Here is a 60948-nt window from a genome sequence, read left to right on the forward strand (position 1 = left end):
ATGACAGCGTGACACATCGGGGGCCTCCCACGGGAAACAGGGAGTAGCTACAGCTGGAGCTCTTTTGTCCTCTGTGGACCAGCCCAGAAGGGGACGTGTGTTCCCCGGTGGGCTCTGCAGAGGGGGAATTTCACCTAACCTTTCACCCCACCGGGGCAGCCTGCTTACCATGTGCCCTCAGCATGGTACTGCATGTTTCCTCCACTAGGGGGAGCATGGCTGCTGCACATGGTGTGAAGGGGGAGCAGAACATTGCCCGGCCCCCAACCTGCGGATCAAGAGGACTTGACTCGCCCCTGCTCTCAGTCCAGCACCTCTCCCCAGTGCTAATTCAATTCAAAGATAATGGAAGAACATCAGGCCAGTGACTCCCCCATCCCCTGCTTTACTCACAGCTGCTTCCAGGGGAATCCTAAACCTGGTGCATTAGAGCTGCTGTTACTATTTATTGTGTGTATTGTGGTAGCCTCAGCCAGCTGCGGGCTTTATTTCTTCTGTGTATTATGGTAGTATCTGCAGGCACTGACCAAGATCAGGGCTCCACTGTGCCGGGTGCTGCCCAGACACAGAGTGACCGAGATCAGGCCTCGTTGCACCAGGAGCTGTCCAGACACAGCGTGACAGAGATTGGGACCTATCATGCTGGGTGCTGCCCAGACACAGAGTAACCAAGATCAGGCCCTGTGGCGCCGGGCGCTGCCCAGACACAGAGTAACTGAGATCAGGGCCCCGTTGTGCCAGGCACTGCTTCGACACAGAGTGACCGAGTTTGGGGCCCTGTCATGCTGGGTGCTGCCCAGACACAGAGTAACCGAGATCAGGGCCCTGTCATGCCGGGTGCTGGCCAGACACAGAGTAACCGAGATCAGGGCCCTGTCGTGCCGGGTGCTGCCCAGACACAGAGTAACCGAGATCAGGGCCCTGTCATGCCGGGTGCTGGCCAGACAGAGAGTTACCGAGATCAGGGCCCTGTAGTGCTGGGTGCTGCACAGATACAGAGTAAGAGATTGTCCCTGCCCCCGAGAGCTCACAGTCTTAGAGGTCTGTCTTCACTGCAAAGTTTACACAGGTGCTGTCCCTAACCCCATCCCATCCACACACGCAACCCTCTCACCCAAGCCTGGTGGCACTTTAAAATCAAGGCCTTGGTCACAGGCCCATTTTGTACAAAATCATAGCAAGACCCAGCCCCTGCCCCAAACAGTGCCCAATCTACATGGGCAAGCCACAGCCCCCCTACCCTCTGGTGAAACTGACAAGTGGGCAGGGCCAAGGGCAGGGCTAACAAAGAATTGAGAGTTTTCACAGGGCCCCTCCCTTGCTGCAGTTCTCAACCCATAGGGCTGTAATTCCAGCTGGCCCCCTCTCTAGCCCTTACCCACGTGCTCTGTGGGTCACACTACTACAGGGCAGTTTCTAGGAGGGCCAGTATAGTAAAGTGGTCATCAATGGGTTACCTGGATTACTCGGAGTATTATGGGCTGGAGCCATGTCCCATCCCTCCCTTGTGTCTGCCACTCCCGGTAGCTGAATAAAGCAGCATATGTCCCTTTACAAAACTGGGACTAAGGAAAGCCATAAGAACAGCAACTTTGGGGGACATGGAGGCATTTTAATGCAGACGGCGAGGAGTGGCAAGCAAGACAAGTTGAAAGACAAGTGCACCTGTGCCATTGGCACGGCTTAAAAGACTACCCGAGTACTGCTCACTTGCGATCGTCCTCGAGCAGCTGTGGCAGGTTATGCTGGCGTGCGAGAGAATTCTAGGGTGGTTGCTGACAGCCAGGGACTTATCCTGATGATAATGGTATGGAGGGGTGGGGTGTATTGGTAGGTGTGTGACGGTAACACCCAGAGGCTCGACTCAGCTCAGGGCCCCATTGTGCCAGGCACTGCACAGACAGACACCGAGAGACAGTCCCTTCCCTGTCTGAATAAAGCTTGCTGGCTTGCAAGGTTAAGGCGAGACGTTTGTGTTACTTGCAGCAGAAGGGCGGGGAGATTTACTCTAGGGATTCGATTTGGCGTTCGTTTTGGGGGAGATGCAGTTCTGCGTTCAGTTTCCATCCATCAAAGAGCGAGACACCCAAAGGCACACGGAGCAGAATAACACCCAGTGAATTTAATTTCCGAGGTAATGGGCTGAGAATCTCGTTTGTATTCTGGACAGAGCGCCAGGACAGGCAAATGGATTTCGCGCGGTTTGGGGAAGGAAGTTCTGAGCACAGGACATGGTGACATTTTACTGATAGTTTTGTTAATCGTGCAGAGTGTGCTGAGGCAAGATGAACTTTGGGAAAATAAACGGGCTAAATCCTAATAAAACTTCCTGCCTCCAGTCCTGTGCCCACTCAGTGTTGGAACAGGAGGGACTGGGGATCAGGACTCCTGGGTTCTCTTCTTGGCGGTGGGTGGGAGTGTGGCCTCGTGGTTATAGAAGAGGACTGGGACTCAGGATTCCTGGGTTCTGTTGCTAACTAGCTGTTGGGGGCTAGTGGTTAAAACAGGGAGACTGAGAGTCAGGACTCCTGGGTTCTGTTCTGCCGGCTGAGCTGGGGCAAGTCTCTGAGGCCAATGTTTCTGAAGGCTTGGGCCCGCATAAGCAGCTGTTTGGATGCCCTGCAGGTTTCCAGAACCGGTTGCTATGTTGTATCCACGCTGTCTAAGCACCCAGTGGCTTGGCCCCTCCAGAGGGCAGAACGCGATCTGGGAAATGGGTGCCCAAACAGCATGAGCCCTGGGAGCTCCAATGACACTAAGCCAAGGGGCCGCTGCTGAGGGAGTGCCCCCCCCATTAAAGAGAAGGTCCCTGGAGTGAACCCTCTTCCACACCTCTGTGAGGCGGGTGGGGAGCATTGCCAGGATTAGACTGAGGGGAGGTGGTGGAAAGAGCTGGCTCTCTCACAGCCAGGGACCAGGGAGGGGTCAGTGAGCCTGGGAGGGCCGCCCTTGGGATCAGCTGCCTTCCCATTGGGATGGGGGGTCCCCACCCCTGCAGGGGAAACATCCCCAAGGATACAGTCTTGAGACACAGAGGGCATCCGGGTGTCTGAGATGCCAAGACGGGACTGAATCACCAGTGTCAGGCCAGGGAGAGGTTATGACACCACTGCCAGCTCCCCACTGCATGGGGTCACGTCTTCCAGTTAGCAGGGTTTCCCCGACACCTGCCCCAACCACCCGTGCCCATCCCCAGCATGGCCACTCTCCACTGGCATCTGCAAAGGGCCCTAGAGTAGCTAGGCCTCATTAGCATATGCGAAGTGATCATTTGCATAGGATACTATGCGCCTAGTATATATTTCCCCTCTGGCTGGAGCCCCCTGGAAATGTGCCAGGGCGCTCTGGAAAATCCCTGGTTGCTCAGGCATCTTGGGGTACCCAGCTCCCACCTCATCCGCTAGATGGGGATGCCCAATAGCAGTTAGTCTCTACCCTGAGCCTGGCCTTGAATCCCATTTGGTGCATTCATGACCCCGGGGAGGGTGATGTTCCTTGTCCCTCTCTGTGCCCCCGCCTGCAGAGGAACATTACAGCCCTGCCTAGGCAGCTCCTGCCTGCAGCTCTGGAGGGCCGTGGGTGGGTCATCACATGATACTAACCCCCATTCCCAGAGAGTGGGATCCCTAGGGGCTCCCCACAAGCCTGGGGCTCAGGAACCACTTTTGAGTAGGGCTTGTGCTTGAGAACATGGGGGACGGCAGCGAGGGGAACCCCAAGCCTGGGTGAGGAGCTGGGGCTGGGGGTTACCAAAGCTAGTGATGTCCTGGGGCCTGAGTAGGGGTGGCCCCGGGGCTAGGACACATAACACCAGGACTTGCTGGGTGCTCTTGGATGAGTCTTTGTCCCTGTCTGGGCCTCAGTTCCCCATCTGGGTAACAGCCCCTGCTTTGCCTGGCTTGTCTGTTCAGACAGGGAGCTCTCTGGGGCAGGGACTGTGTGTGTCGGTGCAGAGCCTGGCACAGCGGAGCCTTGACCTCCATTGATGCCCCAGCATTGCACTGATACACCTAATGAAATAGGGGGTGGAGAAGAAATTGGGATCTAACGTCCTGCACTGAGACTGTGCTGGGACCCTGGATTTCCATAACTCGGAGATCCAAACTCATGGGTGTGACCTCCCTGGCTTCTAGCTGGCAGGGAATTTGACATCCCTTTCAGCATCCCAGGGTTTGCTGCAAATGCTAGGCCTGTCTCTGATGGATGGGGAAGGGTCCTCAAAGCGGCTGGTTTTAACTTTATGGGGCTGGAGGACAAGGCAGAGCTGGCTGGACCAAATCCATGGGGAAACCCCAATGGGTTTCGTTCAAGCCCAGAAGCCTGCAAAGACCCGACAGGGTCAGCGTGGGATTGTCTAGTCTCCAGGACTCTCTCTGGGCTGCCTTGAAATGACTCGAGCAACGTAGCTTCCCCCACTGGCTTTGCCAACCTCCAGAAATAGCAGCAGCAGATGCATCTTGGGAGACATGGGGTTTCGGTGCAGGTAGCCAGCTGGTGCTAAAGTGACTTATCAGTGAGACAGAGGCGAGACTCTGGGACGCTTCGTCCTGGCCTTGGGTGGCTGTTCAGTGTTACCAGGGTAGCTAATGTCAGTAGAGAACGAAAGAACCTACATGTATATATTTGTGTGTGTGTGTGATTGAAAGGGATAGCCAGCTCCTGGCGTTTGCAGGCTCTGTCTGAAAAATGCTTTGGGATCTCAGGCCAGTATTTTCAAGCTCGGTGCCAAAAGCCAGCCCGTGTTTAGGCCCCTGGGTTCATGGCCTAATTTTCTGCCTCATGTGGCTCTCCTGGGAGTTAACAGGAATAGCTGGGCTGGGCCCCTTACTGTGCGGCTCCGGGTGGGACAGCGGGGGGCTACCTTTAGACGCCCATGGTTGAAAATGTTGGCTAGGTTTATCAATATCAGGACAGGATCATTATCCATGTGCGGCCTTGACTGGAGAAGGACAAAAGATGGTCCTATGGCTAATGCCCTGGGCTAGGACTCAGGGGATCTGGGTTCACTCCCTGGCTCTGGTACTGACCTCCTGTCATTTAAGCACATATGGGGTCAGCCCAATGGTCTATCTGACCCAGTGTCCTGTCTCTGACTGTGGCCGGTACCAAAGGGAGTGAACAGAACAGGAGGCACTAATGGAGTGAGCCACCCTGTCTTTCCCGCTTCTGGTGGTTTAGGGTCATCCCAGAGGATGGAGTTGCCTCCCTGACTGCCTTGGCTCATGGCCATTAATGGACTGATCCTCCAGGAAGTTATCCTGTTCTTTTTTTAATGCAGTTATACCCTTGGCCATCACAGCCTCCCTTGGCAGTGAGTTCCACAGGTTAACTGCATTGTGTGCAAAAGTACTTCCTCTTGTTTGCATTAAACCTGCTGCCTGTTAACATCATTGGGTGAACCCTGGTTCTTGGCTTGCAGGAAAAGGTAAATAGCACTTCATCTGTTGGTACCTCTGTTCCTCCGCTGTACAAGGACAATCATTCCGCTTGCCTGTTAAGACTGTGAGTTCTTTGGGGCAGGGACTGTCTCGCTCTGTGTCTGTGCAGCGCCTGGCCTGAGGGGGCCCTTGATCTTGGCCACGCTGTGTCTGTGAAGGGACCGGCATAACGGGGGGGGCTGATCGCTAGGCAATGCTGTAATACAAATATTAGCAAAGAGTATCACACCTCATTGTGCTTCCGTTCCCACTCCTGGAAAATCCAGGTGCTGATACTTACCCTTGGGTCAGTAACTTATAGTGTGCTTTGAATCTGCAGAGGGGCATTTACATGGACAGTAATCTCATTGTTATTTTATTCTGTGTTTTCTTTGGAATCCTTTGGCTTGGGGACATGCCTGCAATTTATTATTCCTTGGCAAAAATATCTGGAGTCTCAGCTCTTTGGGGGCAGGGCCTGTCTTTGTACAGCGCCTAGCGCCATGGCTTGCTGGTCAGTGCCTGGGGCTCTGAGATGCTACCACAATGCAGTATGCAGCTTATTAGCTAGAGTGATTCATGTGAGTAATAAATACAATTCCCCGCAGGATGTTGCAGGGCAAAGTCCTTTTCAAAAAGCTCTCTCAAGGTCGTTATTAGGGCCAGATCCCCAGCTGGTGTAAATCAGCAAAGTCCATGGGCTCCAAGCAGACAAGTTGGCCCATTTTTGTTTTTTTTTATTGATGTCTTTCAATGGAAATGTTCAGGGGAAAGTGAAAAATATGTTCAGTGCATTAAAAAAATCATAAATCAAGTCTTTTTTTGTTTTTTTGCACTGCTGCCCTCCCTCTGGGGGTCCAGTCTTAACACACAAGGCTCTGACTTGATCTGGGGCCTGAGCTTTCTTAGCTAAGGGCCTGTAGTGCCCCCGTAGCACCTCCTTGTGGTAGGGTGCAATGCTGCAAGGGGTCCTTGTCTCTGGCGCCTCCTGCCAGCTGACTGCCTGTCACCCCGTTTTCCATAGCTTGGCCCTCTGGCCAAATCACATAAAGTTGAGTCCCCTTCTATGGTAACAAAAAGTGCAACTGAAAGCCCAAATCAAACACTCAAACTAAGAGTTTTGCTGCCCTCTTGGGTGCCACTGAAGTCATCTGCTTCCTGGCCTTGGGGAGCCTCTCGTATCTTTCTTCTTCTGAAGCAGAATTCCCCCACTGCCAGCTTCGTGTCAGGGCCCCCAAAGACCAGGGAGCTCCCATCTCAGGGCCCTAACATGCTCCCTGGGGGGGTCTCCTTCCTGTAGCTAACTCCATTGCACCTAGCTGGGACTACGCCTTTCCCCTCGGTGGCTAGATCATGGGCAAGGCTGAGGGGTAACTGCCAGGCAGTGCCCTGCTTAAAGGGCCGGCCTGCCCAATCCTTTTGCAGTCAGGATTATCATTATTTATGTTGCAATAACCGAGGGGTCCCCAACGTGGTGCCCACAGGCACTATGGCGCCCGCAGGGGCATCTAAATGCATCCTCGTCCTGTCCAGCAGTTGAGCATCTGCCGAAATTCGGTGACATTTCAGCAGCGATGCCTCTGGATGACGCCACTTGCCGCCGATATGCTGCGTCATCCAGAGGCGTTGCTGCCAAATTTTGGTGGCATTTCGGCGGATGCTCAGCTGCCACCACGGTCGTTCATCTGGCGCCTGCCAGACAAAAATGTTGGGGACCACTGCAATAACCCCTGGAGGCCAGCGCTGAGATCAGGAGCCGTGCGTGTACAGGGAGAGACATTCCCGCACCCCGCCGAGTCTACAGTCTGAATACACCAGGCTGACAAAGGAAGGATGACGATTTCTGCTTTACAGCTGTCAGATCAAGTGATTTGCCCAAGATCACCCAGGAAGTCTGTGGCACGGGGAAGAATTGATTCCCCAGTCTCCTGACCCCCAGTCCAACATCTTACCCCCTAGTCCATCCTTCCTCTGGCAGCCTAGTGCAGAATGAAGCAAATGGTACTGCCACAGGCCCTGTTATTGACAGCAGTGGGAGGTGGAGGCGGCCTGTAAGAAAAGCTTTCTCTTTATGTGTTTCTGTACCCCTCCCCCCACCAGCACCTGCCTTATCCTTGGGTGGAAAGTTTAAGGGGATTAAACATGACCTCACAACAAGCACGGGAGTGTGGGTGATCAGTCTGCAATTTATACCTACTGCCTGTTCAGACACTGCGCATGCACACACACACACACACACACAATGATCCCCAGAACCCCCCCTCCAGCCCCATCACCATGCCCCCTCCAGCCCCTTTCTCCTGTCTGGCGAAAGAAGCCGAGATCTCTTAATAAAAAGTCCGAATGAAGGCCAAACGGCATCTCGTCAGTGGCCATAAGAAATGACGCCCCTAGGAAGCGTAACATCCACATCACTCTGGCCCATTCCTCCAGCTCTGGATCCAGAAACTGGCCAGCCAGGGGCAGGAGACACTGCCGATGATCCTGTGTGCAGAGCAAGGCAGAGGCTTCTTTCCCTCCAGGAAAGCCAGGGCTCCATGATCAGAATTCGATAAAGGATATTAGCCAGAATAGTCTCCTCCCACAGCTTAGCCACCCACTTCCCCTCCCCGGCTGTCAGACCAGCCCAAAGCAAAAGCCAATTTCCGCTCTCCGCAGCTACATCTTTCTGCCTCCGGGCCTAAGGAAAAAAATAATACTCACAACCCTCTCCTGCCTCTTCGGGGCAAGCCCATTGTCTCTGATTAAAGAAAAGGGGTGGGGGGAATCTGGCAAAGGAAAATGGCCTGATTTCAAAACCCTTGGGAAAATTGCAACAGCAAAACAGTTCTTTGAAAGCCAAATGAAATATGAAGGGTAACGCTCCCATGCACGGCCTGTAAGGTTTCTCCTCCTCAGCTGCAAAAACGGGGCTGGGGAGGTGGCACAAATGTTGCCTCCGCTTTGTGTTTGATACATGGCCTGTCCCACAAAGCATTTAAAAGATGACAATTGGGTTTCTGAAGACAGCAGCAGGGGTTAAGGGACTAGCCAGCTGTGGGTTGCTTCCAGGATTACTCCTGAGGGAATTCTGGGCCAAACAATTAAAAATTCTGCGCACAATATTTTAAAATTCTGCAAAATTCTGCACATTTTATTTGTCAAATAAATGTGGAGGCTCCAGCATGGCATTGTGGAGCAGAGGCCACTGACTGCACAGAGGTGGGAGATCACTGTGAAGCTCCCTCCAGGACACAGACTCAGCGGTGAGGCTGCACCCAACCCTGACACAGCGCAAGGATTGGACCTGCCCCAGAAACAGCCCAGGGCCCTGCCCATCCATGCCAGGTGCACCAGGTGTGGGCAGGCAGGCTCAGCAAGGCAGGATCCAAGTGTGGAGGGGCTTAGTGTGGGGGGGATTCAGGTGGGGGTTGAGAGAGTTCTGTGTGGGGCATCTGGGTGCGGGTGGTCCAGTGGGGGATCCGGGTGTGGGGAAGATCTGGATGCACAGGGGCTTGTTGGGGGTTCTGGGTGCAACAGTAATGGGACTGTGAATGGGAGGTCCAGGTGGTTGGGGCTCAGGAGAGAGGTCTGGATGTGGGGGGAATAGAGCTTGGCAGGGGGGTCTGGGTGCGGGTGGCTCATTGGGGTGGTCCATGGGGCAGGGGGAATGGGGTTCATTGGGAGGGGGCTCTGAGTGTGGAGGAGTGAGGCTGAGCGGGAGGGTCTGGGCATGAGGAGGTCTGGATGCATGGGGCTTGGGCGGATAGGGGAGCAGCTCCCGGTATGGGGATCCCTTCCTGTGCAGCTGAGGAGTGATGGGTGGAGGAAGTGGGTGGGGGGGAGTTTGCAGAGCTTCCTACGGTTGGGCGAGAAATCTAGGGGTGGGTCTGACCGGGCCCTGGATCCCATGCAGGGGAACAGGAAGTCCCATCCTCTCCAGCCCACTGGGACTAACAGATGAGCCTAACACAAGGGTAGGAGCCACTAGCCAGGTCCTCTCCAGTCCTGCCCTCTACTCCACAGTGATTTACTTCTCTGCTGGCTGCCCTGGGCACCCAAAACATACTGCTGGGGAGGGTCGCATGACTGCTCTTCTGGCTTCCCTTTGCTTCCCTGTCAGAGAGTCACTTTTCTGTGGGGAAGCAAAGAAATCTGAGGGGGACATAAATTCTGCACACGTGCAGCGGGGCAGAATTCCCCCAGGAGTTCAAGATAAATGGATATGTGTATATATGTATAAATGCACGTAGACAGGTAGATAGAGGGTGTATATTAGGATGGAGGTAGGGATGGCTAGGTGAAGGTGTATGGGGATAGAGGGATGGCTAGGTGGGTGTTGGGGGGATGGCTAGGTGGGTGTCGGGGGAGGGATGGCTAGGTGTGTGGGGGGATAAATGGCTAGGTGGGGGTGTATGGGGATGAAAGGAGGGCTAGATGGGTGTTAGGGGTGGGGGAAGGGATGGTTAGGTGGATGGGGGCGGGAATGGTTAGGTGGGGGTGGAGCTGGCTTATCTGATGTCACTCCGTGTATATAAACTGAAAACTTTGACCCATTAAAATAAAAGATCTGGGGTATTTTGGGCTGGTTGGTTACTTGCTTTGGTTTCCGAAGGGCCCGTTCTTTTTATTTTTAGCAACCAGTGAGGGGGGGCTGCAGCCCCAGATCATTTCTCTGAAACCCACTTCCCACAGCTGCCAGCTCCCAGCAGTGCGTCTCTCCGTCTCTGTTACTCTGATTTGATTAGGATTTAAATCGCTCATGTGTGTGTGTTTGTGTGTGTGTGTCTACGTGCATGTAGCTGTATATCTGTGTGTGTGTGTGTAAATCTCCTTTATATGTGTATTGCCATGTATATGTATCACTGTGTATCTATGAAAAGGTGCATATCTGTGTGTACCTTTGTGTGTGTGTGTATGTTGCTGTGTGTGTGGATATCTCCTTTATATGTGTGTGTTGTGCTGCGTGCATCTCTAGGTGTGTATTCATGTGTGTGTAAGTGTGCTGTCATATCTGTGTGTGTATCTGTGTGTGTTGCTGTGTGTATCTCCTCTGGGTGTGTATATTTATGTGTGTATCTGTATGTGCACATCTATGTGTGTTGTTGTGCATGCATCTCTCTGTGAGTATCTCTCTGTGTGTATACATGTGTTGTGCATTGTCATGTGTTGTGCATTGTCATGTGCATGTGTGTGTACATCTGTGTGTGTGTTGCTGTGTGTATCTCCTCTGTGTGTGTGTTGCTCTGCATGTGTGTGTGTGCGCATGCATGCATCTCCTCTGGTGTGTGTGTATCTGTGTGTGTTGCTGCATGTATCTCGTGTGTGTGTGTGTGTGTGTGTGCATGTATCTCCTCTGGGTGTATATATTTTTGTGTGTTGCTGAATGTATCGTGTGTGTTGCTGAGTGTATCGCGTATGTGTGTGTGCGTGTATCTCCTCTGGGTGTGTATGTTTGTGTGTGTATCTGTGTGTGTTGCTGAGTGTATCTAGTGTGTGTGTGTGTGTGCTGCTGAGTGTATCGCGTATGTGTGTGTGCGTGTATCTCCTCTGGGTGTGTATGTTTGTGTGTGTATCTGTGTGTGTTGCTGAGTGCATCTAGTGTGTGCGTGTGTGTGTTGCTCTGTGTGTGTGTGCGTGTATCTCCTCCGGGTGTGTGTGTCTGTGTGTGTGTGGATCTGTGGTCTCAGGGGCAGCCAAGCCGGGGGTCCGGCCCGGCTGTCCCGGGCGATCCCGGGTCCCGGCCCCGCTCGGCCCGGCTGGCTCCATGGAGGCCCAGCTGGGCTTCAGCACCGCGGACAGCTCCACGAACAAGGGGCAGTGCCCAGGGACCGGCTTAGGGACCCTCGCCAAATTCCCAGCCCGGCTGCTCCGTGCTTGTGGCTCTCCCGAGGCAGCGTCGCCTAGTGCTCAGAGCAGAGCTGGGCGTGGGGGCTGCAGGCTTTTCTCTGCCACTGGGGAAGTGTTGTCCAGTGGTTGGAGCAGGGCACAGGGACTCAAGATCCCTAGATTTTGTAACTGGCATGGAGGGTGAGGTATTTATGGCAGGGGAGCAGACATCTGGACTCCTGGGTTCTCTCCCAGCTTGGGTAGATCCAGCAGCCCAAGCAAGGGACTGGATGTCAGAACTCCTGGGTTCTCTCCCAACTCCCAAGTGTGGCCTTGACTCAGTTTCCATTTCTGTCAAACTGGGTTAACGAGACCTACCTCTGTACCGAGCCCCACGTCCTTGTGGCCTGTGGATGGATGGTGTTATGTAAATACAAAATGGTACAGTGGTGACGCTTTAGCAGAGTGATGCTTAGAACTGTGTCCTGTGCTGCACCCCCTCCACCCCCAAGCCCCAGCAGGTGGCGTTCGCTTTGATAAATGGTTTAAATAATAATAAAATAGATGTTTCTACTAATTTCTCAACCCATTTTTGTGCAGATTATCCCCCAAACTAAAAAGGCATCGACTTCCGTATACCAACTTCCTACCTTGGTCGGCCTCATCTCATTTTCTTCTGTGATCCACCCTTAGTTTCCTGCATTACAGCAGTGCCATACTACCGAAAAGCAGGTGCTGGTTCTGGGATACGTAGCCAAAATCTCCTCTTCCTGTAATATACAGCAAGCTGCTGATGCTCCCCACCCCAGAGGTGGTTGCATTTCACTAGTGCTATGAGTAGAATGATGAGGCAATTCAAAACAAAAGAGGCTTGAGAGATGTAAACCTGTGTATTGTATTATATTATATTGTGTTACATATATTCATGCAAATACATGCACACAAAATACACAGACACATGACACTGATGTGACCATGGCTGGAATTCTGTGCCTAGTGCCGATGTTCAGAATTCAGGAAGGATGTTGATAAAATTGCAGAGGGGTCAGAGAAGAAACAGGATTGGAAAAATCTGCCTTATAGTGAGCAACTCAAAGAGCTCCATCTATTTAGCTTCACAAAGAGAAAGTTAAGGGATTATTTGATCACAGTCCATAAGTATCTATGTGGGGGACAGAAATTTGATAATAACGGGCTTTTCAGTCCATCCAACAAAGGTCTAACCAGATCCAATGGCTGGAAGTTGAAGCAAGACTAATTCAGATTAGAAATAAGATGCACATTTTTAATTAACCCTTGGGACAATTTATCAATTGGGCTGGTGGATTCTCCTGGCAATTTTTAAATAGAGGATGGATCTTTTTTCTAGAAGACTTGCTCTATTTCAAACAGGTATTTATTCAGGGCAGTTCTCTGGCTTGTGCGATGCAGGAGGTGACACTAGATAACCCCAGTGGCAGGGAACTGTGGCAAATGGGAGCTGCAGGGGCAGCCTGTGGACGGGGCAGTGCGCAGAGCCACCTGGCTGCACCTCCACGTAGGATCCGTAGTGGGGACATGCCGCTTCCAGGAGCTGCTTGAGGTAAGCACTGCCCAGAGTCTGACCCCCTCCTGCACCCCAACCCCCTGCCCCAGCCTGGAGACTCCTCCCACTCCCTGAACTCATTTCTGGCCCCACCCCAGAACCTGCACCCCCAGCCAGATCCCTTATCCCCTCCTGCACCCCAACCCCAATTTTGTGAGCATTCATGGGCCACCATACAATTTCCATACCCAGATGTGGCCCTCAGGCCAAAAGATTTGTCCACCCCTGATCTAGGAATAGATAGAGAAGCCAAGATTTTCAAATGAGACCCAGCATTATGGGGGCCTCTATTACTGGCTTATGCTTGAGACTCCTTAAGGAGATTGGAGCCCCTGAACGTCCAGATCCTTTCAGGGGGGTCTCCGCTTGAGCAGCCCCAGTATTGTGGCACCCAAAACCACTCATCACTTGTGAAAGCCATGGCCTGTATATGCTCATTCATGTACTTGTGCACGCCTAATAAACCCAAACTAGAATATCTGTGGGGGTGTTCTGTGCTGTGTGATCTGATCTTATATGGTGCCGTATTTCCTTATATGGACCATCTATGGCTTCTCAGGAAGTGCTCCTTAGAAGACCAGCACAAGCAGTGCTGGTAGCAAGCTGGGGGTCTCTATTTTTCTGTCCAGGCTTGCATTTATTTGTATCAATTGGCCTGAGCCTGTCGTTTTCTGTGGCACTGAACCTCCCTGCCAGCCTGCCTGCGTCTCTCCCGGGGCTGGGAGTTTGCTCCCAGCCCCTAAATCTGACATCATTATGTGTCAGGGAAGGAGGGCGGGCTGGAGAGGAGGTTTTTGTTGGTAAAGAAAAGATTTGAATCAGAGCTCAAGATCCATTAAAGGGAGAAATCCAGCAAAAGCAGCTGAAATCCAGCTTGGAAAAGGGGTGGGGGAAAAGGAGGAGAAAGAAATGAATCGATAATTTTTTTTTTTAAACAACCACCAACAACCACCCAAGAATTTAAACTGGTCTCAACCTCTTCAAGGAAAGTTAATCAATAAACTAATTAACTGCTTTGCAAGCTCTGTAATTAATAGATCAAAAGTATTAGCACCAGGGCTCTGAAAGAGCTCAGACCAACACCTTGCTTCCAAGGAGGCGGAATTGCAAGATTCTTTAGAGTTGATTTTTTTATTATTATGATTATTTAATATTTTTTGCACCAAAAAAAATCGGGATTTTTTATTTTTTTTTAAAGGCTAAAAAAAATCAGAAACAACAAGGCGGCGACAGGGAGGAATTTCCCACCTCCCTAAAAAAAAAACCACATTTTTTTTTACAGATTTGGGGAATCCTGGTTGAAGCATCCAGAGCCACCAACTAGCCTCTGCTCCCTTTGTTTGGTTCGCTGCTGGGTAGTGTTGGGACCATAGTTAGGGCAGGGATTGTGTTCTTGCTTCTTCCGCTGGGGCCGGGTAGGCGATTCGAAGCTCGCCCCCAGATTTGCCCCTTTGGACCAATGAAGGAACCCGATGCCATTAAACTTTTCATCGGGCAGATCCCACGGAATTTGGAGGAGAAGGATTTGAAGCCCATCTTCGAGCAATTTGGGAAGATCTACGAGTTGACAGTGATTAAGGATAAATATACAGGCATGCACAAAGGTAAGTGAGCCAGGCCCGGGCCGCTAGAACAATAAAGAAGATCCCAACAATGAGATGTGGGGGAGGGAGAAAACTGGCTATGAAATGACAAAGCAAGAGCAGCCCAAGGAAAAAGGAGTCTTGGGGATGTCGGGGGAGATCAGATCAGCTGTGGCCAGGAGGGCAGAGAAAGTGGGGGCCGTGTGAAACAGCCATGCATATTAAAATGTCAGGGCTTCGGGGGGTGGGGGCCATTCAACAATAAGCTGTTTGCTGCGAGAATGAGATGGTAACAGATGGCAGGAGGTACAATCAGATGACAGGCATCATGGATAGAGGCCGGGGGTTGGATGTGCAGTGGGTTTAAGGAGTCGGGTTGGAGGGGGGGAAGGGACAGTTCTCCTCCACCCCCCTCTGACTCCAGTAGGGTAGCTTTGAACTGGGGAGAGTCAGGCCCTGTGTGGGTGGGAGTGGGTTGTGACCCCATTTCTTTCTGCCCCTGGACACCTTTGAGTCTCCTTTAGCACAGGGATTGAGTTATCATCTGAGTCCCAAACCTAGTGAATATTTGCCACGGGTGTAACTCTGGGCCCAGGGAAGCAGAGGTAAAACTTTCGAGGTTCTGATCCCAAATACCCAGGCTGGGCTTTGACAGTTCCCTCATGATTCCTTTCCTCCTATATAAACAGAGGGTCTGGCCCCCCACCCGCCCCCTCCTCGTGATCTTGCCGAATGGCATATCCTTCGCTCCTGCTAAAGGAGGCCTGTCTTCAGCCTGAGGCCTCTAGGTCAGAGCTAAATTTGTCTCTGCTGGTTCATTTCTTGTCTTCTTTTTTAAACACACTTCTCTGTATCAGGGAGGGAGCAAACTGGTCTTTAAAAAGCAGAAGGGGGGCTGCAGATCAGCATCTGGAGTAGGTCCCAGGGAAAATTAAACAAGGGCTCTGGCCAATTTCTTAATTCAAAGTAAAGTTAAGAATGGCATTGCTGAAAAATCCTGCTCTGGGAATATTGCTGAAAACAAAAGAGAAGGTAGGGCAGGGTTTGCTAAGGAGGCAATTCGCATAAGATCATTTTCTAGAATTTGATAACATTCCACTTTTTACAAGCCTGGAATGAAAGCAATTGCGGAAACCCGGCTTTGTTGGAAGGTATTTTGAGCTGGATTGAGGGATTCAGCCTTAGGGATGGAGGCTGGCTGGCAAAGGTTAGTCACAGTGTAATGTTTGATGGTTCGCTGTTTCAGGGCAGATTTCAAGCAATGACAAAAAGAGAGGGGATCAAAGTGTAGGAAAACGGGATTTATTTTACTCCTTTGTAAATCAAGTACATTGGCTGATATTTTTGTAAACTGAGGTGAGAAAGATCCAGCATGAGTGTAAAGCAGGGTAACCTCGCTGACTTCACTAGATGCTATGCCCATTCAGCTCAGCTGAGAATCTGGCCCTTAGCATATTTCTATAGCTGGTACATGTGGAAAACATCAACAATAACAACCAGGCTCTGACTTCAGAGCTGACTCTTGGGTCTTCTATGGGTTTAAAACTTCAGTTCTAACCCTGAGAGTGAGAGTGGTTAAAGGACTGAAGGCAGGAAGGTTTGAACGTTACAAACAAACCACAGATAAACAATCGCTCGGTTTTTTGCTAAACCAAGCTGGTCCCCTTAGGTGCGATGAATTATTTTATCAAATACAAATGCAAATGATTTACGTGCAAGCCACAAAGCAGAGAATGCTCCAGGACAAGAGTTTTGTGCTTAAAAACCAGCCAAACCTCCTTACGTAACAACAATGTTTAAATTATTCAAGGTGTGAAAGTAGCTTCCATTTCCATGCAGTCCCAGCGGGGGAAGATGTAGCAGGGTGGAACCGGGCTAATGTGACACAAATTCAGCGTTGGTTGTTTTCCCTGGCTCGCCAGCGTGAGTGAAACCTGGGGTGGGGGGGCTGAGATACACCGCTGGGGTTGGCCAAGCTGACAAATTCAGGGAATCAAAATGGAGCGTCTTTGGGAGGAGAAGGAGCCAATGCAATATATGAAGAGTTTCTGACTCCAATCCCCAGCACCCAGAGGAGCCCCTATGGACTGGATCAGTAGTTCTCAACCAGGAGTACTCAGAGCTCTTCCCGGGGGTGGGGGAGTACATCAACTCGTCTAGACATTTGCCTAGTTTTACAACAGGCGACATAAAAAGTCCAATTAGTACCAGCTAAAATTTCATGCAGACAGTGACTCGTTTATACTGCTCTGTATTCTCGACCCTGAAATGTAAGTACCGTATTTATATTCCACTTGCTTTATTTTAGAATTCTATGGTAAAAATGAGAAAGTCAGCCATTGTTGGGTGCTAGCGGGGCTGTGATATGCCTGTATTTTTATGCCTGTTTTTGTAAGCAAGCCATTTTTAAGTGAGGTGAAACATGGGGGTACGTGAGACAAATCAGACCCCGGAACCGGGTACAGTTGCCTGCAAAGGTTGAGAGCCACGGGACTAGACCCTTCTTTGTTTCTCTAGCAATGACAGCGCTAGGTGCTTTGGGATGAAAGCAGAAAGTCCATGTCTCCACAGAGTTTACGCCAGCTAAGGCCCAGTCCACCTAACCAAGTGTAGCACTTCCTGAGGCGAGCAGTGCCAGGGAAGCCCAGGGGCTAGCCAGCACTGCACCAGCTAGTCAGGAGTTTGCAGGATCAAAATAATGATAGTCCGGGCGGTTGGGAAGCTTTGCTGTAACCCCAGCTGCTGGGCTGGGCTGAGGTTTTGTTGTCCGCGTACATTGAAATGGCTGGGGAAGGGAAGAGAGAAATCCTGCTTTCCAGCGGCAGTGGAATCTGATCCAGGTGGCCCAGCTGAAGCCGTTTTGAGTCGGAACGATAAATGCATTTGATTATTATTTTTTTAATGACCGTGTTTTGGTACCGTTCCCACTCTGGATGGAGCGTAGGATAAACCCGGATTCATGCTCTGGGATTCGGCTGCCATTGTTGCTGGGAGGAAGTTAGCTCAGGAGGTAAGGCAGAAGGGATCCTCCTTGGCTAGGCCCTGGCAGATCTGCCCTGAGCAGCCCCTGGCTGAAGATACCGTTGTGTGCTGGGGCGCCCAGAGTCCTGTACAGGGCCAGGCTGGGGTCGTTACTGCGGGATAACGAGGTGTGATGCCCTTTTCCCCTGAACAATCAAGCCTGAGTAGAGAGGGTTTTACCCTCTGCTTGGTCACACTTGTCAAATCAGGGGCCTGGCCCTTTCTCCCTGGCACGGAGCCATGCCACGGGGCAAGCTCTCCCAGTCCCACACCTCTGGGGGCTCCCATGTAGGAAGGTGATGCGGGCTCTGCACACTCTGCGCCATCTGGCCAGGGCAGGATTGCCCCCCACCCCGCAGAGTTATGTCTCCACAAGGGGCAACACTGACCAGCAGCCTGGGAGATGGCCACCACCCCTTCCCTGTGCAACCCCTTAATGACCTTCCCCAGGGCAGGACGCACCCAGCCATGGGGCCCAGTCACAGAACTGGTGGCTTCGTGGCACTGTGTGCTCACTGTTGGGCCTGCCCAAGCCCCTAGCTCGACTAGGGCCCAGGTCTTGGGCCAGGCCTGGAGCCCGGGGATGGATTTCTCTTGGCTCTGTGTACCCTGGCCCCAGGGGGGGCAGAGGGGCTGGCAGACCCTGGAACCCAGCTCTGGAATCAGGGGCGGGACAGCCTGCCCCACGTGGGATCCAGGTGTAAATGGCTTGGCAGGTGTTCCACGCGCTCCCACACAGGATAAGAGTCTGCTATTGCTACCTGCCAGGGAGCTTCTTTCTGTTCCAGCAGTGGAGGCAGGGCCTTGTTGGTTCTGGCAGCCTCTGGGTTCAGCCCCCGCATGGTGACCCCTAGGCAATTTGCCCTGTCCCAAGGAGGTTTCTAGTGGGTTGTTAGCAAGACAGAGGCAGGCTTCTGTGGTCCCTGGGCTGGGATACCTCCCTGGGCTAGCCAGTGCAGGAGGAGGGCTCCACAGGACAGCAGTCCCGGGGGCATAGGGGGAGGGAGAATGGCCTTGGGGCTTAGGCAGCAGCGCTGGGATTTAAGAGGTCTGGCTGCAATGTCTGGCTCTGCCTCCTTGGCCAAGGAACGGGCTGCTGCATCCTGAGTCAATCCTTCCTCCAGGAGCCACCCACCGATCTCAGAGGGGTGACTTTGGCTGAAGGCATGAGTCGAGGGATTAGGATCCAGCCCTTACTCACTCTGTGCCTCAGTTTCCCCATCCGTTCAAGGGGGATATGGCTTCCCTATAAGGGGGTGGGTGTAAGACTGGATCCAGGGTGGTCTGGGAAGGGCTATGGGGAGGGGAGACTGGGGATCAGATGTCTACAGCTGGGGAGCACAAGCAGGGGAATGGAGCAACACCCGCGCACCCCGGTTCCACCCTGGAGCAGGGGAGACTGGTGTATTGGCAGGGTCAGCTCCTCAGCTGGTGTGCTCAAGCGTGCAAGGTGATAAGGGGGCAGTGCTGGTGCCACCTCAGCTGATGATCGGCCCCTGCCATGTGCCTGGCTTCCACCAGGAGCGGCTGCGAGAGAACCAGCTCCTCTGGCTGCTGGCAATGGGGCACCTCCAGGAGGGCCGGCTGGAGCCAAACTGCTTTTCCACCTCACTGCCCTCTGCAGCGCTCTTGCTGGCAGGGACCGACGATTACTCTCTAGCTAGGAAGAAAAAGAGGGTATTTTGTTCATGAATATTTTACAGAGCCGATCTCCCCAGGCCCTGCCCAAGTGCCATATGCAGCTTGAGTCAAGGCCACTCACATGAGTGCCTGGCACACGCTCCTGCATCGTGACCCGCACGCTCATCGTTTGCTCTGAGCTCACTAGCAGCTCGTTCAGGGAGAGACTGAGCTGATGGGGGGAGTGAGAAGAAAGAAGGGAGGTGGCTCTTATAAAAAGAGGGAGTGGAGTCTAGTGGTTACAGCAGGGGACTGGGAGTCAGGGTGCCTGGGTTCTATTCTTGGATCTGTGGGGACATCTAGAGCAGAGGACTGGGAATCAGGACTCTTGGGTTCTGTTCTCAGCCCAGCAGCTTTTGCCCAGCATGACTTTGGGCAAGTCAGGTCCCTTTCTGTGCCTCGGTTTCCCCTTCTGTCACGCGAGGATGAGACGAACACCATATGGGTGGGTGAATTAATTCATGTTCCCCAAATGGCTTGCAGTCCCGGGTCAAAGGGCCGGATTTCCGAGCGACCCTCTCCCGCAGACTTTCAGAAGAGCTCGGTTGGGGCGTCTAAGCAGCGGGCCAGACTGTCACAAGAGCAAAACTGAGCATAGCAGTGGAAACAACTGACTGCTGAGCACCCTGGGGAAACCGGCCCTGATTTAGGTGTCCTAGTAACCTGACCCAGCCCACCCAGGCCTGTAGTGTCTTCGGGGAGGATTCAGACCAGAGCTACAGGAATAACCCAGGGTCTGGAACCCCCGCCAGCGGGAGAGACTGGAGAAGCTCAGGCTATGGAGTTATCCAAGAGAAGGTGAAGGGGGAGGCGTGATCAGGATCTAGGTGGTTTTTAGAGTAGGTGGCTCTTTAATCTAGCACCAAAAGGTCACCCCAAAGGGAGCGGCTGGCAGGTGAAGCCAGACCAACAGCCTAGAAATAAGGTACACGTGCTTAGCAGGGAGGGTGATTAACCACTGGGACAGCTCATCTTGGGATGAGGTGGCTTCTCCCTCAAGGGAAGGCTTTTAACTCAAGACCGGCTGGCTGTCTAAAAGCCAAGCTGTAGCTCGACCAGAAGTTATGGGCTTGATCCCAGAGATGCTGGAGGAGGCTCTTTGACTGGAGATCCGACCAGCTGTCCTAATGGCCCCTGCCTTAAAATCTCAGACTCTGGGTTATGCCCGAGCGATTGGAAAACCTGGGGTTTGTTTAGTAACGTCCAGCCTCCTCCTTTGCTGTGCCTTTGTGGCGACTCACGCTCGCTGGGCGGGGTAGATATTTTTAGCTTTCTTTTTTTTCCCTTTTATTGCCAGTTGAAAATGTTAAATGGATCAAGCCGGGATGGAAAGGAGAGAGAGAGAGAGAGAGAGAGAGAGAGTGTGTGTGTGGGTTGGAGAAAGCCGTGTTATTGCCGAGTGAGTTGAACCAGTAGTCAGGGATGACAAGGCCCATTAGCCCACCTGTTGCTGTTCTTCGTTTCTATTCCAGCCCTGCTCAGGGGCCTCAATCAAGATTCCCCTATGCTAGGAGCTGTAGGTAAAAGCGGGCAGGCCCTGTCCTTAGGGGCTCGCAGCCCCAGGGCAGGACTGCTGCTTGCAGAACGCGCTGCAGAATGCATGGCTGTCTGAGCTGCGGCATGGCTGGTGCACGGCACAGTCCCAGTGGGACAGGCTCAGACACGGAACCTTGTCTACACCAGGGCAGCGCCGGGGCAAGCTTTTCCTTGCTGCTATGTCACTAAGTCCCGCAGAGGGGACATTTGGGGGGCTGAGGTGGGATTAGCCCATTCTATCCTTGCTGCCACTGCTGGGGCTGCTGCCTCGGGGCCAGAAAGTGACAGCTGCAGAGGAGGGTTTGTGCTGCAGATGCCTGCTATCCTCAGGAACTGGGCTGAGTCCTGCCAGACTCGTTGCATGCAAGCCACCTGATTCTGACAACTGTCAGCGCTTCCTCTGTCCTCCCACCCTCACCCCGGCTTGGGCTGCAGATGGTAACTGACGGGGTGTGCCCTGGATCTGCTGCCCTATTCCCAGAACCCAGCCAGGTCTCTACCCAGCCCATCACAGGCCTGGAAGTTCCCCTCCACCCTGGACACAGTCTTCCCTGCCTTCCAGGAGCTGAGAGGGTTTATCAGAGTTGGATATAATGCAGGATGCCCTGTTCTCCTTTGAGAGGGGGATTTCATTGCTCTACCTGCTAGGGGTTCCTGCTGCATCTCTCCTTGGTGGGAACCATGCTTCTCTGGAGGCTGTGCAGATGAGTGGTTAAAACAGAGGGCTCGGGGAGTCAGATCTCTGGGGTTCCACTGTCCCACCTCTGGAAAGGAAGTGGGGTTTAGTGGTTAAAGCAGGGGGAGAGCTGGGTACTGTTTCCAGCCCTTCTACTGACTCACTTTAGTTTTCTTTGCTGTGTAAACAAACATCTTGACGCTTCAGGGCAAGTCATGTCCCAGCTCTGTGCCTCAGTTTCCCCTCCCTCCCCCCATGAAAAAGGTCAGCACTGCAGGGGCTTGGGAGGATGCAGGCGTACTGAATGCTATGATATCAACAGGAAGAAGAGGCTAGCACAGGGATTCCCAGGAGGGTCTGGGGCTTGCAACCCCTGCCCCACACATCAGCAAGGGGGAGGTGTGCACAGGTGCCGGATTACCCTCATGTCTGCAAGGTGGGTCTGAGAACAGCCATCCCAGATTTCCACTTATTAGGTCTGTCCCAACTGCGCCACGCGCTGTGAGAATCAGGTAGACAGCCAGGCGGGCACTGACATTAATATCCTGCTTGGAGGCGCTAGGACAAAGGGCTAGGTTGGATTGTTGTATCGCTGGAGGCTGCACTGGAGAGGGAGGGCTGTTGGGGGTGAGGCTGCGATATGGGCTGAAGGGGGGGGCCTTGGGCTGATCCTATTTTAATCTCCCCAGTCCTGATTTGCCAGGCCGCAGCCCTGCTCTCAGTTAAATCAAGAGTGACTCCAGTGCGCTTCTGATCCACCCAGAGGGACGTCACTGGACTCAGTGGCACCTGGGCCAGACTCTGAGCTCAGTTCTGGTGTAAATCCAGAGCGACTCCACTAAAGTCAGCGGCGTGGGTCCTTACGCCAGTGGTGTGACTCCAGATTCACAACCGTTGCATCTCAGAGTAGAATTTGCTTTGGAACTCTGGCGTTTGCTGCTTTCCACTGAAGCCCCGGTCAATGGCAGGAGACCGGCGATGCCCACGGTGATCCCTGTCTGCCCAAAACATAGGCTCAGCCTCTGAGGCCGCCTTGGGCTTTTGGTTCCATCGGGGGTTAAATCAACCATGAAGCTGTCTCTGTTTATGTCCTGGGGGGGCCACAAGGCCCTGTGATTCTGATGCTGTGGGACTGGAGGGGGCTGAGTTTGTTGATAGCAGTCAACTAGTTTTCCATTGACAAGTAGAATGGCCCACAGCTCTGGTAGGCGCAGAGAAGCCAGGGTAATTATAGAACGTGATGGGCCAGCAGTCAGGGTGAGACCCTAGCCTGGCCTCTCTACAATGTTGCAGACTCCCTGGGTGAGCTTGGGCAAGTTACATGGCCTCACTGTGCCTCAGTTTTCCCATCTGTACAATGGAGATAAGAGCCCTGCCCTGGCTCACTGTAAGAATAAGTATGGTAAAGATTGTGAGATGCCCACACATTAAGGCTGATGGAGCCTGGCACAATCATTCAGTCCCCTGGGCCCACAGTTTCTGAGCCCCTGGTCGTGTTCCTGGCAGGGAACCCAGAGAGAGAAATGGCCGAGTTTTCAGCGAGACTCAGCACCCACAGCCGGGGACAGCTTTTCAAAATGGCTGAGCGGACTGGGCCCTTGGGGGCAAGTGTTAGCTCCTTTTCTGTTTTCTGTCCAGCGCCTAGCGCCAGGGGGTCATGGCCCAGAACCGGGGCTACTAGACGCTGGGACGATGCCAAGAACCAAGCATCACCTTCCCAAGTTAGGAGCTGCTAGCTGCTGAGCACTTTGGGCAACTGGAGCCCTTCAAGTGAGCCAAGCGCTTGGAAGACTGGCCTCAGTTGGTCGTCCCGACACCATCAAATCTGGCCTAGCGTGACTTGCTCCAGGTCACTTTGTAAGTCTGTGGCAGAACTCGAAAGTGAGGCCAGATGCTTTGAGTCCTGGATCAGCAGCTTAACGTCAACCCTGCTATCCAAATGCTCACAGCTCGCTTTCCCCAACCTCGACCCACCTCGTCCATGGGAGTGAGGCACCTCAATGTCTTTGGGGTTCTGGGTGCTGTGGTCAGCAGCAGTATTGCGACCCTGAGCCGGCAAAATGCGTGAGTCGGACCTCAAGAAGTCAAGAGATCAGCTTAAAAATCAGGAGATTTGTTTGGAAAATGATAAATGTGGGGGCTTGGTTGCAGATGATGCAAAACTACTTGAGACAGTTAAGGCCAAAGCAGACTACGGAGCGTTACAAAGGATCTCACGAAACTGGGTGACTGGGCAACAAAATGGCAGAAGAAATTCAATGTTGATAAATGCAAAGTAATGCACAGTGGTAAACATAATCCCAAGTCTGCATACGAAATGATGGGGTCTGAATTAGCTGTTACTGCTCAGAGTCATTGTGGATAGTTCTCTGAAACCATCCACCCAATGTGCAGCAGCAGTCCAAAAAGTGAACAGAAAGTTGGGAATCATTAGGAAAGGGATAGATAATAGGACAGAAAATACCATGTTGCCTCTCTATAAATCCCTGATAAACCCACATCTTGAATACTGTGTGCAGATGTGGTCGCCCCATCTCAAAAAAAATATATTGGAAAAGGTTCAGAAAAGGGCAACAAAAATTGTGAGGGGTATGGAACGGCTTCCGTATGAGGAGAGAGTAATAAGAATGGGCCTTTTCAGCTTGGAAAAGTGACAGCTAAGGGGGGATATGACAGAGGTCTATAAAATCATGACTGGTGTGGAGAAAGTAAATAAGGAAGTGTTATTTACTCCTTCTCAGAACACAAGAACTAGGGGCCACCCAATGAAATTAATAGGCAACAGGTTTAAAACAAACAAAAGGAAGTATTTCTTCACACAACACACAGTCAATCTGTGGAACTCCTTGCCAGAGGATGTTGTGAAGGCCAAGACAGGGTTCAGAAAAGAACTAGATAAGTTCATGGCCATTAGCTAGGATGGCCAGGGATGGTGTCCCTAGTCTGTGTTTGCCAGAAGCTGGGAATGGGTGACAGGATCTCTGGATGATCACCTGTTCTGTTCTTTCCCTCTGGTGCACCTGGCATTGGCCCCTGTTGGAAGCCAGGATACTGAGCTAGATGAACCATTGGTCTGACACAGTATGACTATTCTTATGTTCTTTGTCTCCTGGTTCTTCAGATGCCCCCGGCTCACATTTTCAAGTTACCCGCTGTAACCAGGAGAGCTAGAAACTTACAGGGATTTTTGTTTTAAATGAAAGCTAAGATTCTCCTTTAGTCACATGAATCCAGGAGCTGGGCCTTTGAGGAAGAACATCCACTACTGCGATAGCAGCTGCAGTAGGGTGGAGAGCAGAAGTCAGGGTGTTCTCTGTTGTGAAATAAGGATAAAAATGGACAGCAGAAGGGTGGTGATTGGGAAAATGTGCTATGTAAACTCCATAGGGAAGAGGCTGTCTTTCATTTCAAGGCACCCAAGGAGGGTTCCCCAGGCTCTCTAGTATTCATGTCCATTGCTTACTGCGCTCTGATGGGCCCCCGACATTGCTCTTTTCCCCTTGTCCCTTTCAGTTGCTTCCTCCATCAGCCCCTTGCTCTGTAGCTCTTGGGTCAGAATCATCTGCAGTTCAAGTAGCAGCCCCAGCAAGTCCAGGCCCCAATGCGCCAGGGGCTGTACAAACAGAGTGGGAACCCACCCCTGCCCCAGAGAGCTTGCAATCAAAACAGACAAAACACGTTTTAGCCCCTTTGTGCATATTGCAGCTCAGAGAGACAAAGGCCCAGATCCTCAAAGGGAATTAGGCACCTAACTCCCATGGATACCAATGGGAGTTAGGCACTAATTCCCTTTGTGGATCTGGCCCGAAGCAACTTGCCCAGGGGCATGCAGGAGTCAGTGGCAGAGCTGGGAACTGATAATGTCAGCCTAGTGGCTTATTCCCTTTCTTTCACCCTTCCCTTCCAACCCCCCTGGGAAAATCCCCTTCCCCCTCCCCAGGCAGATGCACTGTATTGAGCCAATCCAAAGGAGGAGACATGGGGCTGGTATGGGCCTTGCCAGCCTCGCTCTCACATTAGCGCTTGGCTCAGTTCCAGCCCCCCATCTCCAAGCCTGGGAAGCTGGGTTCACGGTTCCCCCTTTGGCTCGAGGAGCCTGGCACCACCTAACTACTGTCCCTTTGTCCCAGGAGCCCTTTAAAGTGGGGGGGATTGGGGCGATCCATCGTGTTGGGAGGCAGGGATCCGAGGCGCCCATGACCCTTCCTCTCTGCTTTCTCTCTCCTGCAGGATGTGCGTTCCTGACCTACTGTGCTCGGGAATCGGCCCTCAAGGCACAGAGTGCGCTGCATGAGCAGAAAACACTCCCAGGGGTGAGTCCTTGCAGGGCGATAAAGGAGGGCGGGGTGGGGGGAGGGAGTCAGACAGGGGAGTCTCTGTTATCTCTGGCTACAGCTGCCCAAACGTCAGCAAACCTCCAGCGCTGGTTTTATTGTGTGTGTCATGACCCCCCCCTCACCCGTACACCCCCAGTTCGTTAGCATTTGCGATAACCAGATGGCCCTCTCCATAAAATCTCCTCGGTGAGCTCCCAGCACGCGCCTGATATGGGTTTGATTGGAGTCTGGGTTGGCGGTTTGGGCCCTGTCACTGGCGTGGAGAGAGGAGAGGGGGGTGATTTGCCGTGGGGGCACAGCTCTGCCTGGCTCAGACGAGGGGGTTGGAGGGAAGGGACCATGGGAGGAGATGGGGGTGACAGATACACACCCTCCCACCCATGGGCGTTGGTCGCCTGCCAGCGTCGTCAGAGCTCTGATCATGCCACCGCCTCAACCCCATGTTGCCCTCCGCCCAAGGTGACTCGCTCCCAGTTCCTGAATCTTGACGGAAAGGCAGTGTGGGGCTGGCTTTCTTGATTTCTTCAAAGGGTCGCGAGTCGCCAGCTTGGAGTTTCAGGGTGCCAGCCGGTGGTTTGCTGTCATGGTGCCAGGCGGGCGTCTGTGCCCTGTGGCTCTGCCAGTCAGTTTGAATGGACTTTGGAGCATTTTGGGTGCCGGGTTGGCAGCCATAGAGAGCAAAGTCCTGTGTGTGGTCCCAGGCACAGAAGTAGTCCAGGGATCGTATAGGACCCAGGAGTCGTGGACTCCTGCTTCCCTGCCTAGCTGTATCACACTCTTCTTCCAGAGCTAAGACTGTCCTGACTCCTGGTAGGGGGAGCAGCTTGGGAGGGTTCCCCCTGCCCCCCCCCGGGCGGCTTGGTGCGCCAGGGCCCTGGCAAGCCGATGGGGCCGGGCCGGGCACATCTGGAAATGCATCAGGATTCTGACTGATGGGAAATTTGCTGCTGATGGACCACACGCAAATGTGCGCCGAGGAGCGGGCTGGTGAGATCGGTGGATCTCAATCACTTTAATATGACGGCTGTCAAATGGGAGTGCCACGCCTCCGTGTCCTGTAGCAATACGTGTCCTGTCTTCCCTGCCAAACAGGCCTAGCCTGTAGGACTTGCTGTTTCCCTGGGGTGTCCAGGGAGCGAGTGGGAGGTAAAGACACCGGGGACCTGGCTGATCCACCAAGGGGCCCCCTCAAAGGCATCCGTGGTAGAGGAAGGTGCCCTGCACTGCTCAGGATTTCCATTTTCCTGCCTAGTCTCATGCTCCCTCCCGCAGTAACCTTTGGGGCTGCTGCTTGTCCCCCTCCTTCCTCCAGCTTCCTGGGGATCCAATGCTCGGGGGTCCTTGGCAGGGCTGAGATCTTGGGGGCTCTGGCGGGTCCTTGCAGGAGAGATCTTTAGCCTGGTGTCTCCCAGTCCGAGTGTCTGGCCCAGGGTGACTCAGATATTAACAGAGTCAGACACCTCAGTGGCCGTGGGGCCTGAATCCCAGACTGCCTAGTGCATGTCCCCAGGGCCTCGACCCTCAAAGGTCTTGAGGTGTCAAATTCCCCACCACTGCCCTAAATCTGCCACTGATCCTGCCGGCCACCCCCCATATGCGGTCCCAGGGGCTTTAAGCCATTGGGGCCCAGACACTATCTCTTTGTTAGGGCCTCTGGATGGCAATTTGGTCCTAAACATCAATGAGGATCTGGGACTCTCGGCCACCACTCCCTTTTGCACAATGGGGGGACAGCCCTGCCCTGCCCCACAGAGCAGCATGAGGATCCGTGGACTAAAGTCTGGGCAAGGTGCCAATATGCCAGGGGTGGAGGCCTGGCAAAGACAGAACTGAGGCCTAGTTTGCCCTAGGGCTTTCGATCCTCCCCTGGGTGTGATGCCGACCCTTCTAGGGATTGCCATCTCCTGGGGAAACCAGGGAGCCGTCTGGGACCCTCCCCAGCCCCAGGCAGGCGATGAGCACAGCCCTGACTTCCTTTGTCATGCCCCCCCCCCCCCCCGATGGTGAAGGGCTTGGCCTGTCTATAGCTGGGTCCGGGACCTCAGCTGAGCAGGCCATGTTGCCTTGGCTTATTGATGGAAAGTCACAAAGGCTGAAGGTCTCCCCCAGCCCTGGAGGCCTGACCCCCCAATCTGGCTCCCCATGTCCAGGAGGGGGGTGGTTTCCATACAGAGTGTGACTTGAGATTTCCTCCCTTCCGTGGGTGGGGGATAGTGACCTGGGGACCCCAGCCCTGCCCGAGAGCAATGCCCTGCAGGAGGCACTGCCAGGGAAGCAGGAGCTGGCTGAGGAAGTGCCCGGCATGTCCAGGGCGGGAGGGCACGGCGCGACCGGGGAAGGTCTCCCGTCTCTCAGAGAACAACAAGGGCAAATAATAACGCCCCTTCGTGCCTCCGGATGGAACCATGGCGCCAGGCTGGGAGGAGAGCGGCTTCCTGGCATCCCCATAGCAACCCATAGCAATCCCCATAGCAACCATAGCATCTCCCACCAAGACACCAACTCCACCGGGGACAGATTTGCTCCCTCCACGTCTTCCCTCCCCATTGCGCCACGCTCGAAAGAGAGGGCGATATCTCCTGCTTGTGCTCCCCCCTGCCACCAGCTTCCCATCATCCTCCCCACTGCACAAACCCAGAATCCAAGTGTATTTTGCCTGGGGAGGGAGGGGGGCCAGATACTTTGTTTCTCGCCTCCTCCCTTCTGAATGTTGGGAGCAGATGTTGCAGAGCAGGGGCTTTGTCTCCAGATTTTCCCTTTATTCTGTTTTTTCTGCCTCCTTTCGCCACCTGCTTTGCTTCCCTGGCCCTTTATGTGCCGGTGGATTGCTGCGTGCGCCTGTGTCTGATTGGGACTGGAGTGTGTAGCCATGGAGCTGGGAGTGCAGCCTTTGGGTGTGTGTTTCCGTGGGGGGGGGGGGGCGTGGACACGGTTCTCTGTAGCTTTTAGCCGTGTGCCAGCGTGATCCCATCCATGTGTATCTGCGTGTAGACACCCATATTTATAACACACTTTAAGTCAACACTGCCCTGCCCTGTGTGTTAGCACCTGTGCAAAGCAGGCCTGAAATGCCATGTGTTACACCCATTTGGGGTAAGTGGCTGGGCCTGGTGCAGGGCGATGGGGAATCAGGGCATGTGGCATGCAATCGCATGCGTGTTTTTAGCGTCTGTGTGTCTTTTGCTTACATCTTATGGCTGCTTTGTGTGTGTGCGCATCTTTGTTTTCTGTGTCTGGAGGGGACTGGATTCTCAGGGTGTGTCTGTTAGCCCGGGGCACTGGGTGTGTCTCGGTGAACATGGGGGGGGTTAGTGCATAGCATTGCTAGCAGGTGTGCGTACGGAACCCTGGGGTGACCGTGTGTCATCATTTCGATTGTGCAAACAGGGTGTAAAACAGTGCCCAGTCCAAATGTCGTTCCCCCCCTGCGCATTGGGAGCAACGGGACACCTGCTTTCCACAGGTGTGAATGCTGACCCCAGTGTGAGAACAGACCCTGGAGTCACTGCTCATCTCTAGACCCCACGTTTTAGGCTCCATGCACTAGGCTTCTGGGCTGCTAACTCCCCGCAGACCCCAGCTTATTGTGGGGGCGGGGAGGGAGGCCAAGTCCCTGGCGGGGGGGTTGTGAAATACCAAGTGGGGAGGAATCCGGGACAATGCTAGGGGTCAAGGTGGCATTGCATAATGTGCTTAGAGCCATGGAACAGATCTGGACCCAGCCCCCTCCACTCCACACACACACACACACTCACACTCACACTCCTCCCTAACCACTAGATGCCTCTCCCTTCCCATGGCTGGGAAGAAAACCCAGGAGTCTTGACTCCCAGATCACCACTCTAACCATTAGATGCCATTCACCTGCCAGAAATAGAGTAGAACCCAGGAGTCCTGGCTCCCATTTCCTCCATCTGTAATTCCTCCATCTCACTCCACTCCCAGAGCTAGGGACAGAACTAAGGAGTCCTGCCTCCCAGCCCCTCTGCTTTGCCCACTGGACCACACTCCCCTCCCAGAGCTAGAAATAGAACCCTGGTGTCCTGGTTCCCAGACCCTCCCCACTGCCCTCTAACCCACAGGATCCCAGTGGGGCATCTCTCAGACTTTTCCCTAGTAAAGGCTGGTGCATGTGTGTGTGCATTTGCAGGGTCTGCTCTGCTGTTCCCCCCCCCACATCCCCACTTCCATCCCCCACCGCTTCTCCATCCTGTCCCTTTCCCCGTCGCTCCAGCTTTATTGTTCCTGTCTCACTCTCAGTCTTTTGGGTTGATTTAAAGGAGCTCCCCCGCCCTTGGCCCGGCAGCTGTTGCCCAGGAAGGTCAGGGTGCCTGGCGCCGCCCCCTCTCCCAAGGCAGGTGGTCCCCGGTCTGGGTGTCATAGGCGAGAGGCTGTGTGCTGGCTGGGGGAAGAGGGACTTGAATTTTCAGTCCTTGCAGGGGGGGGTCTCTATAACCACTACATATGCAAGCAAACTGTGCCCGTGTAAGGATGCACACGCATGCAAGGGTACCTGTGTGACCATTTGCACCTGTATGCATGGGGGGCGTGGGGATGTGTATTCAAGTGCTAGGTTGCGTGTGTGGCAGACATGTGCAAAGGGATGCTGCGTGCCTTTGCGCCTGCGCACAAGCGGAGGCACGTGCTGGCACCTGCAGGGCGTGTGTGTCTGTGAGGGAGGGCGCATGCACGCGTGTGCATTTGTGGGAGGGCAGGAGAGGCGTGTGCATGTGCCGGGGGAGGCGTGTGTGTTCATGCATGCATGCAGGGGATCCGTGAGCATTTGCACATGTGGGCAAGCGGATGGAACCCTCTAGGGCTGAGCTCTGGGGACCAGGAGTGTCCTGCTGAGTCTTTCCACTCGAGTTTGCTGGGTCTCAACCCATATCCTAGCTGGATGGTCCACATCTCCAGTGCCCACCTGGGCATGGGCTGGCCCCCTGATTGGCATTCTTGCCTGAGAAACTCCCATATCCTGGTGCCACCTGCATGGCAGAGCTCTGGCTCAGCTGATCCGTGGTGGCAAATGTGCCCGTCACCGCAGGCTGTGGGAGCAGTGGGTGAAGGGACCTGGCACTGGCAAGTTCCCTTTTGTTTCGGGGAGGCTGCGGGTGCCCGGCTGGGTTATAAATAGCCCCTTCTGTTCCTGGCGGGGTGTGGACACCAGGAGCCCAGTAGCTAGGTAACCAGCAGGCAGATAATGACTCGTTGCCAGGTAAACATGGGCTGCGGGGCAGGTGCGCCGGGGACAGGGGGCGGCTGAGCTAACAAAGCCGAGGGCCTTTCGGGGGGGAACTCGCCGCAACATCTGGGAGCAGCGACGCCAGCCAGTCTGTGCGTGTGTCTGGGGCCAGGTCTGCTTCCCGAGTGGCTGCTGATGAGGGAGGGCTGGTGGCCTCGGGAGGCCCTGTGCCCGGGCGGGGGTACATGGCAATCTCATTTGAGCATGTTCCACTGCCAGGATCCTTGACTCCTAGCTCCCCCTGCTCTAACCACTGGATACCACTCCCCACTCGGAGCTGGGCAGAGAACCCAGGAGTCCTGGCTCCCAGCCCCCTGCTCTAGGACATCTACATGGATCTGCAGCTCCCATGATCACTGGTTCTGGGCTCCTTCAATCTAATGGGGAACAGGGGGCTCTGCTCCTCTCCCCCACAGCCGAGCTTGGGGGCAGCAGATGACCCCCTTGTTTTGGGGAAATAGGGTCAGGGAGAGGGGGCAGCTTTGACCCCCTCCCCAACAGCCTGACCCTGCTGACCTCTGACCCCAGCAGCTTCTGGGGGCCCCAAGACCCAAAATATCCTGCACCCCAGATGCCCTTTCACTCCCTAACATGCCCCCCCAGCCTCCACCCCTCACATCCTCTCCCTGTGCAACTCCTGACCCCCCGCATCTGGCCAGCCCCCCCCTCGGCTCAGAGTCCCCTTCCCACCACAGCTCTGTGGGATCCGAGACGGGAGGCAGCTCCCAGCACGGCCGGCTTGTGATCAGGGGACCTTGGATCTTAAACCAAGCCCATTCCTGCCTCCCCCTCCCCAGCTGGCCCCCACCCCGGCTATGGGATGGGGGCTGGGACCATGGGGGCTCGTTCCCAGCTCCATTTCTACTAATACACTGGCTGGTGGTGCGAGACCTGGGAGCTGCGCTGGGGTTTTCCCGACCGCCAATTCCTGTAACCAGCGCACGCCCCCTCCCTGCCCTGGTGCAAGTCAGGATTGAGAGGCACAGTCAGAGCTGTGGGTGGGGTGCCCAAGGCTGGGACAGCAGGGGGCTGCAGGTCGGGACTGAGGGGCACTGGCGGAGCTGGGAGGGGACGGGGTTGGGATAGGAAGGGGCTGCGGGTCAGGACTGAGGGGCACCGGCAGAGCTGAGGGGACAGGGCTGGGATAGGAAGGGGCTGCAGGTCGGGACTGAGGGGCACTGGCAGAGCTGGGAGGGGACAGGGCTGGGATAGGAAGGGGCTGCAGGTCGAGACTGAGGGGCACTGGCGGAGCTGGGAGGGGACAGGGCTGGGATAGGAAGGGGCTGCAGATCAGGACTGAGGAGCACTGGCAGAGCTGAGGGGGCAGGGCTGGGATAGGAAGGGGCTGCGGGTCGGGACTGAGGAGCACCGGCAGAGCTGAGGGGGCAGGGCTGGGATAGGAAGGGGCTGCGGGTCGGGACTGAGGGGCACTGGCGGAGCTGGGAGGGGACAGGGCTGGGATAGGAAGGGGCTGCGGGTCAGGACTGAGGAGCACCGGCAGAGCTGAGGGGACAGGGCTGGGATAGGAAGGGGCTGCGGGTCGGGATTGAGGAGCACCGGCAGAGCTGAGGGGGCAGGGCTGGGATAAGAGGGGGCTGCAGGTCAGGATTGAGGGGCACCAGTCGAGCTGGGGCAGGGGAAATTTGCTCAACTCTTCTGCCCCAGACGCCTCTCCCCGGCCAGTGCTAACCACTTCCCATTCCCACCACAATTCACCCTGAGCACTGAACCATGTCTCCAGACAAAGGGTGGCCTGGAGTCTGGGTTCAGTTTCACTGGGAGTGAGGATGCAGGGTGATCTGCTGGGATCCTCCCCAGGATCACTTGATCTTGGGACACTTTGCTGTAATTCTGCTGACAACTCACTCCTGGAGCAACCACTCGCCCCTCCCCGTCCCTTGCCCCGGATCAGGTTCCTGAACCCTGCCAGCCAGACGATGTTGCCGCTGCCATCCAGCACGGGGCTCGCGCTGCATGCCGGGACCTAAGGAGCTTTAGATTTGATTGGATAATCTCAGGATTTATGCGTAGTAAATCCCAGGCAAGGCGGGAGGGGCAGGTGGGATTTGGAGGGTGGGATTAGAGCAGGCAGCTCCTAGGCAGCTGCCTTGTGATCTGGGGGGCAGGGGGATCAAGTCACTGGCACATCCTCAGCCCGGCCTGCGCCGGCCAAAAGCCACGCCCGCGAGGAGGCCAAACCACTCAGCTCCACCCTCACTCAGAGGCTGGCGAAGCAGTCCCTGAGGTCACCCAGTGACGGGGGGCCTCTGCTTTCGTGCATAACCGCTCAGAACCGTCTGTCTCCAGGCCACGAGTCCGGTTCCTGCTCAAGACACCACTGTGCAAACAAGGGGATTTGGAAAACCCAAAGCATCCCCTCCCTGCAAACAGCCCCGCAGGGCTCCCAGGCCAATGACGGAGCACAGGGAAGCACATGGTGCTTCGGGCTGGGGTGGGATCCGGTATGGAGCCCTGCAATCCCTTTGGGGGCTCGGGTGGGATGGGCTGAAAGCTGTATCCCCAAAGGGCCAGTCCCTAATTTATTTCCCCTCCTCGGGGTATGTAGCGCCTTGGGGGTTTTCATTTCTAACAGCGACGGGCTTGCTAGAGGGTTCTTGCTCGGTACAATAATTGTGCTCTCCTCTCTGGTTAATAAGGGAACGGGGAATTTTCCCCTCCCAGTTGAGGGCGTCAGGCTCTCAAATCTGGATTCCCGGGCAGTGGCCCAGGCCCCCATGGTCCCACATTGCACCTGGGCAGCTTGCCAGTTCTGCATGGGATTGGGGGCCAAAAGGAAGCACATTTCTCCCTGGTCCCAGCAGTGGTGGAGTCACACTCCACGCAGGAGAGCTGGGGAGTTTGTAGCTAAGGCCCATAAAACTGCCCAGCCCTTCCTTGAATCCAGCCACCAGCTCTGAGTCTCCTGCGCCAAGCGCTCCATCCTAGGATGGCATTTATTACCATGGCAACTGTCCCTCACCCAGTTGCCCCAGTGACAGAGGGGATGGTCTTGGCAGCATAGCAACAATTACCCCATTGCATGTCTCTGTTCAGGGGTTTATCATCAGGTGTCACAAACTGTGACCGAGATCAGGGCCCCGTCGCGCCGGGCGCTGCCCAGACCCGGAGTAACCGAGATCAGGGCCCCGGTGCGACGGGCGCTGCCCAGACCCGGAGTAACCGAGATCAGGACCCCATCGCGCCGGGTGCTGCCCAGACCCAGAGTCACCGAGATCAGGGCCCCGTCGCGCCGGGCGCTGCCCAGACCCGGAGTAACCGAGATCAGGGCCCCGTCGCGCCGGGCGCGGCCCAGACCCAGAGTAACCGAGATCAGAGCCCCGGCGCGACAGGCGCTGCCCAGACCCAGAGTAACGGAGATCAGGGCCCCGGCGCGACGGGCGCTGCCCAGACCCAGAGCTCCTTGGCTGAATAGACACAGGTGGGAGGAGAGACTGAAGCCCAAAGAGAAGAAATGATTTGCCTGTGGTCAGTGTCAGTCCTGGAATTGAACACAGGCATCCTGCTTGTACCCCAGTGCCCTCCCCTCTAGGCCCGGCTGTTTCTCCTTTAGCATCTCCCTCGTCCCACGGCTCCCAGATGCTGGCCATGCCGGGACCCAGCTCCTCAGCTGGTGGAACAGGGGACGCTCCACTGCAGCCGCTGCTTTGCACCAGCTGAGCAGTTGTTGTTGAGCTGTTAGGATGCTGGATCTCCAGGCTTGGCCAGGTGGGATCTGGTCAGAGAGCCAAGGCTAGTCTCATGAGCAGAGACCGCAGCCCTCCTGGGCTGGCTCTCCCCTGAGCTAGCTGCAAAGAGCAGAAGGAACTGCTCCAGCTGGCTAATCTGTGCTGCTGCCTGGCCCAGCCAGAGTCTCTCTCAAACCCCAGGTCGGTCACACAGGCAGCCTGGCCACAACCAGCACCAGGCCTCTGCCAGCCGCCTCCCTCTGCCCATGCCGGGACTTGAACCTGGGCCCTCCGTCAGGGGGACGCCACCGCCCAACTCCCGCCAGCTCCCTGTGGCCCTGGGAGCCTGGATCCCATTTCCAGCCCCTAGTGGGAACCCCCTCCCCTTCCCCTTCCCCTTCCCTCCCCCCAAGTGTCTCCTGAAAATGGAGGGGAGGAGGAGCTAAGCCCAGCCCTGTTTTCATTCTCTGTAGACCCCCACCCCAGTGAAAATTAACCCTGAGAAACCCACTGCATAATCCGCCAAGCAAGCGGCACTGGCAGGGTCCGGAGGTGCAGCTGGGCCATGCTCCTTTTCACTGTGCTGCTGATTCCACCAGCTGGGGGCGGGGGAAGCTGCCTGGCCTCTCCGGTGCCCTCGGGGCTGCTCCCCAAGGATGGAGGGGCTCCCCCTCTGGCACCAGCATCCAGAGGGGGCCCCCCCAAGACTGGAAAACAGGCAGCAGGGCTTGCCAGGGCTGAGCCCCAGGGCCTCTTACAATACAAATGAAGCACTGGGTGAGCCCCCGTGCCCCTGCCCCAGCATGATGCCAGTCCTGCAGGGCGCTGCCCCGCTGCGGGGGCTGGCTGCCACGATGGGGGCATTGGAAGGGACTCAGAGTGTGGCTGTTGCACTGCGCGGCCAGCTCACAGATGCTGATGGTCTCTGCGGTACAGGAAGGCTCCGGCTCCAGCTGCCTGGACACCCTAGGTCCTGAGCACCAGCTGGGTGATCCTCCTGGGTGGCTGGGCCCAGCGCCTGCCACAAAGACATCCAGGGTGGTGCATGGCAGGGTGTTGCTGTGTTAAATATAGGCCCCGCCCCCCCAGTGGCATCTCTGTGCCAGGTAAAGGCACCTTGGCCTTGTGCCCTGCCCCAGAGATGTCTAACAGAGCTCAGTGAGCCATCCTTATATAAACAGCTGCCCCACCCCAGAGGTGGCTGCATCTCAGTGCTGGGCAAGGGAGCCTTCTATTAATAGTTCCCTACGCCTCACCCCAGAGGTGGCTGCATGTTGCTGTCAGGTAAAGGGTACCTGGTACCTTTATAAGCAGCCCCTGCACCCTACCCCAGACATGGCTGCATCTCAGCACCTGGCGAGGGAGGCCTCTATAAACAACTGCCAGGGGATGGCTATTTAGCAGGGTTGGGGGTGGGTATTTCTGCGTTTTCCCCTTGGGGCTTCTCCCTCTACCTCCCACTTGAATATTTTGGAGATTTGAACCCCCCCCCTTTGTTTTGCTTCCCCTTTGCTCAAATCGTCCCCCCACCCTGAGGTTGTTTATAAAGATAAATGGTGATGTCAGCATGGTTACTAGGTAACGCAGTGGGTAAATTGGGGATGAGTGGGTGGTTGCCATGGTTCATATTCTCTGGTTGCCATGGTTACCGGGCATCTGCTGCTTTTTTCTCCCCCTGGCATGACGGCCCTGTGAGGTGAGGTTGCGATGACTTTGTCATGGACGCAGAAAGCGATGTGGCTCATGGGGTGTGTGGCATGGGGCACCCCAAAACCCCAACCCGGGCCTTGATCCTTCCCTATGACGTAAGATGCCTGAGCAGGGGCATCCCTGGTTATTGCAATTAATTCCCCTTCCCTGTCAGCCCCTGCGTTCCCAGCTGTAAAGCTCACGGCTAATCAGCTGATTCATGCCAAGAGCACCTGCTATGGTGGCTTGCGTATCCCCACCCCACTGCCCTGACCCTTTAGCTGCGCCCCACAGTGCCGGCCCGCAGAGATCTGCTCGTGCAGAGCCCCGTATGCTTTAGTCTTGGGAGGGTGCAAAAAGCAGCTGCCAGGATGGGGCACAATTCCCTGCCATGCAATGGGTCTCGGGGCCTGCACCGCAGCTGGTTGCCCCGGATGTACAGCCACAGGCCAACCCAGACTCAGGGAGCAGCTCCCCGGGGTGCAGCACCAGCCCCCGCCGGCAGCATTCTGCTGGTGGGTCTCCGGCATGGCTGTGGGTCTTGACTCAGCAGGCCTAGCGGGGCTGTGCTGCTCAGCGTCCTGCCAAAGCCATCGGCAGCCCCAGCCCTGGGGGACAAGGCCAGCTGGACGGCCCTGGCCGACGTCTCCCCCTGGCCCTCACCTCCAGAGGCACCCGCCCCCAATGCCCTACCCATAGTCAGTCTGTGGGGATTTTGGCTGACTGCTTGGGGACTGACTTCTATATCTCTATGGGGCTATGCCCCCATGAACCATAGAGCATGACCCTGAAGTGATTCACTGGGGCTGGCAGTTGGCATGGTGGGGTGTCCTCATCCCAGCCACAAGGGTGTTATAATGGGTAAGGGATCCCTGTATAAACAGCGACCCCACCCAAGATGTGGCTGCAGCTCAGCGCTGCGCCATGTGCTCTCTCCATAAGCAGCCACCCTACCCAGAGGTGGTTGCATTTCAGCGCTGAGCTCTGTGCTTTCTGTATAAACAGCTGCTCCCCCCCAGAGGACCCAAACCCTGCCTGGGGGAGAGCAGCAGACACATCCAGTTCAAATCCAGCTCAGGGCAGTGGTGCCAGCCCTGGTGAAATGGGAGTTGTGGGCCTGTCTCTATCTGGTTCCCCATCACCCCTGTTTCACGATGAAACATAGTGTGGCGTAGTATGGTGTGGTAGTAGTTAGGGCATGTCCCTAGCACTTCAGAGAGCTGGGTTCTATTCCTACCTCTGCTGGGTGATTGTGGGCAAGTCCCTTCCCCACTCTGTGCCTCAGTTTCCCCTTGTCTATTCAGGCTGCGAGCTCTTTGGGGCAGGGGCTGTGTCACGGAGTCTGGCCCTGCACCCCTCTTCCTGGGACCCACAGTGACTTTTATCCAGCCAGTAAAACAGAAGGTTTATTGGACAGCAGGAACACAGGTTACAGCAGAGCTTGCAGGCACAGTCCGGACCCCTCCACTGAGTCCTTCTGGGGGTTCAGGGTGCTTGGATCCCAGCTAGGATCCCCTGAATTCCTCCCCATAGCCCAAACCCAAACTGTCCTGCCTCTCCTCCTCCGGCCGAAAAAAAACCCTTTGTTTCCTTCTCCTCCGCCCAGCAGCTCCCCCTCCCCCCTGCCGGCTCACATTACAACCTGACTACCTGTCCCTCACCTACAGACATCCCCTGCTTTCCCGTTCCCCACACAGACAGTCCCTACTCCATCACACCCTGTACTCAGCTAGGGCATCCAGATGCTACCGTCATGCAGGTTTGAATAAAGAAAGACATGCTCAGGGGGCACCAAGCTGCCCCCTTGAGGGTAGGGTGGGAGGGGGGCTTGGGAAGCTTGCCCTGATTAGGCATACACCAAGGCCTTTGATCTCTAGGTCTGTCCTGCCAGCACCACCTTCCCAATGCGCTAAATGGGGCTGAAACCTCAGGGACACTGCCCCTCTGTGGGCTTGGCCTGCGGGCCCAGCTCAGGGCGCCACACCGCTCCGAAAAGCCCCTGCTCCTTGAGTGGCTGCCAGGCCCTGTTGTTTTTTTTACCATGAGAGGAAAAAGCGGTCCCCATGTGGCACCGGTTGCTGTGGCAACCAGAGATAACCTGGCAACAAAGCAAGGCAGGACGCTGTGAAGGAAGATGCAGGGCAGGGGAGCTGGGATGTGTTTTCTCTTGCCAGGCGGGCAGGGGGTTGTGTCCGACGGGTTTACCTGCTCCTAAAACAGCAGTGACTGGGAGGCCGCTTGTGAGAAGTGTCTGGGCAGTGAGCCGGGCTCTCTGGCTAGACGCTTCCCAGGGAGATATGTGCCTTCGAGATGGATGGCTGGAGAGATTAGATTAGTGGCTGGATGGACAGTTATGGATTGGCTGGAAGGACAGGTGGATGGATAGGTGGGGAGATGGATGAATGACGAGCTGGACAGATATGACAGGGAGAGGTGAATCCCACAGACAGTTAGAGCCAGCAGGCAGATAAAGAGCCCGGCTGATCTGAAGAGGGCTGGGGGTGAGGTTGCCAGACAGCCTGTGTGTAGCCTGCGCTGGGCCGGCCGGTGAGACAGCGTTTGCTTTGGAGTCAGTCTTTTTGCTGGGGAGGCTGACTGAGCGGGATGGAGGGATGCACATACACACCCTGCACCATCTCTGCCTGATCAATAGAGCTCAGTATCTTAGTGATAATCCATTGGGCAATGAGCAAGGCTTTAATTACACTGATTGGGTGGGATCCATGCCCCCTCCCCGTCTCCGCCCACCGTGTATGTCCTTCCTGGAGAGACACAAGGTGCAAAGGGCAGGCAGAGTGGGTGGGCAATGCCCTGCCAGAAATGCCGGCTGCATCACAGGGCACTGGGATGCTGCAAGGTCAGTCATTCGCCCCCACGGCCTGCAGTCCCCATCCCCCAGACCCAGCCTGAGGCCAAATAGCCACACTGGCGTCCTGGCAGTGCCTCCACCTGCCCATGCACATGACCAGGCTGGGAGTGCGGGAGCTGTAAGAACAGGTGCCCTTGGCTAGCGGGCGAATCCAGAGCCTTTTTCTTATTGATCTCCTGGATAAGTTGTGTTCCTGCTCACATAGCCTTGTGCTGCCACAGTGGCAGCACCCGGTGGCATTGTGCCTGTGGGGATGCTGCTCAGTCAGTAAACGGTTCCAAGTAAACAGGGGGCTGGGGCCACTGTCAGCTGGGCCCAATGATTTAGGGAAGGATAGATGGGAGGAAAGATGGCCCAGTGGTTAGAGCTCTTGTGAGTTCAGATTCCTGCTGTCCCACGTACTCCCTGCGTGACCTTGGGCCAGATCCTCAAAAGTCAATGGGGTGAGGCAGTGAACTACTGGCACCTCAGTTTCCCCATCTGTACTCTTGGGATAAGAGCCCTGCCCTGCCTCTCAGGGGTGCTGGGAGGGTCAATATAAGAAAGATGGTGTGGCGCTCGGCTGCCATGGTGATGAGCCCAGATCAGGGGGCTAGCCCTGATTGACAGCTGTCTGAACAGACAGTCACTCCTACAGTTTCAGTGTGGCCTCCTTTGAAGCCCCCTGGCTCCTGGAGTATTGTCAATTGGGCCTAAATTTCTCTCTCGAAGGCAATGGCCAGTCACCTTCATGGAAGGCCGAACTGCCAGGAGCGTGGGGAGAAAAGGGTGGGCCAGTGCACGGGCTGCTGGACTTGGAGCCAGGATGCCTGGGTTTCATTCATGCCTCGCCGTGTCAACCTCGGGCCTCTGGCTGCTCCCCTGCCTGGTCATGCACCCACCCGCCTTTGGGATCGACATGCTCAGAATCAGGAGTGGGACCCTCATGTTGTGGCCCCCAAACTTCCCAGCGTCTGGAGATGACAGTCACCCCTGCGGTTTTGCTGGTGTAGTCGCTCCCTGGCTGCTGGCTGTGGGGTGTCTCACTTCCCAGATCCCCTTGCTCCAGACAGTGCTGGTAAGGCGACCAGGCATCCCGAGATTAAAGGCTCTGTCTTATATACGCAAGTCTGCCACCACCGCCCCCTGGAAAAAGGTTTCCTGATTTTTCACACTTGCTATCTAGTCACCCTAGGTGCTGGGAGCAGGGGTGGTGGTTACGATATTACCATGCAGTGGAGGGGGGGGCTGCCTCCCCTCCGCTCTCTCTGCTGCAAGCTGGTGCTTTCCTTTAACATGATTACAGAATCTTTTACAGAACTCGTCCCAGTGACCTGCTGAGTTAATCTTCTGTTCTGCTTTAACCCTCCCCTTGCCGGCTGGCTTTGCTCCAGAAGGGAACAGGGTGGAGGGCTCGGCAGGGGGTGCTGTCCCCTCCCGGTCAGGGCTGGACCCAAAGCCCCAGCATGGCTCTAGGGGGTGCTGGGCTGCAGGAAGCGGGGTGTTCACTAGGGGGCACTCTCCACTTGTAGTGTTCCTGCAGGGAGTTGGGGAGGGGGTCTTTGACACTGGGTTGGGGGGTGTCAGTGATTTCTGCTGGATACTCCTCCCCCCACCAGCTTGTGTCCAGCCAGGCCAGGCCAGCTCTGGCAGCTCTGGAAGACCAGGACTGCTCCGGCCCCAGGTTGGGGGGACTGGCTGGCTCAGGGGGCTGGGAATGGGACATGGGGCCTTTCCCCTCCAGGGGGCTCCGGCTCTGATCCGGCCTCAGGGCAGGGGACTTGGAGCCTCGGGAAATGGGACACGGGGACATTGCCCCCCAGTTCAATTCCAACCCTGGCTGTTTGGTGAGTCTCAGGTCAGTAGCCAGGGACAGGTGCTTGGCTGGCAGCCACTGCATAGAGGCCACTCCTGGACTGGCTATAAACCGAGCTGTCCTTGGGGCCCCTCCAGGGCAGGGCCGTGGCAGTAAGTAGGGAAACTGGCCCTGTGCTATGCAGGCCTGGCTCTCCCGGGGGTCAGTTGTGCACCTCCCACTGGATTAAATTCACACTAAATAAAGAAGAGCTAGTACTCCTGGGTTCCCATTCCAGCCATGAGTGACAGCCAGGACTCCTGGGTTCCCATTCCTGGCTGTGGGAGGAGTGTGTTATCTAATGGTTGTAGCTGATGGGACCAGGCGTCAGGACTCCTGGGTTCTAATCTGGGGTCTGATGTGCCTGGTGACCGTGGGCAAGTCACAGACGCACCCTGTGCCTCAGTTTCCCCTCTGTATGATGGGATAAGGTGCTCTCTCTCTCTCTCTCTCTCTAAGAGGGGCTCATGCCTTGTTGTTGGGGATGGGTGGGGTCTGGCTGCTGGATGGTTCCATCTCGGGGAGTGGGGGGGCATGGCGCCCCGCTCTCTGAGCACCAGGGGCTGCCTGCACACATCCTCAATGTCTCTCCCTTCTCTCCCCCTTGCAGATGAACCGGCCAATCCAGGTGAAGCCAGCAGACAGCGAAAGCAGAGGAGGTACCCGCTGGGCGTGGGAAGGGGGCAGGGTCCTGGAACCCCAGCTACCCCAGGTTAAACCCCCATCAGAACAAAGGGGTGATTCCCTGCCCCAACACGCACACACCCCTTCCAGCATTGACCCCTGGCCCCCCAAGCAGTCTCTGGGGAGCAAAGCTAGGATCAACTGGGGCAGGGTGTCTTCCAATAGTCCCCCCTTCACATTCCCGGGATTTCTCACTGTGGCTTTCCCTGCCCTGGGCTCTTGTGACATCAGATTAATACTGGGCAGGGCTGACAGTGCTCCCTGCGGATACCAGGGGGCTGGATAGATAGATAGATAGATGGGGTGAATGGGGATAGATAGAGAGATAGATAGATAGAGGGGGTGTATGAGGATGGGGAGGTATGGGGATAGATAGATAGAGGGGGTGTATAGGGATAGATAGATAGATGGGGGGGTATACAAGGATAGATAGATAGATAGAGGGGGTGTATACGGATAGATAGATAGAGGGGGTGTATAGGGATAGATAGATAGAGGGGGGTGTACGAGGATAAATAGATAGACAGATAGAGGGGTGTATGGGGATAGATAGATAGAGGGGAGTGTACGAGGATAGATAGATAGATAGAGGGGTGTATGGGGATAGATCGATAGATAGATAGATAGATGGGGGGGTGTACGGGGATAGATAGATAGATGGATAGAGGGGGTGTCTGGGGATAGACAGATAGATGGGGTGAATAGGGATAGATAGATAGATAGATGGGAAGAATGGGGATAGATAGATGGGGGGGTGTACGGGGATAGATAGATAGATGGGGTGAATAGGGATAGATAGATGGGGGGTATGGGGATAGATCGATAGGTAGATAGATAGATAGATGGGGGGTGTACGGGGATAGATAGATGGATAGAGGGGGTGTCTGGGGATAGACAGATAGATGGGGTGAATAGGGATAGATAGATGGGGTGAATAGGGATAGATAGATGGGGGGTATGGGGATAGATAGATAGATAGATAGATAGATAGATAGATGGGGGGTGTATGGGGATAGATAGATAGATGGGGTGAATGGGGATAGATAGATGGAGGGGTGTATGGGGATGGATAGATAGATGGGGTGAATGGGGATGGATAGATAGATAGAGGGGGTGTCTGGGGATAGATAGATAGATAGATATGGAGGGTGTAGATCCATAGCTAGACCGATCAGCCAGGCTCTAGGGAGACAGAAACACAGACCGATCAGCATTCTAGCATCTAAGGACATGGACAGGCAAGCAGAGCAGGGTCTGGAGACACAGAGCTAAGGCCTGGCAGACAAATCAGCAGCCTAGGCCCTAGGGATGGAAAGATCCAGCCAAGTGTAGCTGTGATGGTCTCCAGTGCCCCCTGCAGACATAACCCCCCCTCCAGGACCCCCCGGGGCCTGCCCATCATGGCACCAGGCTTGGACCTAGTGGTTGGCTCCTGGCACCAGGATCCCAGCCTGGAGTGAGAGGAGGCATCTGGCCCTCAGCAGGGACTCTGTGACTGACACCCACCTCCAAGTCCCGGGCAGGGCAGGGTGGGGGGCGAATGGGCACGGCTCCCCACTGAGCACTGCCTCTTCCCTGCCAGAAGACCGGAAGCTGTTTGTGGGGATGCTGGGCAAGCAGCAGACGGACGAGGACGTCAGGAAAATGTTCGAGCCCTTTGGGAACATCGATGAGTGCACGGTGCTGCGGGGGCCAGATGGCACCAGCAAAGGTGAGTGCCGCGCCAGGGCCTCTGCCGCTGGCCCTGCCCCCATAGCAGAGGGGGAGCTGCAGAGAGCTCGGGGGGGCACAGTAGGGGGCGCTATGCTGCAGGGAGCAGGGGGCACAGCAGGGGGCGCTGTGCTGCAGGAGTAGGATGGGGCACAGCAGGGGGCGCTGTGCTGCAGGAGCAGGGTGAGGATGCAGTAGGGGGCGCTGTGCTGCAGGGAAGATGCAGCTTGGCCACGGGGTCCCCTGAGGGTTCCCACCCATTTCTCCCATGTAATCCCACCACCACCACTCCCGGGCCCTGCAGCTGTCCTGGGTGACGCTCCCTGGCTGTGCAGTTGGCATCCATCCCTGCCACTGGCATGGACCAGGCAGGGGCTCACTGGGCCTGTCCCTTAGCCAGTGTTGCCTCCCAGACCCACTGCTCGCCTGCCACCCTTGCCCACTGCATGCCTGGGCATGCAGGGCTAAGAGGGGCCCTGCCAGCTCTGGGCGGGGCGGCTGTGTGTGGCATGGGTGGAGACAGGGGAGGGCATGTATGTACAAGGGTGCCTGGCTCTGGGGGGAAGCGGGGGGCTGGGAACATGTGTGCACTTAGGATGTCTGTGTGCTCAGGGGGGTGCACTCGGGGTGTCTGTGTGTGCTCGGGGATGCACTCAGAGTGTCTATGCGTGCTCAAGGGTTGCACTTGGGGTGTCTGTGCGCACTCAGGGCTTGCACTCAGGGTTTCTGTGCACGCTCAGGGAGGTGCACTCGGAGTATCTGTGCGCACTCGGGTTGCATTCAGAGTGTCTGTGCAAGCTCAGGGGGGTGCACTCAGAGTGTCTGCACACTCAGAGTGTCTGTGCGTACTCAGGGGTTGCACTCGGAGTGTCTGTGTGCTCGGGGAGTGCACTCTTGGGGTGTCTGTGCACACTCAGAGGTTGCACTTGGGGTGTCTGTGTGCTTGGGGAGTGCACTTGGGGTGTCTGTGTGCTCAGGGAGGTACACTCAAGGTGTCTGTGCGCGCTCAGGGGTTGCACTCAAGGTGTCTGTGCATGCTCGGGGGGGTGCACTCAGGGTGTCTGTGTGCGCTCAGGGGTTGCACTCGAGGTGTCTGCACTCTCAGGGGGTGCACTTGGGGTGTCTGTGTGTGTTCAGGGGGTGCACTCGGAGTGTCTGTGTGCTCAGGGGGTGCACGCGGAGTGTCTGTGTGCATTCAGGGGTTGCACTCGGTGTCTGTGTGTGCTTCGGGGGTGCACTCAGGGTGTCTGTGTGTGCTCAGGCATTCCACTCGGGGTGTCTGTGCACGCTCAGGGGTTGCACTTGGAGTATCTGTGTGTGCTTGGGGGGTGCACTCGGGGTGTCTGTGCATGCTCAGGGTGGGTGCACTTGGATTGTCTGTGTGTGCTCGGGGGTTGCACTTGGATTGTCTGTGTGTGCTCAGGGGGTGCACTCGGGGTGTCTGTGCGCGCTCAGGGGTTGCAGTCGCAGTGTCTGTGTGCACTCAGGGATTGCACTCAGGGTGTCTGTGTGTGCTTGGGTGGTACACTTGGGGTGTCTGTGCGCACTCAAGGTGGGTGCACTCGGATTGTCTGTGTATGCTCAGGAGGTGCACTCAGATTATCTGTGTGCACTCAGGGATTGCACTTGGGTGTCTGTGCGCTCAGGGGGGTGCACTTTGAGTGTCTGTGAGCACTCGGGGTGCATTCGAGGTGTCTGTGCGAGCTCAGGGTGGGTGCACTCGGAGTGTCTGTGTGTGCTCTGGGGTTGCACTCGGGGTGTCTGTGCACTCAGGCCATGCCCCCCCCCCCCCCCCACTGCACTAACTCTGTCTCCCCCCAGGCTGCGCCTTCGTGAAGTTCCAGACCCACGCCGAGGCTCAGGCCGCCATCAACACCCTGCACGGCAGCCGGACATTGCCGGTAAGGCCCGGCCAGGCGCATGGGCACATGGGGGTGGGGGGGAGCTGAGAGGAGGCAATTCCTGTCATGGCCCTGAGTGGGGAGCTCGGCATTAGACCCATCACCCAGACCCCTCGTCTCCCAGGGCAGATGCTGGGCACTGACAGACCTGGCTGGATACCTGCCCCCGGGCACTGACCGACCCGGCTGGATTCCCCCTGGGCACTGACTGACCCAGCTGGACCCCGTGGGCACTGACTGACCCGGCTGGATCCCCCTGGGGCACTCACCAACCTGGCTGGATCCCCCCCCGCCCCCCTGCGCGCAGGCATTCACCGACCTGGCTGGACCTCCCTGGGCACTCACTGTCCCTGCTGAACCCCGCCTTGCGCTCACTGACCTGGCTGGAATCCCCCCTCCCTCCGGGGCACTCACCAACCGGCTGGATCCCGCCCCCTGGGCACTCATCGACCCAGCTGGACTCCCCCCCAGATACTCACTGACCTGGCTGGATCCCACCCGCCCCCGGGGCACTCACTGACCCGGCTGATTCCCCCCCCCCCCCCCCCCCCCCCCCCCCCTGGCTAGTGCAAGTCTGTAGACACCCCACAGGCCTCTCTGCTCCAACACCCGTCCCCTGGGGACTCCGAGGGCACAGGCTGCAATGACCCCCCAGGGCCTTCCTGCCTCCAGGCCTCCAATCCCCCTGCAGCTCCTCATCGGGCACCAGATGGGCCGCACAGCCAGCGAGCTCCAGGACCGCAGGACCCCGCTGCCTATCAAGGATCTCCAGCCCCTCTGCCTCGCCCACCCTCTCGTGGCCAGCTCCAAATCTCAGACCCCCCCCCAGCACTCGCCACCTGGAAGGGCCCAGCTCAGTGCAGCAGGGCGGTGGGGGAGGATGCTGCTGAGTTCTGCTGCCCCCTGTGGATGAGCTCACCACTGCGCCTCGAGAGCCAGTCGGGAGGGTCGAAACGGGTTTTAGTTGAAAAACGCCGACGGACGGACACCCGTTGCCGTGGGAACAGCTGGACTGGAACCTATTTTTGATGTGTGGAAATGACAGTAGGAGGTCCGACTGTCCTCTTCCACGTTCCTGCAGTGAAAACACCCGTTTTCTGGGTCAGGCAGATTTTGGAGTTTGCGGCATGAGCGCATCGGAGTGAGCTGGAATAACGTCTCAACTGCCCAAAAGAACATTCTTCCAGCTTTTCACCCCATCAGGGCGGGGAAAATAGTTCAGACTCTTGCAAACGTGGGCAGCACGGGCAGCTCATTTTCCTGCCCAGCCCCATGTCACTCTGATCCCAAGCCCTGCTCATTCATAGACCTCAGAGCCTTTGCAAACGAGGTTGGGTCATTAGCCCCATTTGCAGTTGGTGAAGTGAGGCATGGACTGGGGCAGTGACTTGCCAAGCTTGTGGAGCAGCAGAGACAGGAAGAGACCCTGCTGTTTGGAGCTATAGGTGGTGTTCTATCCCTAGGCCCTATGACCCAAGGAGGATTGAGATCATCCAGCTTGTGGGGAGGGAGCTGGAGCAGGTACTGACACAGCAGGGAGCCTGCCCCTCCCCCCACCCCCCCGACACTCCCCCAGAGGCTTGCCAGGCACGGAGACTGCAGAAGGAATGGCTGGGGCCTGTTGGGCACCCTGGGCTGGCTGAGGCAACCGGGGAGGGGGGGGTGGTCACGTGCTCTGCTTGTCTCACTAGCCCCCCTGGTGGGGTTCCATTCCCAGGGCGCCTCCTCCAGCCTGTGGTGATAGAATTTGCGGACACGGAGAAGGAGCGGGGCCTGCGCCGGATGCAGCAGTGTGGGCAGCCAGTGGGCCATTTCACCCCATCGCCCTGCAGTTCGGGGCCTACAGCGCCTACACCTCAAGGCAGTAAGCGGCTCCCCGCATGACATGGCACTGGGTCTCAGCCAGGGACATGGGGGAGCCCAGGTCAGGCACAGCAGGGGCTGCAGGTCAGGAGTGAGGGCACCGGGCAGAGCTGGGGCAGGGAGCGCAGGCGCGGGGACAGCGGGGCTGTGGGTCGGAGTGAGGGCACCGGCAGAGGCTGGGAGCAGGGAGCGCAGGGCGGGCACAGCAGGGCTTGTGGGTCGGGGTGAGGGGCAGCGGCAGAGCTGGGGCAGGGAGCGCAGGGCGGGCACAGCAGGGGCTGTGAGTCGGGAGTGAGGGGCACGGCAGAGCTGGGGCAGGGCGCAGGGCGGACGCAGGGGTGTTGAGTCGGAGTGCGAGGGCACCGGCAGAGCTGGGGCAGGAGCGCAGGGCGGGCACAGCAGGGGCTGTGGGTCGGGAGTGAGGGGCACTGGCAGAGTTGGAGCAAGGGAGACGCAGGGCGGGACAGAAGGGGCTGTTGGGTCGGGAGTGAGAGGGCACCGGCAGAGTTGGGGCAGGAGCGCAGGGGCGGGGACAGGCCAGGGCTGTGGTCGGGGAGTGGAGGGGGCACCCGGCAGGCTGGGGCACGGGAGCGCAAGGCGGGCACAGGCAGGGGATGTGGGGGTTACGGGAGTGAGGGCCCGGGCTGAAGTTGGAGCAGGGAGCGGCGAGGCAGGGAGCGAGGCAGGGGCATGTGGGTCGGGTAAGTGAGGGGCACCCGGCACGAGTGGGAGCAGGGAGCGCAGGGCGGGGCAGCAGGGGCTGTGGGTCGGGAGTGAGGCGGCAGCCGCACAGAGCTGGGGTATTATGGGAGCAGCAGGCCTGGATAGCAGGGCAGCTGCAAGGTCAGAATGAAGGGGAACTGGCAGAGCTGGGAGGAAGGAGCCGAGGGCTTGGGACAGCAGAGGGTTACGGGTCAGATTGAGGGCAGACTGTGGAGGCCGGGACAGCGGGCATGTCCCCCCCAAGTCCTTGTGCCTTGCGACAGGCTTCCCCCATCCCCCCAGCAGTCCAGCAGACCCCCCCCCCCCCCGACCTCTTCCCGTCTCTTTCCCTCTCTCTGCAGCTAATGCAGCAGCAGGCAGCCCTGGTCGCTGCCCACTCCGCCTACCTCAACCCCATGGCCACCATGGCAGCCGTCCAGATGCAGCAGATGGCCACCATCAACCCCAACGGCCTCATCGCCACGCCCCTCACGCCTCTCACCCCCTCCTCAGGTAGGGCCGACGCGGGCCAGGCTCTGGGTGCCAACCCCCCCGGCCAAGGAGGGGCCACACCAGGGAGCCAGTGGGGTGGGCAAAGCCCCCCCGGGTGGCAGGCTGCAGAGGGGGAAGGGGTGGGTGAGCTGGGAGCTGGCACCCGACTGGGATCTCCTCATGGGTGGGGGGAGGGCCCCGAACCGGCCCCCCCTTACCGCATCTCTCGCCCACAGGTACCAGCACGCCGCCCGCCATCGCCGCCACCCCCGTGTCCGCCATCCCGGCCACGCTCAGCGTCAACGGCTACAGCCCGGTCCCAACACAGACCACGGGGCAGCCAGCCTCCGAGGCCCTCTACACCAACGGGGTCCACCCATACCCAGGTACACGCCCTGCCCTGCCTGCTCCCCCCGCCCCGGCTCAGCCAAGGGCTCCTGGTAACCCCCTCGTCTCCCCTCGCAGCTCAGAGCCCGGCCGCCCCCGTGGACCCCCTGCAGCAGGCCTACGCCGGGATGCAGCACTACACAGGTCTGGCGCCCCGCCCCAGGGCTGGGGGGCTGGAAGGGGCCCCGGGGGGGTGGGGACTGAGGTGATGGAGGTAGCAGCATGGTGGGATGTCCCGGGTGCTGGCACCAGGTCTGAGCAGCACCAGGGTGCGGCAGTGCCAGCCTCACCCCTCAGGGCCATTGGGGGTAGTGGGCAGCCAGGGGGACAGGGAGTATGGGGTGGGTGCTCCCTGCAGGTGGAGGCACCGGGGGAGACAGGGGGGAGTGGGGAGCAGTGAGGGAAGGGAGCTGGGCCAGTGATGAGGGGAAGGGGCCAGATCCTTCCCTTGGGGGCGCATAGGCCCAGCCCGAGGGGTCGCTCACGCCCTCCTTTGCTTCTTCACCAGCCGCCTACCCTGCTGCCTATGGGCTGGTGAGCCCGGCCTTCCCCCAGCAGCCGGCCATCCTCACGCAGCAGCCACCCCCTCAGCAGCAGCAGCAACGGGAAGGTAAGTGGGGCCCAGGGCCACTGCCCCCCTCATTTCACCCCAACATTATCCCCCCAGTGCCCCCTAGGCACCACCCCCCACATCCTCCTCCCAGCGCCCCCTGGGCACTGCCCCTGACACCGTCCCCCCAGCACCCCTGGGCACCATCCCCCCAGCATCCCCTGGGCACTGCCCCCGACATCATTCCCCCAGTGCCCCCTGGGCACCGCCCCCAACACTGTCCCCCCAGCACCCCCTGGGCACTGCCCCCGACATCATTCCCCCAGCATTCCCTAGGAACCACTCCCTCATATCATGCCCCCAGCAAGCCCTAGGCACCGCTCCCTCCAACAGTGTCCCCCCAGTGCCCTCTGGGTCCCTGGGCCCCTCACATCCCTTGTCAATGCCAGGAGCCCTGCCCCAATGCCTCTCAGTAGTGGGAGGTCCACGGGGGCCAGATGTGGCCTGGGGTCACCAAGGACCTGCCTCACTGTGCACCTCAGGACTCTCACATCTTCCCTGAGGACCCCAACACTTCACAGAGGGAGTCCAGAGCATGAGAAGTCTACAGAGATCCAGAATGGAGGCCAGAATGAGAGGATCTAGAGTGGTCTAGAACACAGGGTCCAGAGCAAGGGAATCTAGAGGGGTCTACACTGGGGAGGCCAGAATGAGAGGTCTAGAATGGGAGTCCAGACTGTTGGATCTACAGGGGTCCAGAGCCGTAGGATTTAGAGGGTCAAGGATGTGGGGGTCCACAGTTAGAAGATATAGAGTGGTCTAGAACAGGGAGTCCAGAGCAAGGGATCTGGAACAGTCTGGAATGGGGGGGGTCTCCAGACTGGGGTATCCAGAGTGAAGGGTACAGAGGGGTCCAGGATGGGAGGTCCACAGCAGAAGGCTTTAAGGGGTCCCATGTGGGGGATCTAGAACAGGGAGCTCAGTGTGTGGGATCTAGAATGGGGGCCCAGCATGGGAGATCTAGAACAGGGGCCAGTGTATGGGATCTAGAACAGGGGCCCAGCATGAGGGGGATCTAGAATGGGGCCTGCTGTGTAGTATCTAGAATGGGGCCCGGTGTGTGAGGGATCTAGAATGGGGGCCCAGCATGGGGGCATCTAAAGTGTCCCGAGCACCCGCCCACTCTCACCTGCCTCCTCCCCACAGGCCCAGAGGGTTGTAACATCTTCATCTACCACCTGCCCCAGGAGTTCACTGACTCCGAGATCCTGCAGATGTTCCTGCCCTTCGGGAACGTCATCTCTGCCAAAGTCTTCGTGGATCGGGCGACCAATCAGAGCAAATGTTTCGGTAAGCCCAGTCAGTGGGCTCCCCCAGCCCCTTCCTGTAGCATTGTGGGCCAGTGGCTGAGCAGCAGACCCAGCCAGTGGGCACCGGGGCGAGGGGTCGACCTCCCAGGCAAAAGATTGTTGCAACCCGTCGTGTAGACGGGGGCTGACTCTGAGCCTGATGTGGAGCTCGCTTCCCCAGTGGCTCTGCCCAGCCCAGGGCTCGCCTACCCCCACCTCCTGTCACCCACAGCGGCTGGCACCAGGGAGCAAACGCTGCATCGGGTACCCTCTGCCTGCCACCGATAGATGCCCCCAGACCCGAGCCTCGGAGATCCTGGGCATACCATGGCCCTGGTGCCAAGCTGAGTATCTGGGTACAGAGCTGCCCACCCTGAGCCAGGCACCCACGGGGGCACTGCCCTAGCCATGAACAAAGGGTCTCCCAGGGCCACTCAGCCTTCTCTGCCTCTCTCTGCCCCCCCCCGCCCCCTCCCCAGGTTTCGTAAGTTTTGACAATCCCACCAGCGCCCAGGCTGCCATCCAGGCCATGAACGGCTTCCAGATCGGCATGAAGCGCCTGAAAGTGCAGCTCAAGCGACCGAAAGATGCCAACCGGCCGTACTAAGGCCCTAGGTGGGTGCCCTGCCCTCCCCCCCCCCGTGCACAGGGACCGCCCCAAACACAGCCTGGGGGGTTGCACAGTGGGCTGGGCTGGTGAGCTGCAGCATCATGGGAGTGCGGGGGTGAGGCGCTGGCTGTGTTACCTCCCACCGGACAGAGCCCCCTGGGATAACGCTGGGCATCTCCACTCTCAGGGTGTAAAGCCCTGGGGCCTTTGGACCACAAGAGGGCAACAGCCTCCAGCCCTGGGCAGGACTGAGCCGAGAGCCCCGGAAAAACATAGCAGGAAGTTCACAGTTTGATTTTTAAAAAGGGTAAAATTTCAATATCATTTTTGTGATTTCCCCTCTGCACAGGCACAAACATCCACACACGCATGCATACAGGCACACACAGGTACAAGCACACGGACGCACACAGATACGCACGGGTGCACACAAATACACACACACAGATACACACACACAGGTGCTTACAGATACACACGCACACGAGTGCACACAGATACACATGGGCGCACACAGATACACACGGGTGCACACAGATACACACACATAGGCGCACACTGATACACGGGCGCACACAGATACACGGGCGCACACAGATACATACAGGTACACACAGATACACACCCACACGGGCACACAGAGATGCACACAGGCACACACATTGACACATGCATGGGCACACACATGGGCACACAGTTGCACACATGCACATTGGCACACACAAATACATGTCCGGGCACACTCAGATACACACAAAGAGATACACACATGTGGGCACACACAGCTGCACACAGGCACACACCTTTAAACATGCACATGGGCACATATATAGGTACGTGCAAACACATATATGCCTGTGGGCACACATAGACACACGCAGGTCCCCACAAATACACACATATAAGCACACACATATCCACACACACATACACAGGCACACACACACACATGCAGCTGGTCACACGCACATGGGCACACACATATATTCCTGCACACACAGATGTGTACACACTCATATACACATAAGAACAGCGGCACTGGGTCAGACCAAAGGTCCAGCTGGCCCAATATCCTGGCTACCGACAGTGGCCAGTGCCAGGTGCCCCAGAGGGAATGAACAGAACAGACACATGGGCAGACGTACGCACACACATATACAGGCATACAGGTACATACACATACACACACAGTTGGAGACACATACACACATTCAAGGGCACACACATATTACACACACACATAAAAATACACACATGCAGTGTACAGGCACTCACCCGTGCTCACACATACACTGCACACATAGCTACACACACCCTTGGGCGTGCACGTACACACACACTCACATACATACATGTGTACACACATGCATGCACTCGCACACACACGTACTCACACACACGTGTACACACACACGCACAGAGGTTCTCTGACCAGCGCTGTCTGGAATCAGGGCATGTGGGACATGGCAACGTGACATTTGGACAAAACTTTTTCTTGCAAAATTGCTGTGCCGTTTCCCGTTCCAGCGAGAAAGCAGGAGACCTGCAACCAGCCACTCCCTGACCCGTTCATCAAGCCCTTCAAATAACCAAGTGTCTCGGAGCCGTGCCAGCTCCCCCTGCCCCCCCAGCAGAGAGCAGAAACACACCCCTCCTGCATGTGCACACAGGATTATTACTTAGCTGCTGAGCTCAAGGCTTCAGTGCGCTGGGCACTGCACAGACACAGGATGAGCCACTGTCCTGCTCCAAAGAGCCCACGGGCTAAATCACCAGGGCAGTAAATGACCCTGGAGGCTTTTATGCAGGGTGGAAGGAAAAGCCACAACATGACGAAGTCCCACCAGCTCAAGCATTAAAATAACAGTGGTACTAATGCCCCCCACAAATAACACAGGCTATCCCCATAGCTGTCGTGCATGTAGCCCGACCCCCACCCCACCCCGTCTGTCGCAGAGATCTGTATAACAGCCTTTCACCCTGTATTTTAAGAAAGAAGAACATAACCTCCTGCTAGCAGTTCTTTCCGGCTGTGCTGCGCAGAGCCCTGTCTCAGCCAGGTGAAGACCCCCAGCGCGGCGTAGCGTGGGGCGGGGGGGTCTGTGCGTGTCTGTGTGTGTCGTGGCACGTGAACGTATCCTGCTTTTGTTCTGATCCTTGTTCTCCGTGTGCGGCTCACGGGGGTCGTTTCTCGTTCTGCATCGGTTTGATTTTGTTGGTTTGGTTTGGTTTTTTGCTTGTTCATTTGTTTTGTGGTGTCTTTGTCATTGACCTGAGTTTCTTTTTTGCACATAAAAGAGACAGAGGGACAGCGGGGGCGGGGGACGGGCTTACCTGCCTCGCAGTGGCAGGCTCCATTGCTTAAGGATTTACTGTAATCCGCATTGCATGTGCTCTTAGAGCCCAGCCAAGATTGGGGCCCCGTCGTGCCAGGCTCTGCACAGACCCAGACTGAGAGCAGGGCCCCAGGTGCCAGGTGCTGCACAGAGCCCTGCTGAGATCGAGTCCCCGTCGTGCCAGGCTCTACACAGACCCCGACTGAGAGCAGGGCCCCAGGTGCCAGGTGCTGCACAGAGCCCTGCTGAGATCGAGTCCCTGTCGTGCCAGGTGCTGCACAGACCCCAACTGAGAGCAGGGCCCCATCGTGCCAGATGCTGCACAGAGCCCTGCTGAGATTGAGTCCCCGTTGTGCCGGGCGCTGCAGACAGGAGTGGCGCCAGGGTTTTTGGCGCCCTAGGCGGGGGTCCTTCCGCACTCCTGGTTGTTGGCCGCAATTCTGTGTCCTTCCGTGCTCCTGGTCTTCAGGGCACTTCGGCAGCGGATCCCGGAGCGAGTGAAGGACCCACTGCAGAATTGCCAACGACAACCCAGAGCGTGGAAGGACCCCCCCGCCGCCGCCGCCGCCAAATTGCCACCCTCCCAAATCCTGGCGCCCTAGGTGACTGCCTAGGTCGCCTAAATGGAAGTACCAGCCCTGGCTGCAGAGACCCCCAGCCGAGATCAGGGCCCTCATCATGCCGAGTGCTGCACAGGCCCTGGCTGAAGTCAGGGCCCTGTTCTGTCAGGTGCTACACAGACAGTGAGGGGCAGGTCCTGCCCCAAGTTGCTTATGGTCTAAACAAACGAAGAGTTGGGGGAGAGGCAGGGTTATTGACTACCCCACGGCCCCGCCCTGAGCCTCTCCTCCCCCTGCCCTGAGGTGCCCCCCCCTTGCGGCAGCTCCCCACCCTCCACCCTGAGGCACCCCCTCCCTGCCCCAGCTCACCCCTGCTCCGCCTCCTCCCCAAGCACGCCGTCGCCACTTCACTTCTCCGGCCTCCCAGGCTTGCGACGCCAACCAGCTTAGGCATCACAAGCCTGGGAGGCGGGCGAAGTGAAGCAGCCATGGCGTGCTCGGGGAGGAGGCGGGACAGAGGTGAGCTGGGGCAGGGAGTTCCCCTGTGTGCCCCCCCTTACTTGCTCCAAGCGGCCATCCCCGTGCCCCCCTGCACCAGCTTCCTCCACCTGAATGCCGGCAGCGACTGGGGCAGCCAAAGATCCGGCTGCCGCAGTCGCTGCTGAAAAAAAAGGTGCCCCCCCCTTCCCCCCTCCCCCCAAATTCTAGCATGGTCACCTAAATGGTTGCACCAGCCCTGTCTGCTGGGCCTCGGTCAGCGGAGATCTAGGCTGAACCAAGGGGTCCCTAGTGCCTGGGAGTCTGCCCAAGCCGATGGGGGTCACTTTGCAGTGTGGTGAGTCTTGAGGCTAGTGGTGAGAGGGGAGCCTTGAGGCTCAAATTTACAAACAGGAGCCAGGCTCGGCTCCCTGACTGAATGGCCTAGGGGTGAGAGACCCCGCAGTGCCCGATGGCGTTGTGCCCGTGCCTCGGTCTGGGCCCTCATGCTTGGAAATGCCAGCCTCCAGGTGTTCGGTCTGCGGGAGGGGGGGGGGCGGAACGTGGCACTGGGACAGAGCCGCTTGCTGGGGAGACCAGGGTGGGTTGGCTTACAGGCGTTTGTCTGAAGAGAGGCCAGCCAGAGAAGGGGGACCCAGGACTGGGATAGCAGTGGGGGCGGGGGTACCAAACAGCCCCTGCTGACCCCATCTCTCAGTCATCAGCTTCAGCTCAGCCCCTGCAAAGGCCTCATGCCCCTGTTCCTGCCAACAGCCTCCGGGCCTGGATGCTCCAGCTGTACGCCAGCATGGGGCAGAAAGCCACCCCTGGGAAGTGAAGGGGGGACCTGGTCCTGCTACTGTGGGGTGAGCTCAGGCCACCAAAGTGCACATGGGTCCCGGCTCTGGGGCTCCGTGCTGCTGGCCGATAGCGTGGTCCAAGCCTCCTGCCACCTGCCAGCAGGCCTAGAGTGGAGCCACCACCCACCCCACCCCCCCCGCCCTGGTCGCAGTCCTTCCCCCCAGCCTGAGAGCCTGGGGTGCCCACACCCCATTCCCCTAGCATCCTATCCACCTCACCCAGGCCCATTCTCAGACGGGTCCCTGATTCCCATATTCTGTATCTCTCCCCCCCGACCAAGAGCCGTGCACCCCACACACACACAAACACACCAGTGCGGTAACCAGCCAACCAGCTGGCATGAGGCACGCCCACTGCATGTGGCATGAAGGTGCCCGTTTCCCATCCGCCGTGTCATTCTGTCCCATCCATTTATTTTGTCATTCGCTTTCTTTTCTTCATCTCTTTTTCCCTTCTTTGCTGGAAAAAGGACGCTCGGGCATGAATGTGGGGGGTGGTATGGGGCTGAGGCTCACAGGTTCCCTCCCCCCCCAGCCTCTGCTACCCACTTGCCCTCACAGGACCCGGCCCCATCACTCGTATGCTGCCCATCAGGTCTGGTGCCAGCTGAGGGTCAGGGGTAAAGGGAGGCAAGCAGGTTAGCGGGGCGAGCCGATTGGAAGACCAGTGAGGATGGACCAGCGAATGACTGTGGGGCCAAGCAACACCGCCCCCCCACCCCCCCAGGGTTAGCAGGCGTCAGCCCCTCTCCAAGCTCAAACATCCCCACCCCTCCCCGGCGGCACTGGTACAGACCCAAAACGCCCAGCTTCATGATATCGCTATTTTCTGTATTGCGGCCCAGAACGTGCCAGGCACTGCACAGCCAGAGGGAGAGGCAGCCCACCCGCCCCCCCCATACCCCACCCCAAAGAGCTTGGTCTAGGCAAAGGGGAAGTGGCTTGTTTTGGGTCAGCCGACAGCTCAGTGGCACCAGCCCTAGACCCCCCCGCCCCCCCGCCCTGGGCCAACGTCTGGCAAAGCAGCCGGTGAGAGACCCCATAAAAGCTCTGAGTCCTCTGGCAAGCCAGGCCTTTGATGGGGTCCCAACCCTGGCCTCCCCCAAGCAGTGCCGAGGCTTTGCACATTCCCGGACACACGACAGATCAAAACACAGCAGTTCCCGGCAGTGACATTCCCCAGGGCAGGGATTTGTGGCGGGGGGAAATGATCCGAAACAAACCACGTTGTGTCTCTTTTACTGTGTAAGAAACAAGGTGATTTACATACAGCACTGACATGAACTTTTCCCTTTTCTTATTTAACCCCCCCGCCCCAATCCCAAATCCCGTTTTCTTTCTTTGCTGCTTTTAAACCTCACCCCCCCCGGCAGGGTTACCAATACATAACTTTGAGATGACCCTCTGTCACTTAGCCGTCATTCGCTGTCACGAGAAGCCAATACGCATCCAACCTCCCCGCCCCTTGTAATTGCACCCACCGCGACGCCGACGCGACGTGTGTATCTCGCTCTGTCGCGCGTCGGGTACTCTGCCGCTGCCTTGTGTCTACCTGATGGATAGCATGATGCTGATACCCATCGTGAAGCAGGAGCTAGCGAGTGCATGACGTCCGTATGCGCGTAGCAGGTGGTGTGGCTGGGCCGGAGATCTTCTTTACCTCTTGTGGTTGGGGGATCTCAGTGGCAGTAGTTTACTCGTTCGCGTGAAATCCCCGGCTTCCCAAAACTAAAATCTTCTTCACCCTTCCCCAGTCTTGACGAACCCACAAACCGCAGTGTATAGAATCACTTGTCCTATATACTGATATGTTATCAGTCCCTCCTCTCTTTTTTTCTGGTCCTGAGGTTCCTCCATCTGACACTCACCACCCTAACCCCATCATTTTAGACATTTTTTTGTTGGTAAATTTTCGCCGGTATCATTGCTTGTGTCATGCTTTTGCTGTTATTCTATGTTTATTTCCGTGGCTTAGCTGAGCGGGGCGGCTCTATGTTGCTGTGGCCGTGTGTGTGTGGGTGTGTGTGTGTGATGTGCTGTGTGTGTGTGGTGTGTTGTGTGTGTGTGGTGTGTGTGGTGTGTGTGTGTAGTGTTGCGGGGGGTTTAAAGTGCCTCTGTGCAGGCCCCGGGGGGGGGGTCCCTTCCGCCTCCCTCTTTGCCACCTGAATGCCCAACACAGCAGCACAGCGCATGGGCTACCTGGGCCACAGTAGGAAACCCCAAACCCACCAACCCCTTCCTGTCTCCGAGGCTCTAGTTGCTGTGTAGGGAATAAGCGTAGGAGGCTGGGGCATCTCCTCTGCGGTGGGACACTGCAGCTGGTTACACGGAGCTCATGCAGCCACTGTTAGCATGCAGCCACTTCTTGGGCAGGGCATGGCTGCTGTTTATGGAGGGGCTCAGGCCATCATTGCTACTATGCACCCATGCTGGGGCAGAGTATGGCAGCTGTTTATATAGAGTGCACCCCCCACACACACACACACTAGTAAAATGCAGCTGCCTCTTGAATGGGACACGGGCTGGTTATAACAATTGCATGGCACCACTGCACAACATTTAGAGGAAGTCGTGGGGAGGGAAACATGATCCGTGTCATGCAGTGAGCAGAATACATGAGACTCTGTAGTGATTGGGGGAGGGACTGGGCATCAGGATGCCTGGGTTCGATCCCTGGCTGTGGGAGGTGTCTGTATAGTGGCTCCTCACCATCCTTCTAATGAACCATCCCTCAGAGCTCCAGCCTCCCCTTACCACCCCGTGTGCCAGAGATGGGCGCAGGGCGGGGGAATGTTGGTGCAGATCCTGGCAGCACTTTTGTGCCCAGCCTCCTGGGAGGGCAGCAGGGTCACACCCATAGGTGTCTTGCTGGGCCAGGCCTTGCCCTTTCTGGAACCAACCACCTCACCCAAGAACGGAGTGGCCATGAGTCTGGCAGATGCCCTGCAGCACTGCAGACTTGGAGCTTAGCTGGGCCGGGGAGGCAGTACCCTTGAACAGACCTGGGGAAAGATGCCCCACCCGGACCCATTGCCAGGGTGGGCTGCCCCCTCACCCTTTTACCAGCACCTCCTAGGACTGGCAGGGCCTGTAAGCCCCAGGGGCATGTGTTAGGTCAGTGCCAGAATTGGGTTTAGCCAACTCAGCTGTGACTGGGCACGCCCCCCCCCCCACCGTACACTACAGGCTCAGGCCAGCTTCACCCCCCACCACACACACACACACTAGCTGCCCACTGCTGCTGCCAGCTGAGTGGACAAGGGGCAGGCAGGAGGTGGCAGCATAGCCCCCCCACCCATGTGCCCAGCTTGGCAGTGGCAGCTCCGCCCCCCGCTTCCCAGAGCCTCTCTACTACAGCTGACCCCGACATCCCTCCACACACACATCTCACCCCCTTTGCCCTTCCATCCCTGGCATGGCTCCAGCACCAGCGGTCCCCCCACATCACATCCCGTTTGGCAGCCTTGCTAAAGGAGAGTCCTGATTGGCTGTTACCACAGAGCATCCACTTCTGGTGCAGTGTTTGGGGTAGGGGGGAGGATTGTGTCTGGGGCTTTGACCAGCCAAGGAGGTTACATTTGGGGTGGATGTTGTGTGGCCCTTGGCAGGCCATGGCGGTGAATGTGGGCAGATGGGGGGGCTGGGTTTAGCTCCAGCCCATGGAGTCGCTGTGGGCTGAGCAAGGCCTCCCCATGGCCGCAGGGGGTGCAGGCTACGGAGCCACCAGCCAAGCTCAGAGGCCACGGCATCCAGTGATCTCGCGTGAACTGTGCTGGGGAGTCTGCTTTCAGTCCCCTTCAAAGGGCCATGCCCCCTCCCCCCCCCACACACACACCCCGTGGCAGCCCCCGTGGGCACTGGGTTTTATGGGGGCGAGGGGGTATGAAATGTCTTAGCCCTGTTGGGAGGAGCCACCAGCCAGCCAGTGCCCCCGGAGGGAATCACCTCATGCCCAGCGCTTGGGGTGATGCCGGTCGCTCCTGCAGGGGTGTCCCCTTTGGGGCAGGCGTGGGAGCAGGTCCAGGTTTTTCTGGGGGCTCCCTCAGCCTGTCCTGCTGCTCAGGGTGGTCCCAGGAGGATGGAGCAGTGGGGTTATTTGGGTTGTGGGGGAGGTGGCAAGGACGTGCCACACGATTGGCCACCTAGCAGCAGGGCAGGGCCCAGCATTCCCTGGCTTTGCCCAGGCCCCCGGCAGAGCCAAACCCCATCTTGCTGCACCCCGGTGAGCCGCTTGGTGACAGGCCCTAGCTGGCTGGTCCCACACCCTGCCAGCCCCTCGGGGAGACAAGCCCCTGTCAGCGGTCTTGGGGGCAGGGGTGATGCAGGCAGGCGGTTGGGGGGAGAGGAGAATCCCTGGATTTCAACTGGAATATTCCAATAGTTGCAACCATGGCCTCTACCCACAGCTCTGCTGATGCCGCTCCCTCCCGACCCGCAGCCCCCTGCTCTCCCAGGCCTCGGCTCGCCTCCCCGCACAGATCTGTTGATGCCCCTCGGTGCCCCCTGCTACTCCAACTTTTGGTTCCTCTCAAGAGCTTTGGGGTGCCACTTACACCCAACCGGCAGCAGCTGGTAACCAGCCTTAATCCCCTCCTACCCACCACCCTTTCCTCCCGTAATTCCAACCTCCACCCCAAAGTCCCAGCCCACCGTTTGCAGCGGATGACAGACAACCCCACCCCATGTCTAAATTGTGCCATCTCTGGGGCATGGGGGGACTCGAACCAGCTGGTGCCCTTCTGTGCATGTGCCAGCCTGAGACCCGACCCCCACGCTCTGGTCTGGAGCAGTGCAGCTCAGGACGCCATTAACTCTCCCTCTCTCTCTTCTCTGCCCCTCCCTCCTGTCCCCCCCCCCCCCAGGTCTGGAGCTCAATGGAGGAGGGAGCCCCCAAATTACCGCCATCCGGCCCATCCTCCCCCTCCCCCACCCCCTGCAGCTCATCCCTAGCCTGTGGCTCATCGCGGCACTGATCCCGGCCGCCTGACCTGCCAGCTGGGAGGACGAAGCCGATCAGCAGAACCGAAGGCACCTGCCTCCACCCATCGGCCCCGGGCTGCGCCTAGCCCCACCAGCAGCCTGCAGTGTGGGGGGGGGGGGAGGCCTTTCACCTGTGATCTCAGCCCTGCTTCATCAACAGCAGGGGAGAGGGAAAGGAGCCCCCCCCCACAGCCCTGATCCACCCTGCCTCCGCAGTAGCCGTGAATTCCTGCCACCGTAGCCCAGTGGGGGACAGAGTGGGCTCAGCCCTAGGGAATCAGCTGGAGGGCTTGATCTTGCCCCAGAGGTGGGGGGTGGGGGGAAAGAGAAGGGCCCTGTCCCTGTATGCAGCTCGAAGGCGGGGGGGGGGGGGCGGTCCATCCTCTGAGCTTTCTTTTCACAAAACAGGACCAAAAGCGACTCCGAGTACCCAAGCCCTTTGGGAGGGGGAGCCAGACACAGTGGGGAGGGGCGGGGGGGCAGAGCCAGCAGAGGGCACTGCAGGCCAGAGCTGGGTGCCTCTG

The 60948-nt window shown here is 57.1% G+C and overlaps 1 protein-coding gene across 1 annotated transcript; it reads left to right on the forward strand.

Moving 5' to 3' along the window:
• The first annotated feature begins 13662 nt into the window (after window positions 1-13662).
• Window positions 13663-60712, forward strand: LOC116817645 (CUGBP Elav-like family member 3-A). Its single transcript, XM_075071115.1, is given in 15 exon segments — window positions 13663-14414; window positions 25537-25619; window positions 41574-41622; window positions 43230-43358; window positions 45179-45258; window positions 46976-46993; window positions 46996-47065; window positions 47068-47116; window positions 48170-48336; window positions 48552-48701; window positions 48781-48846; window positions 49211-49312; window positions 50459-50602; window positions 51081-51216; window positions 60307-60712. Coding segments are annotated over 14 exon segments (1380 nt in total). The 5' UTR covers window positions 13663-14269; the 3' UTR covers window positions 51209-51216; window positions 60307-60712.
• The last annotated feature ends 236 nt before the right edge of the window (window positions 60713-60948 follow it).

The sequence above is a fragment of the Chelonoidis abingdonii genome, chromosome 11 (genome assembly GCF_003597395.2).
Source record: "Chelonoidis abingdonii isolate Lonesome George chromosome 11, CheloAbing_2.0, whole genome shotgun sequence".
Lineage (NCBI taxonomy): Eukaryota > Metazoa > Chordata > Testudines > Testudinidae > Chelonoidis > Chelonoidis abingdonii.